Source organism: Nylanderia fulva, unplaced genomic scaffold, assembly GCF_048542155.1.
Source record: "Nylanderia fulva isolate GAGA-0341 unplaced genomic scaffold, ASM4854215v1 Scaffold196, whole genome shotgun sequence".
In the NCBI taxonomy this organism is placed as follows: Eukaryota; Metazoa; Arthropoda; class Insecta; order Hymenoptera; family Formicidae; genus Nylanderia; species Nylanderia fulva.
The window spans coordinates 525-72613 of NW_028190227.1; the positions used below are offsets into that span (position 1 = coordinate 525).

At 37.3% G+C, this 72089-nt stretch overlaps 2 protein-coding genes, 1 long non-coding RNA gene and 2 pseudogenes across 3 annotated transcripts; 2 read left to right on the forward strand and 3 right to left on the reverse strand.

Annotated features, from left to right (window-relative positions):
* Positions 1-5124: 5124 nt before the first annotated feature.
* Positions 5125-8897, reverse strand: LOC114932811 (uncharacterized). The gene is made up of 4 exons (XM_085481895.1): positions 8599-8897; positions 8322-8517; positions 7980-8187; positions 5125-6484 (listed from the first exon to the last, which is right to left on the reverse strand). The coding sequence occupies exons 2-4, from the start codon at positions 8366-8368 to the stop codon at positions 6347-6349; spliced, it is 393 nt and encodes a 130-aa protein (XP_085338021.1). The 5' UTR covers positions 8369-8517; positions 8599-8897; the 3' UTR covers positions 5125-6346.
* A 1249-nt stretch (positions 8898-10146) lies between these two features.
* Positions 10147-11626, forward strand: LOC146723460 (uncharacterized). Its single transcript, XM_085481894.1, has 2 exons — positions 10147-10747; positions 10821-11626. The coding sequence occupies exons 1-2, from the start codon at positions 10147-10149 to the stop codon at positions 11624-11626; spliced, it is 1407 nt and encodes a 468-aa protein (XP_085338020.1).
* Positions 11627-17097: 5471 nt separating this feature from the next.
* On the reverse strand, positions 17098-18201 carry LOC146723461 (uncharacterized; annotated as a pseudogene).
* An 8177-nt stretch (positions 18202-26378) lies between these two features.
* On the forward strand, positions 26379-26827 carry LOC114928646 (uncharacterized). The gene is made up of 2 exons (XR_014924543.1): positions 26379-26470; positions 26665-26827. It is a non-coding gene; the product is annotated as an uncharacterized LOC114928646 (long non-coding RNA).
* Positions 26828-39137: 12310 nt separating this feature from the next.
* On the reverse strand, positions 39138-40091 carry LOC146723462 (uncharacterized; annotated as a pseudogene).
* Between the last annotated feature and the right edge of the window lie 31998 nt (positions 40092-72089).

Consider the following 72089-nt stretch of genomic DNA (forward strand, 5'->3'; position numbering starts at 1 on the left):
AGTCATTAACAAATTGGTACTCTGGAATTACGAGCAATTATTTTTCATTGTACGGGCTAGTATGAATTTCAAATCAAATCTCTATAAACGACTATTATATTTTGTGCACTAAGAATAACATATCGCACTTATTTTCTAGAATCAAATTGTAATCAGTTTTACTTATATGTATGTATATTCAATGTGAACTTGCACCTTGAATAAAATATCACAGTTACTTTTCATGGTAATATATTATTACTAAATTTAGATAATATACACTTTACGTATGTTCACTTTGAACTGGCACCTTGAATAACATATCAGTTACTTTTCGTGATAATTTATTATTAGATCGTTTAAATTTTTGAGTACCTTCTTGTGAACATGGCCTGACCTTTTCATTTTTATGATTTTTTTAGGATATCACTTACTTTTTAAAGTACAGATATATAGAGCAGCTTTCTAGTAATTCAAGTATCACAAATATATGTATTTTCGATTCTTATCACATAACTTTGTATAAGTAACAAACCCTTAAGCAATACCGAGCAATCCGGTCATAGCTGTTTGCCGCATAATGGCATACCGGTGATAAAGGCATCCGTGTAAGTCTCGAATGTACCTTTGAGTTCACTCAAATCTCTCCACGGTTTGAACAGAAGAAGCAGCGAGTAAAAGTATTTTTCGGGCTCAGTTTTTATATTAAATCGATAATGGTTAATTAAATAACCCTTTTTTCGTTTTTTTTAAAAATAAACCCGATGCCAGTTTGTAACACTTGACTTCGTCATTATTTGACATCTGTTTCGTAATTTCCCAGAATCTGGCAAAATCGTACAAATTAAATGATTCTAATTCCTGAGGTCTATTTGGATAGTAATCATCGATGAGTGACGAACAGTAAATATTCGTAGAATTTTCATCAAGAGCTTAAATTTCATTAAATGTTTTAACTTTTCTATTTCTCACCTCATTAACATCGATCCATTTGACCATGGTATCATTATCCGTACAGTACAAGGGATTCCCTAATAGTGTATCCGCAGCTTCTAAAGCACCGCATTCTCTGTTATTTAATGAACGCATTGCAAAATTCCACAGTTTCGAGCCAAGGACTTATTCGAATCTATCACTTCAAAGTCTGTATTGCATTTTTCCGACTTTGTCGTGTATTTTGTTAAATATGAGTTTAAAAACTCTGATTTTTCTCTAATAAATTGTATATCCATATTTCCCTCCCAGGCTAATTTGATAGCCGGATTATAATCATTTTCAAACCTTTCCGACTCCTTGCGAGGAAGATCGTACAATCTGTTCTTACTGCGTAAATTTTTTCTACCGACTATCGAAGTGATAACGTCTCTTAAAACGAAATTCTCAGTAACTGGCCGAGGAAAATCGAACCGACACTTTCTGTATATATTAGTTTCCGTTTTTTTCGTACGCATGCAATACGAGTTATGTTTATGATTTTGATCACTTATTACCGTATCGTACAACGTTGGCGAAACATTTTCATCTGGAATTTCACACGTTACGTATTTTTGAATAAACGTAGCAACTTCTTCATCCGGCGATTTTCTTATTACTGGAGCATCTTTTATCTAAATCATACAATGCATGTGCTGAATACCTCTACTTTGATATTCCAGTCGCCAGAAGTAATGAATAACCTTTCCTATTGGATTATCGGACGAACAAATAAAATCAATCATGGCTTTGAATTTTATGCACATGAATCTAGAAGTACTTACAGGATCGTATGCGACTAGTTCGCTGATGCCTAACTTCTCTTTATCGGGATTCATATCTCGTAAATATTCACCCAAATCGGACCATTTCCATTCACTAGAACTCAAAGTCAAAAACCACGTCGCTGGACCGTAATGCAAAGTCATGCATTTTACATTATTGGACGGTTGTCGCCAAAATTGATCCGTATTTCTCAATTTTGCGAAAATACTCATTAAATTCGATTCTAATTCGTAACCTTTTAATTGGTTCAAGTATCTACCAGCAGTGTATCTCTCTCGTGGGTTAGTAACCATCATCATATAATAGATACCACTTTTCAACTGTCGGTAGTTAGCATCATTGAGAAGGAAAAACAGATACTGCAGATTCAACCTGAATCTACTATGTTTCGACATCAATCGTGTTCTAATAAATAAATATTCCGGCAATGCAAAGTTTCTATCTTTTCGTTGTCCATTGACACCATCAGGATAAAAATCAGGGAAACACATGACATCCAGATATTTATAACGATTATCCATTGGAAAATCTTCAATTTTCATCATTTGATAATGCTTCAATGCAGATTCGTTATCGATTCTTTTCGCGTGTATTGGGTATATTGTATACTGATCGTTAATATCCGAATCTTCAGTGATTTGTGTGAGGAAAGCCCTACGTTTTAAAACGATTTGATCATTATTATTTTTGTTTTCCTGTACATTGTACAAATTCAATGCTGGTAATTTCTCAACCACCTCATTTATTTCGTCATTGTTGCTTTCGTCATCGACAATCCGATATTCTGTTTCCTGCAACTTATCATTTAATAGATCATCAGATGACGCCGGAAGACAAATTTTCGAGTAATGAGGATTATTTTCTTTCAACCATTGTAAAGCCTTATACATTTTATTAATATCTACCAAATTTTCCCAAACCACTTTAGATTTCTTGGGTATACCTCGAGAATGTGCAACTCGTGATACAATGATAATATATATGATAATAATATATGATAATAATACATAAATAAATATACATATATATACATTCTTCATTTTATTTAAATAAAAACCCTATAGATAAAACTTTATAACCCTAACATATTATGAATTGTTAAATAAATCGCAAAACATTATTGATACTATAATTATTTGGTGAATAACATTATTGATAATAATAAGAGAAATAATAGAAAATGGTATTGTGATTGTAATTTAAACAAATATTCTTTCTAAACAGAGTTCGATTATAATATAAGTTTCTTGATTTAAAATGTGCTATATTTAAATCATTTAATTATTTTTTTCGTTCAAGTACATTTAACGGCAAAAACTGCATATACGTAGGTATGTATTTAACTCTACTGCCATTACTTGAAACAAATACATTATTCGATATTAACAAATTGGAACTCTGGAATTACGAGTAATTATTTTTCATTGTACAGACTAGGTTTAAATTTTTGAGGACATTCTATTGAACATGGCTTGACCTTTTCATTTTTATGATTTTTTGGAGATAGGGTGAGAGAGGACGAATGAGGGTAAGAGAAGACGAGATAGGCGAAAGAGGGTGAAAGAGGACGAAATTGGGTGAAAGAGGGCGAAAGAGGACGAAAGAGAACGAAAGAGGCAAAAGAGGGGTGGAAGTGGTGGTGGGGGTGGGGGCGGGATGTGGGAGGGAAAGGGGTGGGTGGAAGTTGAGGGAGGTGTGAGTGAAAGGTGAGAAGAGATTTATATATATATATAATCCTGATGACGTCAGCGGACAGAGAAGAAGAAGGAGAAGAAGAAGAAGACGACGTTACTTCATTTTTCATGAAAAACGTCACTTTTTGACCGCTTGTATCTCCAGAACGGCTTGACCGATTTTATTTTTTCTTGGCTCAAATTACTCGTGGCAATGCCGCCTTTCAGATTATATTACGTGCAATTCAAAATTTTTTATATTTTAGTAGTTCTACACCCCCAAAAAATGGACTTTGATGGTGCAAGATAAGGAGACTTCTGGTGTGTCTTTTAAGGTCTTTTAGGGTTTGAACATGGCATGTATGAATACGAATATTCTCCATTTGTAATGTTATCGTAGTCTTCCATTTTGTGTATTTCATAATATGAAGTATTGCTTTTAAAAAACGTTGTCGATGATCTTGGTAATGTAGGCAAAAGTCTTGGTTGAAGGATTTTGAGCAATTTATCCATATGTACGAATGGAATCCTGCATTCAATAGCCCACGATCGTAGTTTGCATATTTCATCGATTTCTTCATCACTTGTATTATCATTATTATACTCGTCACTCTGATCAGAAATTGATAATGATGATAATGATTGATCGCTATCATTATTATCAATTTCTTCATGTACAGTGTGAGTTTCCGAATTACTTGTATTAGAATCATTCAAATCTTCTACTGCTCCTACGTTTGTATTTTCCATATGATCTATATTCGAAATAATAAAATACTTTCTCACTGCTATATATATATATATATATATACATTTGTTTCGACATTTACATGATTAATACCTTCTGATGCTGCATCATTATAATTTGCTTCATTATATGTATCATATTTTTCTTCCTCTTCTGTAAATTCATCTAAATGTAAATTTTGTTTAAATTTGTTTATTTGGCGATACTTTTGCGCTCGAATTTTTGACCTTATTGTATACCTTTTAAAATATGTACAGATGAAAGTGAACATGATTGGTTTAAATATAAATTAACTTCATGTAGCCCAAAGAACATATATAAAGAGAAGCGCAAGCTCCGTGTTAAACGATGGAAACATGCGAACGACGCGATCCTAGTGGCCTGGCACTGGTACTACAGATTTTCTATTATGGCTCCGTTCCGTAAACTACATATGCGCGCGTAATCTATAATACATGTTAGGGCCTATCCAAACAAACTTGCATAATCGCATAAACGATAGGCCCTTACGTGTATCATACATGAATTATATGATACGTAACATGTATTATAAATGAATGCGCGCATATGTAGTTTACGAAATACAGCTTTACACACGCATTTATTATTTTTTACAATAAATGAATAGGAAAAATATACAAAAAAAACAAATTTATTAATGTTGCAGAAAATATACTTTTATTTAAAACATTTTAATTTCAAAAAACAGAAGTAAATTAGCATAATTATTGATTTTGAACAAGAACGCTGAAAAAGCAGTAATACACCTTTTTTACATTTTTTCATAAAGATATTTTATACATTTGTTCGAAAATCGAACGTCAAAAAGGCTGAAATGGAAAAAACAGTTAAACCATTGCATACAGATTCATGCAGTATTAGTATGCAACATGCACCACACAGATAATGTTAGATTATAATAAAAATAGCGCTCGGCCGCGAGAGTATACGGATACTCCGCGCCGTCGGAAAATAAGCGCTTAAATCCTTTAACATAAAACGTAAACACCGCGGTCGCGCGAGAGGAGACAAAAATTAGGCAGATAATAACAAAACGACTATTTTCCTGAAAATAAATAATTACACTAAACGCTCTTTCGCCCTCAGCCGAACGATAAAATAAAGAGAATTGTTCTCGACTATTCTAGAAATACGGGCCTATATAAACCTCCTCTCTCGTGATCGCGGTGCTCTTTTCCGATTGCTTGTCGCGTCAAGAGTGTGCTTATACTTAAAGAAAAAGATTGCTTGTCTTTTTCGTTTCTCTCGTGTAATTACCGTTGCTTGCGGACATTCAGAAATTTATTTTGACTCGGCTTTTCTATCGGTTATTGCAATCATCTCTATTACGTACAACTCGGCTATCTTTTGGTAAAATCTGTGCAGTTAAATAATTATATCTTTTTTGTTTTTAGTACTGTTCACGAACGCGCTGCGTGAGCAAGGGATCGCGCTGCACAAAGGCTGAGTCAGTTTCTTGTTAAACAAGGACTTTAATAATATCACACACGTATTGACAAAATACTATAACAAACTTATTACAAAACTTTAATTATTTTACAGTGAAATCGGAATCAAAATCAAAGTGCGGAATAGCGGCGGTCGACAACGAATTTTGCGGTGTATCTGATAAGCGGTTGCGATATGTTTTCACGACGGAAAAGCGATAAAGCTCTCAAGCGGGGTGTGAGCTCCTCTTTTATAATTTCCGGAGCGGAACCCACCTTCGTGTGAAGAGCCAATAATTTTGCGTCCTTTTAAAGTTGCGCGAGGTGACCTGAGCGTATTACGCGTAATTGGCCGCTGTCAAAATTGACAGAACGACGGCTGTTAGAAAGCATGCGCGAGCTGGCGATCACGATGATTATTGGCGAAACGAGGCGCCCGTGAGAAGCCGCGCATGCTCAATAAAATATAATTATTCGGCGGAACGGTTGTGACACCGTTAATTGTTTATATTTCGAGCGTGTTTTTGTACGACAGGATAATTTGTGTCGCGATATGTTTTCCAGAAAAAAACATATAAAAACGATATGCCTGTTGACTTGCGATCGGAAGCGAATATTCTAGAATATTCTTCTATAAAAATATAATATTTTATTACACATGTAGTTTTCTATTATGCGTTTCAAACAAGTACTAAATATATTTGTGTTAACGATACGCGTGTGTCGAATGCAGTGCTTCTCTATCGTCTTGCTTCCGACCTTCCTTTCCCGTTATCCGTTGTGCACATATTTTGGTCCTTCGAGCCGGATCCTCCGGAACCTCCTTTGAATCCGGTGCCACGGAAGCGATAGTGCATCAGTGTCTGTGACCAGTGCTTCTGGAAAAAAGAGACAGAGTAAGAGATGGCAGACACTAAGGCAATCATTGCCACCGCCACAGTGTTATACGGCAAGATCTCTCGCGCGTACGAGAACCTTAGGAAGCTCGGCGAGACCAATATCACCCTTGGGGCGGTGGAGGCCCGGCTTCAAAATCTCGAGAAGCTGTGGGAGAAATTCGACGCAATTAACGATACGTTAGCCGATCGCGTTGACGAAATACGCCACGATGTCTACGCAAAACAAGACATCCCTTCGTTGGGCGAAGAGGCTTACTTGCAGAACAAGGGCCTCATACTCGACTTGAAGAGCGCTCTCTAGATTCAACTGCAGGCAGCCAGTTCTACCTCGATCGCGACAACGACTTCCGCTCCTCGGACAGCGCTGCCAAAAATCCAGCCGCCGACCTTCGCCGGAAAATACGAGGACTGGCCTTCGTTCAGAGATCTTTTCCAATCGATCATCGGCCGGAACCAGGCAGCAAAACCTGTGGAGAAGCTGCATTATTTAAAGCTTTGCGTAAAAGGTGACGCTGACCTGTTTATTCGGAACCTCAGCACCACAGACGATAACTACGACATCGCCTGGAAGACGCTGAGTGATTATTACGAAGACAAAAGATTACTGACGCGTAATTATCTCAACAATTTTTTGACGTTGACCAAGATGAAGAGCGAATCCGCCGCTGAATTGAGGAGGCTTTTCCACGGAGTCAAAACTACGGTCAGCTCACTAAAAAGCATCGATCGACCAATAGACCGCACGGAGGACCTCTTCGTCCACCTAGTCGTCGAGCTCCTCGACAATCGCTCCAGGCGAGAATGGGAGAGTGACATAAGTCACACGACGAATCCGCCCTCCTACTCTGAGCTGGAGGCCTTCATAGAACGCCGACTTCATACATTGGAGATGCTGTTTCCGGCCAGGAACGATAGCGGCAGCCACAGCACTTCGAAGTCAACGCGGAGCCACCACGTAAAAAAGCAAGACCCGAAAGAGAAGCCCAGGGGCCGGTGCTCCATCTGCCAGGGGGACCACTTTGTGATGTTCTACAACGTGCGGCGACTACAAGGGCAAGACGGCGATGGCTCGCAAACAGCTCGTCAGTGAACACAAGCTCTGCTCGAACTGCCTTGGACGCCATCAATTTTCGGAGTGCGCGTCGAAGAAGACGTGTACAGCGTGTGGCAGTCAACATCACTCCTCGCTTCACGACGCCTTCCGGGAAGCCGAGCCCTCCACGACTTCACATGTGGCCCAAGGTACACCTTCTTTCTCCGCTACGGTGCTGCTCGCCACGGCCAGGGTCCGCGTCCTCGACTGCCACGGATCTTGGCAGTCCGCTCGCGTCCTAATCGATCAGCGATCCGAATCATCCCTCATCTCGGAACGATTAGCGCAGCGCCTACGACTCTCTCGAATAGCAGCCGCCGTGAGTGTCTATGGAGTCGGAGAAAGAAGGACCGGAGTATCAAAAGGGAAGGTGAGACTTACCCTGCAGTCGCGCAGCGGTGAATCGTCCACCTTCGTCGACGCGTTGGTGCTGCCGAAACTGACATTGTTCTCCGGAGGATGCCGCAGCCGTATGAGCTCTTGAACCCATCTGAAGGACCTGGAGCTCGCCGACCCGGAATTCAGCTCCTCGGACCCCGTCGACATCCTACTGGGAGCCGACGTATATGGAACCATCATTCGCCAAGACCTACAAAAGGGAGGTCCTCAGGAACCTGTAGCGCAACAAACCTCGTTGGGCTGGATCCTTTCGGGTACCGTTAACTCGACGGCGCCCAGCCAACGTGTTTTCACTCATCATTGCCAAATCGAGGAGGACATCACCTGCTTGGTGCGGCGGTTCTGGAAGCAGGAGGAAGTTCGTCGGCCATCTCCGATTCTCACCAAGGCCGAATTGGAGTGCGAAGAACACTACCGCCGACATCATACTCGCTCTCCAGACGGCCGGTACATCGTGCGGCTGCCAACGATCGAGCCTATCCCTGACCTGTCGGGGACTCGACGCGCCGCAAGTCGTGCTCTGCATCATATGAAAAAAAGATTCGAGAAAGAGAGCGACTTCCAAAGCATGTACGTTGAGTTTATGCAAAATTACAAGGACCTTAACCATATGATGCCTGCGCCAGAACCAGCTGAATCGCATCGAGGTGCCTGCTACCTGCCGCATCATGGTGTGTTGCGTCCAGACAGCACCTCCACAAAATTGAGGATAGTCTTCAACGGCTCGAGCTCCTTGCCTAACGGAGACTTCCTCAACAAAAATCTCGCCACAGGACCGAATCTGCTTCCATCACTGGCGACATTCTGCTGCGTTGGCGACACCATCGCTTCGTCTTCGCGACCGATATCGAAAAAATGTATCGGCAGATCCTCGTGCATCCAGACGACCGAAGCCTGCAACGAATCCTATGGAGAGATAATTATAAAACCGACGTCCAAGAGTATTGGTTGTGCACCGTTACTTACGGGCTATCATGTGCTCCGTATCTGACCATCCGCACCTTACGCCAACTCGCCGAGGATGAGGAGCATCGCTTTCCGAAAGGCGCCGATATCCTGCGGGGCGATGTCTATATGGACAACATCCTGTCCGGTGCCGAAAATCTAGAAGATGCAGAAACCATGATAAGACAGCTGACGAGTATATGCACGGCGGGCGGGTTCACGCTCAAAAAATGGTCCACCAACGCCTCCTACCTGCTGAGCCTAGTGGAACCGGACGCGCGCCTGCAACAAGAGGCCAGATGGTGGCTGCCCGGAGAGAGTCACTCCACTCTCGGACTTCGATGGCAACCGTGCGACGATCGCTTCGCCTTCGCTACTCATTAGATCACCCTCTCGGCGGTCACTAAAAGATCGGTCCTCTCCTTGACGGCGAAATTGTTTGATCCACTCGGCTGGCTGTCTCCAACTACCGTGCTGGCCAAGATCAACATTCAAACTACCTGGCTGCTGGGCCTTGACTGGAACGCATCTCTGCCAACCGAGGAAGCGAGGAAATGGCTGCGGTTCCAGGACGAGCTAGCTGCATTGGAAAACCTGGGAATGCCTCGTTGGTTAGGCAGCGTAGCGGACTCTCATCAGAAAATTCACGGGTTTGTCGATGCCTCCGAACGTGCCTACGCCGCCGTCCTCTACCTGCGAACCAAAACAAACGGAAGTAACAGAGTGACGCTGTTGGCTGCGAAGACCAAGGTGGCTCCGTTGAAGCAGGTATCCTTACCTCGTTTAGAGTTATCGGCCGCCAGTCTTCTCGCTCGACTGGTCGCCCACGTCGTCCCTCTTATTGGCGCAGAGAAGGCACCTCTACACCTGTAGTCGGATTCCACTGTGACTCTCGGTTGGATTCGCGGTCACCCCTCGTCCTGGATCACCTACGGCTAACCGAGTGAGCGAGATCCAGGCGCTGACTCCGGACGCCCACTGGCATCACGTCCCCGACCGAGATAATCCCGCGGACTGCGCTTCCAGAGGACTCTACCCCAGCGAGCTGGAGGATAACTCACTCTGGTGGCAAGGTCCGTCGTGGCTGTCAGCCGGGAGCCACCCTTGGACGACCAACAGCGAGGAGCTTCCAGAGGATGACCTCCCAGAGAGGCGAGTCCGCACCCACGTCGCCGCCATCGCCGAACTGAGGACCGAACCTGAGATGCTGTTCCGATACTCCTCGCTACAACGATTGCTCCGGATCACTGCGTGGTGCCGTCGCTGGTTGCGGATCCACCGTCAGCCCCACGAGCACGGCCAGCTCGGCTTGATCAGCGCCGACGAGATCGAGGAAGCCCGGATCTCTTGGTTGAAGACAGTCCAGGCTGCCGCATACAAAGATGAAATTAGGCATCTACAAAGGGAGCAACCCCTGCCGTCGCGAAGCTCCCTGCTAAAGCTCAGTCCATTTCTGGACAGCGAGGGGCTCCTACGCGTCGGCGGGCGCCTGAAACATGCTCAGCTGCCATTCGATGCCACGCATCCACCAATACTACCAAGCAAATCAAACTACACTTGCCTCATCGTCGACGATCACCACAAGCGGACGCTGCACGGCGGTACCCAGCTGTCTTTGTATTCTCTTCGCCAGGAGTATTGGGTTTCTCGAGGTCGCTCGCTGGTGAAGAGCCGCATCAGCCGCTGCGTAAGGTGCACAAGGTGGCGGGCCGCCACTCCTCAGCCGCTGATGGGAAATCTTCCCGCACCAAGGGTCACGCCAGGCCGGCCGTTCCTTCATACCGGCGTAGACTACGCCGGACCCGGTTTGGATGCGAACAACAAGGGGCCGTGGACACAAGACGACCAAAGGGTTTATCGTTGTGTTTGTTTGTTTAGCCTCCAGGGCAGTCCACCTCGACGCAACCTTGGACTACACCGCCGACGCCTTCCTTGCCGCCTTGCGCCGGTTCATCGCCAGGAGAGGAGTATGCCACTCGCTGTATAGCGACTGCGGCACCACCTTCGTGGGTGCCGACAAGCAGCTAAAGCAACTGTTCTCCACCGCCAGTGCCGACGGACGCCGCATAGTATCCTGCGCCGCCCAGAAAAAAATCCGGTGGCGTTTTAACCCGCCGGCGGCACCTAACTTCGGCGGCTTGTGGGAAGCCGTCGTGAAGGCCATGAAGCATCATCTTCGGCGAGTCATAGGTAAAGCAACCCTCACCTATGAAGAGATGGCGACCCTACTCGCCCAGATTGAGGCCTGCCTCAATTCCCGACCGCTGCAGCCATTATCTGACGATCCGGAGGATTTAGCAGCTCTGACACCCGGTCACTTCCTGGTCGGCTCCGCTCTCGCGACGATCCCCGAGCCGTCGCTCGAACGAGAGCCGTCGGCACGTCTCTCACGGTGGCAGCTCCTGCAACAAATGAAGGACCATTTCTGGTCTCGGTGGGTCAACGAATATTTAAAAACGCTGGCCCATCGACCAAAATGGTTCCGAATTAATCAGGAGGCTCGCGTCAGTCGACTCTGCCTAGTACGGAACGAGATCACTCCACCAACACGGTGGCCGCTTGCGCGCATAACGCGACTGCACCCAGGTTCCGACGATAACGTTCGCGTAGTCGACGTCCGCACCGCGGGCACCAATTTAACGCGACCCGTGAATAAACTAGTATTTCTGACCGACGGCTCCTAAGCCTCACCGTAATTAAAAAGCACACGTCGCATAATTTTTGTCTTGAAACTCTTTGTTGATCCATCTTCACATTCACTTGCACATCAATCATCACCTCACTCTACTCATCGCTCCTCTCTTCTTATTCCTACACCCCTCTCATCACTCCACTATTCTCATCACAATCACGGCACATACACTATCACTATACGCCATACTTTCCCGAAGATCAAAATTATCACGGTCTTCGCAACGCTTTAGCCTACACGCTTCTAACCATTACACTCGAGAACAAACAGCTGATCGATTCAGCATTCCTTTGCCTAAATCCGGCGGAGCACGTGCGCTCCACGTGTGCTTTACGCGCGAACGCGTGAATAAGCTCGTGCCCCCACGCTCGAACTTCTAATTCGATTGCAGTATACTGCAAGGCGGGCGGAATGTTCGAAAATTGAACGTCAAAAAGGCTGAAATGGAAAAAACAGTTAAACCATTGCATACAGATTCATGCAGTATTAGTATGCAACATGCACCATACAGATAATGTTAGATTATAATAAAAATAGCGCTCGGCCGCGAGAGTATACGGATACTCCGCGCCGTCGGAAAATAAGCGCTTAAATCCTTTATCATAAAACGTAAACACCGCGGTCGCGCGAGAGGAGACAAAAATTAGGCAGATAATAACAAAACGACTATTTTCCTGAAAATAAATAATTACACTAAACGCTCTTTCGCCCTCAGCCGAACGATAAAATAAAGAGAATTGTTCTCGACTATTCTAGAAATACGGGCCTATATAAACCTCCTCTCTCGTGATCGCGGTGCTCTTTCCCGATTGCTTGTCGCGTCAAGAGTGTGCTTATACTTAAAGAAAAAGATCGCTTGTCTTTTTCGTTTCTCTCGTGTAATTACCGTTGCTTGCGGACATTCAGAAATTTATTTTGACTCGGCTTTTCTATCGGTTATTGCAATCATCTCTATTACGTACAACTCGGCTATCTTTTGGTAAAATCTGTGCGGTTAAATAATTGTATCTTTTTTGTTTTTAGTATTAAATATATTTGTGTTAACGATACGCGTATGTCGAGTGCAGTGCTTCTCTATCGTCTCGCTTCTGACCTTCCTTTCCCGCTATCGGTTGTGCACAACATTGTTTTATAAAAAATAAAACAAACTGAGATAAACGAAAATTTACAAAAATATTTGATATTGTAAATATTAAAAATTATAAATACAATCATCAAAAACCAAAAATAAACTAAAATTAAACAAAACAATTATTCGTTTTATCTCCAAACGTAAAACAATACTGATACATTTTAATACGTAAAATTAAAATTATGATAATAAAATAAAACACTTATTAATTAAGAGATAGAATTACTTGTGATAATAAAATAGTATTATAAATGTGGAATAAATAACGTTGAATATAACGATACGCGAATATAAGACACAGCTCGACAGTTCCGAATGCTTAGAGGTAGCGTTACAGCGATAATATTTATATTTATGTATTTCACGCGTAGTCATGTTTGCTTTGTGTGATTCGGCTCCGAATTTCAACGGTTTTGTCAGGACAAGTCAGTCGTCCTCGAGCGATGAAGCGATACATTTCGACGCGTGCTTTTGCAAAGGAACGAGCGAGAACTTCGTAATTCCGATCCTGTATTCTTTATCATTTAAATAAATTATATTACACTACATAAATAATAACACATATAATAAAACTTTGAAAAAGAAAATTGATATTGAACTAAGTCTTTGTAAACCAAACATATTAAAAAGAAACTAAAAATGCAAGTAAATAAAATACTAAACAAAGAATAAAACATACATCATAACGATTTAAATTGCTTAGTTTTTTTGTAATGGCCCGAAGTTAATTGCACCGATTTCATCTTATTCTTGTCTTTAACATACTTATGTATTAAAAATTGCAAACTATTTTTTACAATTATATTGTCACACCGATGAGTACTACAAAATTCGCTGTTGTAGTTAAAAAATATATGTTTAAAAATCAATTCTAAGTTTGATTTATATCCGTTTTCATCACAAAAGTGAAATAATCTATTGTGTACATTTTGTATTAATGTAATCATTTTATTGCTTGGATACGTTAATGAATCTTTTTCGGAATATTCCTTAAAAACTGTATATACATGATGCTGTTCTTGTTGTGTACAAAACAAATCAGTTTGACATTTTGAACAATTTGCATCGGGAAGTTTTAGTTTTTTTACAAGATAACCCGTCACGTAAGAAAGAGCTTGAGACGCATCCGTGTTCAATTCTTCGAAATCAGTCCTATGAAGAGTATTATAGTCGTTATTCTCTAATAATTCAGTTTCGTTTTTCGTTAAAGTCATTACAATTATCTAAAAACTTTCGAAAATTGTTCAAATTTTCACAGTTATCGTTTTCACAATTGGCAGATTTGGAGACCGGTGCAACAAGATTATTTAATATTACAGTTTTTAAGGCTGCTACAAATTGATGACAGGTGGGATTAGAATTTGCAATTCCATGTTGACGAATTTGGCAAAACAGATTTTCTACCGGATCTTGATTTAGATTCCTCATATTTAAATATTTAAAACCGAGAGTTTTTAATTGATGCCACAAATACATCACCGAGCGGATTGTTATCGTCCAACCTTTTATAAAATGATATTGATTTGTGACATCTTTTTCAGTATTTAAATCAAATAATTTCCAGTTAGTTATTTCTGAGAGTAATTTACTGTATAACTGAAAGTAAGGTGAATCGTCTTGCAAACAACATCTGTACTGCTTGCCGTCATCTGGATTAATTGTAGAACCATTTAAGGAGTCGAAAAGATTATCTATAAGTTCTGCAAATTCTGCCGTTTGTATTGATTCAACTGGAAACAATCCGTTAACATTAGAGACGCTAAAAGAATGAATAGCTGCAGCAACAGTATGACTTAATTGACGTGCTGCAGTTTTTACCCTCATCTTAACAAAAGTCTTGAAAATTAAAATCCTGTTTCTTTAATTTGTAAAGAAGTTTAAAAGGAAAATCTTGTTCAACATCAAAAGCATTTCTAATGTATTTAAATTTAGCTATTTTATTGTCTGCAAATTTAATTTTACAACGGAGTAAGGCGTTTCGAGTGCATTTTAATAAATGAGGCACGTCGTAAATAGTTACTATAGTTTCAGAATTAACGGTAAACGTGTAACAAGTTGGATCTGTTTTATTTTCTGTGCACAATGCAGATAAAGCTTTTCTTTAAGTTGAACCTTGATCGCAAACAGTTGCTTTAACTTTTAGTCCAATCCCTTGTAATTGCATTATAACATTTGTTATGATATATTTTAGGTTGTTGCTCGAGATTGTACCACTTGTAAAATAATACGCTATTACTTGTTTCCACGATTTTTGCAGACCACGAATCATTAAAATAAGAGCATGATTTGCTGCTCTAGAAGTTCGACCTAACTCACCCAAGTCTTCAAAACCAGAAATTTGTTGTTTATGTGCTTCATAATGAAAACCCGAGCTTAATGAAATTTCATCAAAAACTAATGCGCAATAGCGATCCAATTCGTGCATTTCATTTGCTTTTATTTTTAGCTGTTCCAAAAGAAGTTTATTTATACCAGTATCAAAAGAAATTTTTGATAACATATACTTTAAAGTGCGCGAGGATGGCAACTGAAAATATGTCGACAGGTATTTGTAAACACGAGGACTTCTCTTATAAATTGATAAAGCAAAAGCTTTATCTTCTTCTGTCCATCGTCTTCCAGAAACAGGATGATCTACATTACGTAATTGCGACTGAATAAAATGTTTAGTAACTTCATTTAGTTTTGTTTCAATGCAGTGAAAAGTATTATTATCTGACATAGTTTTTAATTGTTTTAAAGAATTTCTTTCATTATGCAATTTCTTTTTAACTTTGCACAGTTGTGCTGTAATTTTTCGATGGATTGAATACATGATACATTTTCGTGGTGACATTGTCTTCAAAGTAACTCCCGCCTGCGTTAAAAATCCAGTTTTTCTTTTTTTTGTAGGAGGTGTTGAAACATGACATAATTGTAACTCATTTGAAGAATTAATGTCTGTTTTCTCTGTGTGTGTACATTCTTCATTGTCACATATACAAATAGACTTGTTTTTGTTATTGACTGCATTAGTTGCATTTAAGTTTAAATTTTCATGTTGATTGTCGTTATTATTATGAACTGCATTAGTTGCATTTAAGTTTAAATTTTCATGTTGATTGTCGTTATTATTATGAACTTGAACATTTTGAAACGTGCTAGTGTCATCAGCACAAGTTTCATCAAAAACAATGTCATCATTCCCAGAAATATCACCTATATTAACTTCATTATTTGAATTATTACAAATAATAGGAAATGTTTTATTTATTATTGACTGGCAATGATTATTAGGTATCGGATCCTTCTCAAAAGCAGCAGAAATTTCATTAGAAACAATGTCACTATTCATGGAAGTATCACACATATTAATATTAACTTTATTATTTGAATCATTACAAACGGCAGAAAATGTTTTATTTATTACTGACTGGCAATTATTACCTATTGGATCATTTTCAACAGCAGCAGAAGTTTCTGTTGTAATTGAATTATCTGAAATTTCGATATGTTTAGGTATGATATTTGGCTTCAACAGGTTTTTCGTAAAGTTAACAAAATCTTCTTTATAAAAATGATTTTCGCAAATGTACATGTTTCGACAATTAATACTGCTTATTGATGCCACAAATCATTTTCCATTTTATAGAACTGTCCGGATTCTTTGGAAATCGATAGAAGCGCTTATTTATGATTGTATTATCTTTCGACCAATAATAGCTATTGCTACATTTCGGAAATTTGCAAGAGTATTTTTTTCGCGCAGGCATTATTATATAAATAAATATTAATTATAAGTTATGTTCTAGAAGACATAACTTATAATTAACATTTTTTAATTAAAAATTAAAATATTTTTTTTATTAACATACTATAATAATGTCGTGGACGATGAGTGTCCGAGTTGATATATCCTCTTCCTGTCTGTAACATACTTATGTCCTAGAAGACGATGAGTGTCCGCGTTGAGTCTCTTCATAACTTTTTTTTATTTATCTAAAACATACACGTTAATCAATTCCAGGTCGTTGAAAAGAATTTTTTGATAAGTAAACAGTTCATAATAAAACTCAATTATAATTAAACTGATAAACATTTTAATGATAACTAACATAATAAGTATTGATAACCTCTCTTACATTGAAAACCTCTATTTTTCTATATTATTTATTATACGTTTAATATGTATAAAAGATACAGTAACTTATTATTTGTACTTACCAATACAAATATTTCTTCGAATTTCCAAAACGATTTGTCTATTCAGTCGAGTCTCTTTTATATAATCGTTGCCGGTTAAAATGTATGTCCGCAGTTTCTCTATAAGGTAATGTCAAGTTGGATTGTGTTCACGATTTAAATGTTTGCGCGCGTATACATTTACCCCCAATCTCGCCTGGCCTGGCCGTCATTGGCTGCGAATCTGTTCCTCTCTTCTGAATAGTACCTTCACTCCCGTGATGTAGCCTTCGAGCCAGTTGCGCCATAATTTTATGAGGTGATCTTATAATAGTTTTTAATTGCCCTAAATAAATTTCAAATGGAAACGCGCTTATCGAACTCAACCCGCACTGCATATTTCTTACATCATCTGAAATATGCATTAAGTTATGAACATTTAAGACTACAAATTGTGGACCATAAAGTTTTTTCTGCTAGAACAATAAACTTGGTAAGTAATTCTTCTATATAATTTGTATATTCAACCGCATTTTCCATCGATAACATTCGACAAGCTACATGAAGTAATAAAAAATGTTTATATTTGTCATTATCTAAAATGTCTTTTAATATAATAGGTCCGCAGAATAACAAGATGAAACGATAATCCGTGGCTTTAAATCTATCATGGTGCTCAATACCTCTAATCTTTCGATGGAATTCGTCGGGCTGTTGAAATCTTATTTTCTCCATTCGGCTTGATAATATCCTCTTCTGACTGCTACTAAGATGCGTATTAAAATCAGATATCATCCAAGCATCAATTAAACGTTTTATGACTCCTAGATAACACAAATGCATCGAGTCGAGAAGAAAATCATTGACCATGTTCACTGACGGCTGTATGTATATTAAAGGTGATGCTGCTGTATGGATGTTCCACATGTGAAAAATTTTGGAAACTTTCATCGGTTTTTTTAGAAGAATTAATGTCTAAATATGTGGCAATTTTATGATGAGTTTGACGTTCTACCAGACATCGTTCGCAACCATATTTTGCGTTGTGACCCTTAATACATTTAAGGTATGCTCTGGCAGGTGTCACAGATAAAACACTTTATATTTATATTATAATATTTGTTATTAATAACTATGCCTCTATTTTGCAGGATATTGACCTCAGCAATGAAATCCTTCAAAAACAAATTGACTGATTTTGGTTTGCTACGTTTAATAAACCTCACAATTTTGAATCGATGAACTATTTGTTCATCATCATCGCTGTCAGACATCTGTAAATATATTATATGTATGTATCTTTATGTATAGATGCTGTAGTTAAGTATCATATACTTCAGGACTATTATTTTATTTAATTTTGAGATTAAATAAATAATTGTAATCCCTATTACATGCCAATAATTAGATAAATAATATGAGCATATAGATTTCATTCATTTTTAATAGTTGAACTTACATATATCAAAAATTATTGAATAATTTGCCTTGAAACTTAATTTAATCTTTATAACATAAATACTATAAAAATGTAAAAAAGTGAAACAGATAAATATATATAATATAAAAAATATACTTATATACCACGATATACACCTCCTTCTTCTCGGCCATTGAGCCAAACGCGATATTATTGCGAAAATTAAGCAAGAAAATTAAGGAATATGAGTAATAATATTAAAGAATACTTATATACAATTAATATTATATATACTGTTGCGCCCCCGTGTTACGCCTCTGGATCTACATCTTTGTATCGAGAGATACTTTTCGCGGGATCAACTCTTTACGCCTCCGGGAAATCGTCGTCAAGGGAGTTGTTGTTAAACAACTAAGGGTCTTCTTCTGTTTTCGGGAGACATGACAGATTTGGTCTAGCGGTCGCATCGTGCGGACGTTTTCCGAGACCGGAGCTTCTTTGCATTACGAATGCACTATTTGTTATATTTCATTGGTTTCGTGTATTGGATCCTCATATTAAAGTTCATTTCCCTATTACGTTAGTGTCTTTATTTCGCGCGCGAGTGAGAGTGACTGTGTGTGAGTGACTGAGCGAGAGGCGTCCCGAGGATGCAACATTTTGGGGGCTCAGCCGGGATAAAACCGAAAGAATCGCATCTTCCTGAGTAAACGCCAAAATGACGACTCAACATTCGCCGAAAGCGACGCGTTCCCGAACAACGATGAAGGAGATAGATGAGACGGTTGCGTTGCAGACCGCACTGCGAGAATTACGAGAAATGCGGGCCGAACGAGAACATCAGAAAGCTCGCTTTGAGGCTCTTCTCCGAGAGAAGAACGAACAGCTGCACCAGCTCGAATTGAGGATCTCCTCGCAGCAAACTAACTAGCTAAGTCCTTCTAATATAAGAGCTGCCGGGGATACGCGACTAAATTTAGCTTGCGCAAGTACCGCGAGTGCCGCGATAGCCGCGAGTGCCGTGATAGACGCGGGCGAGATGACCGGTGACTTTCGTGCGAAAACGGGCTTAAAACTGAAGCCTGATACATTCGATGGAAGGGTTCCGCTGCGGGAGTTCCTCTACCAATTTCTTTTGATAGCCGTTGCGAATAATTGGGATGAGAAAGCAAAAATGATTACTCTCGCTGCAAATTTAAGGGGAAAAGCTCGGTCCGTTTTAGAAAATGTTGAGAATTTTGAAGAATTAACGTTCGCAGAATTAAAATCAAAATTAGAGTTGCTTTTTAAAGACGGAAACTTGACGCAAAACTATTACTATCTTTTTACGACACGGAAACAAAAATATGGTGAGGATTTCGCTTCCTTTGGAGCTGACCTTGAGAGACTGTCGCGTCTGGCTTACCCTGAATGTCCATATGCGGTCCGCGATAAAATAGCATGCGCGCAATTTGTCTCGGCATTAATAGACGGGTTTGTCAAAAGAACCCTTCAACTGGAGGGAATTACATCTTTAAATTTGGCTATAGAAAGAGCTAAGGCCATAAAAATAATTCAGGGGGATAGTTTTGAAAGAAAAAGAGACAATTTTAGTAATAAAGGAAATTACAGGAAAATAAGTCAAAATTATCAAAAGGGAGAGAGGAGCGACGCGCGAACCGATTCCAAAAAAAACAAAAGCGAACGGTTTAACTCGAAAGGGAAAGCGCAAGCGAACAACTTTTCGGCCAAAAGGAAAGAATGTTGGTCTTGCGGGAAGATCGGACATTTGCATTTTCAATGTCCTGAGGCGAAGAAAAACTAGAGGTAGTTGAATTTTTTGGGGAAAATTCAACTCTTACAGAAAACGCCCCGACGTCCAATTTTGTTGATCTCATTGATTGTAGTGTTAGAAGGATTTCTAAGAAAGATTCTTATTCGTATTTCGGTAGATTGAATAAAAAGGAGTGTCTTTTTAAAATAGATACAGGCTCTGATGTTTCCATATTAAATAGCAGGTTAGTGGGAGAAGATCTTGAAAAGATTCGAGTCAATGATATTAATTTAAAATATCCGACGGGAGAGAAATTTTTAATTGAATTTTTAGTGAAAACAAAAATTGAAATCGGAAATTATTCGGTTGAAATTCCGTTATTAGTTGCTGAAATTAATGATCAATGTATTTTGGGAATGGATTTCCTTAAAATGATTAATTTGGAAAACGTTTTCGATAAAGTTTTTAATAAATCCACTTTTGACAATAAAGATTTTCAATGTTCAAGAATAGAGAACTTTCCAAAAGGAATCCCGTCTATTTTAAAAGAACTTTTCGAAAAGAGCTCGATTCATTTGCAGAAAAAACAGAAAGAAACCTTTATAAATTTTCTAAATGAATTTCAAGATCTATTCTCCTGTAATATTGTTGCTGGGAATTGCAATATTATTGAACATGTCATAAATGTAAAAGACTCTCTCCCCATAAAACAGGTACCCCGTAGGATTCCTTTTCAGATGAGAGATAAGGTTGATAAAATAATGGAAGAGATGAAAATAGAAGGAATCATAGAAGAATCTCAAAGTCCTTGGGTTTCGCCGGCTGTTATGGTCAAAAAGAAAGACGGAACACTGAGATTCTGTGTTGATTACCGGAAACTTAACACCATCACGGTAAAAGATTCCTATCCCTTTCCTCGAATTGACGACATTTTGGATCAGTTATCAGGTAACACTTGGTTTTCTACGCTTGATTTAAAAAGTGGTTACTGGCAGATAAAGATTCGTCCTTCAGACAAAGAAAAGACAGCTTTTTCTATCGGTAAGGAACTTTGGCAATTTACAATCATGCCCTTCGGTTTGTGTAACGCTCCCGCGACGTTTCAGAGACTTATGGAAAAGGTTTTAAACGGATTGATTTCGAAAAAGTGTCTAGTTTATTTAGACGATATCATTTTTGGAAAAGATTCTGTTGAAATGTTTCAAAACCTTAAAGAAGTATTCTTGCGACTACGGAGAGCAAATCTTAAAATTAATCCAAAGAAATGTTTGCTTCTCCAAAGAAACGTAAAATATCTTGGACATGTAATTTGCGAACAGGGCATTACCACCGACCCAGAAAAAATAACTGCTATTAAAGATTGGCCAGTACCACATTCTAAAAAACAATTGCGTAGTTTCTTGGGATTTTGCTCGTATTATAGGAAGTTTGTTAGAGGGTTTTCTTCAATAGCTAAACCTCTTTTCGCCTTAACAGGAAATCAAATTAAATTTTTTTGGAACGACGAATGTGATAGTGCTTTTCAAAACTTGAAATTAATGTTATCTTCCCCCCCAGTGTTATCTTTTCCTAAAGAAGAAAGTCAATTTATTTTGGATACTGACGCTTCAAACTTCGGAATTGGTGCAGTGTTGTCACAGATACAGGATGAGAAGGAAATGGTTATCGCGTATTTTAGTCGAGTTCTTAGCAAAACTGAGCGGAATTATTGTGTAACTCGTCGAGAATTATTAGCAATTATCAGTGCTATTAAATTTTTTCGACATTATCTTTTGGGTCAAAGATTTTTTATTTGTACTGATCATGTTTCCTTAAAATGGCTTATGTCTTTTAAAGATTTGGAAGGGCAACTAGCTCGTTGGTTGGAAAAACTCCAAGAATACGACTTCGAAGTACAACACCGAAAAGGAGAATCTCACAAGAATGCCGATGGATTGTCCAGACGACTATGTGAGACTTATAGGTGTGGATATTGTGCCAAGGTCGAGATAAAGAGTACGTCTGAAAACGAGAAAATGGTTGCACGACTTATATTCCAAACAGAAGATCTGGGAGAATGGCGTAAAGATCAAAAAGAAGATCCTGACATTGCCATTTTTATTCAAGGAAAAATGAAAGAAACACGACCATCTCGTTCTGAATTCGTGACTCGTGACATTTCTGCTCAAATTTATTAGACTTATTGGGATGCATTAATTCTTCAGAATGGAGTCCTTTACAAGAAGTGGGAAGCTCCGAATTTGAAGTCTAGTTTTCTTCAATTGATTGTTCCTCGAAAGCGAGTTAAACAAGTCCTTGAGGAAGTACATGATTCTCCGTTCGGAGGTCATTTTGGTGTAAACAAAACCTTAGAAAAGGTACGAAAACGCTTTTATTAGGCGACTTACAAGCAAGACATTGAAAATTGGTGCAGATCTTGCAAGGTCTGTATTTCTAAGAAAGGCCCCACAGGAAAAGGAAAATCTCCTATGCAGATCTATAATGTCGGAAGTACTTTTGAAAGAATTCAAATGGATATCCTAGGTCCACTTCCAATAACTTTTTCTGGAAACAAATATTTAATTGTCATCGTAGATTGCTTCACCAAATGGGTAGAAGCTTTTCCCCTAAAGAATATTAGAGCAAAGACAGTGGCAGAAATCTTCATTTATGAGTTTATTTCAAGACATGGAGTACCTTTAGAAGTACATACCGATCAAGGGAAGAATTTTGAATCGAAACTGTTCGCTGAAATAATAAAGCTTCTCGGAATTAGGAAAACGCGGACTACTGCGTTGCATCCTCAGTCTGATGGTCAGGTCGAACGACAACATCAGACAATAATCAATTATCTAGCAAAGTATATTTCACAAAATCAAAAAGATTGGGATCGGTGGATTCCCATGTTTCTTCTAGCTTACAGATCTTCAAAGCACGAAACCACTGGAATGACTCCTGCGGAATTATATTTCGCTCGAGATCTAAGACTTCCAGTGGATCTATTGCAAGGAAATGTTCCTAGATTAGAAGAAAAAGAGCCGTCTTCGATAGAAAATTTCGCTAATACTCTCAAAAGAAAGTTAAATGAAATCCATTCCGAAATTAGAGACAAGATGATTAGATCTTCTAGGGTGAAGAGTTGGTACGATAAGGGAGTTAGACAGATTCTTTTTTAAGAGGGAGAGAGAGTCTGGTTTTATAACCCTCGAAGAATTAAAGGTAGAGCTCCCAAGTTACAGAGTAATTGGGAAGGACCTTCCTCTATTGTAAAGAAATTCAACGATGTGGTGTACTGCATTCAGAAGACACCCAGACATCGGAAGAAAGTAGTGCATGCAGATAGATTAGCTCCATTTTTAGATAGAAATATTGATTGTTAATTAGAAATAGTACAAAACTCAAATAAAGGTTGCTAGGAATTGAAGAGTTGTGTTTGTGTGTATATTTGTAAGTGCATTTTTTTAATTGCTGAATTTATTCTGCGTAAGGAATGTTTTCTTTTCTAGTTGGAAATTTTTAAGAAGAGGCTTGCCTGAGTTTTCGTTACGAGAGAATTCTCTGAGGAAGTTCCTGCGACCATTACTCATCGAGGGCAACTGGCTCCTTTCAATTGAGAAGACCGTCTCATCTTCAGAAGATTGGTCATTTGGTTCGTCACGTTGAAGACTGTCCCTCTCGTGGTTTTTAATCCGTGGGTTTCCCACGAGACTGAGGGCAAATGCCGGGACAGAGACTTAGGGTGTTCACGAGGAACGTTGGGTCCACGGAAGATATTCCCCCCCTTTGTCTGAAGATTCATGGACCATTTCGTTGTCCTTCCGGGAGACGGCGAGTATAGTGAAACCGCGAAGACAGCAGGGATATCTTCTATCAACTCGACTGTTATAGGAAAAATCTGGCCAATTTTTCTTCAAAAAAACAGTTCGAGTACGGAGAGGAGGAAGGCGAAGCTCGGTAACCTGTAGCAGCAGCTAAGGGAGAGCAGGATTCGTCCGGACAATGTAGACGCAAAAAGAGAAAGACCAGGCGTTTCGTTTGGTAACCTGTAGCAGCAGCTAAGGGAGAGCGGAGTATCGTCGGTGCCCTGATAGCAGCGTCAGAGTCCTAGGTCTTCAATCTCCATGAGAATTGTCGGGACGACAATTTTGAAGAAGGGGGGCAGTGTTGCGCCCCCGTGTTACGCCCCTGGATCTACATCTTTGTATCGAGAGATACTTTTCGCGGAATCAACTCTTTACGCCTCCGGGAGATCGTCGTCAAGGGAGTTGTTGTTAAACAACTAAGGGTCTTCTTCTGTTTTCGGGAGACATGACAGATTTGGTCTAGCGGTCGCATCGTGCGGACGTTTTCCGAGACCGGAGCTTCTTTGCATTACGAATGCTCTATTTGTTATATTTCATTGGTTTCGTGTATTGGATCCTCATATTAAAGTTCATTTCCCTATTACGCGAGTGTCTTTATTTCGCGCGCGAGTGAGAGTGACTGAGCGAGAGGCGTCCCGAGGACGCAACAATACATTTGAATATACATACTGTTCGTAAACACAATCGTGAATTAAAACTTATAAATCAAATTATAAAATTTATTAGAATAAACATATATATAGCAAAATTGGCATGACGATAAAAATTAAATACAGAAAAAGAGAAATGTAATCGAATACTGATACTAGATTATTTGCGAAGATGTACGAAGACTACTTTGTTGATTCCTTTGCTCTTTACTTCAGTTATTGACAGGTTTTTTGCTTTTGTTAATTAAAAATATTGATTTACATATTTATTAAAAAATATTTTATATAGAATAATTTTATACCGTAGAATGGCACTTGCTACAAAAGAAAAAACAAAGTACGCGGTAGTGAAATTCCTTTCGGATTTTATTTATTCCGAAATTCCAACGATATGACGGCTGAAGGCAGCAGAGAAAGAAGGAAAAAAACCCAATGTTGGTGGCCACCTCGTAATTCAAATACTCCTTTATTAATGACGAATTATTCAACTCCGAATTGTGGTGCCTCTACAACGTCGAAATAATAAAATATTGTGGTAACTATTTATATATTTTTATTTTATCTATATCTATATATAATCCATAACATAAAAAAAATATAAAATGTATTTTTTTTCAAAATGTAACAAATATTTGTTTTACACAAAATACACTTTTTAGAGTTATATATAATTGTTTTTGTTTACGTTTGATTTTACATTATTATTTATATTTGTGTATATTTTATTAAAAATATTGTGTGTGTATGTGTAAGAAAATATTTTTGACAATAACGTTTTAAAAAATTATGTTTTAGGAAAAATATTTTATGATGATGATTTGTACAATTAATATAAATATTAACCTTTTTCCATAATAGCAAGCTTAGACACTGCAAGAAAAAATGCAGCAGACAGTACATACAGTACAACGGATGATGAAAACTTGAAGCGAGAAAAAAGACAGCATGTACCATCTGTACGATTCAACGATGACGATTCAGAAGAAGAGTCTCAGGAACAGGATACAATTTCTAATAAGAGACGTATGTAGAAATAAAGTGTATATAATATTTTATATTATATTATATTACATTTATTAATTATATACAAGAGTGTCGCAGACACTTTTATGATTCGATTTTTAAATAGATCCTTGTCGATTTTTAACTTTGTTGATTTTTAATCTTATCGGTTTTTTTATAGAAAAACAATCACATTCTGTTCCACGTAACAATTTTCACTCAAAATCATATACTATTCCTGCTCCACCTGAAGATTTTGGCTTAAACAATAAAGATTCTGATGTCGAAAACAAAAAATATAAATAATGATGAAAATGAAATACATTTAGAGCAAGGTATAGGAAAGAATGGGGGAATGACGGTCATCAGGCAATGCAGGTCACCCGTTTACAGAAACATACAACAGTTATATCAAACTTTTTTTGTCTCTATCCGTTTACATACATGATTATCGAGTAATTCATTATGCCGTCCCTATTAAACCAATATAAATTAATAAAAATCTGATGATTCTTGTTTTAACTCAGAAATAAATATTTTTATCGGCTCTCAATATAAAGAATATACATATGATGTTTTTCTCAGAAAAACATTTCATATAAGAATCGATGTACTTTTAATAAGGGTTTTGCAAAATTTTTAGTAGTTAAAATTACATTTAATCGTTTTTTATGACTTTTTTGGTTCTTTAGCTTCCATTTCGCCCATATTAAAACGATGACATCGTATAAATATATTATTATTTAATATAACAAATACACTCGGTTTTTGGGGTAACGGTAGTCGCTTGCACAGGAAAATTGCAGTCGAACGTAACCTATTAACCATCGGGCACATGCCTGCAAACGTCGAGTGACAGCGTGAACATTACGATATGTATATACCTATATTTATACAACAAATTTGATGGAATTTATCCAAACTCAGTGAGAAATGAATAATATGCATGATTTACATAAAATATATGTTCAATTTGATGGACATTTCAGTCTTGAAATAACGCCAGAATTTTAGGTTAAAATTTCAATTTTTCTGTTAATCATTAATTGTAATTATATTTTCAATTTAAGATGTTTCGTTATAAGACGAGAAAAACAGAAAGAAAAAAATGGTCTTCAGACGAGCTCAAAGCAGCTATCGGGGCAGTAAAAGCTGGAATTCCCATTCGTCAGGCTGTGACTGCATCAAACGGGGACATGTCTGCAAACGTCGAGTGACAGCGTAAACATTACGGTATGTATATACCTATATTTATACCACAAATTTGATGGAATTTATCCAAACTCAGTGAGAAATGAATAATATACATGATTTACATATAAAATATGTTCAATTTGATAGACAATTCAGTCTAAAAATAACGTCGGAAATTTAGATTAAAATTTCAATTTTTCTGTTAATCATTAATTGTAATTATATTTTCAATTTAAAATGTTTCGTTGTAGAGAGTAAAAATTATTTTTTACTTTCAAAAAAAAGATGTCTTTAAAACCAAAATGAAATAGTTGACGGATACTTCATCAATCATTCTTCGAAACTGGAAGCATAAAAGTCAAGAAAAGTAATATATAATTGAGCCTGCATTGATTAAAAAAATCTCTGACTTGACCACAATTGACCAACGTGTTGGGTAAATACGGTCGCCTCTTGAAATAATGCCAGCTGGTCGCTAGCAGGCAAAATTCGGTGGTATATTTTGATTACGAGCTTAAAATCCATAGAACCAATCTAGGCCAGCACACTTTTTTTCTTTGTTAAAATTATTGGGGATGTTGTAACGTTCAGCAAAATCGAATGCTTCGCAGCGCACTTGAAAAAGTGTCTTGTGACGTGGTCTTTCTGAGCCCGTCACAAGGGCGGACGCGCCCGGCCGGGAGGCGTCTGAGAGCGCTTTAGTTTTGTGTTTCGTGCGGGTGAGCAGCGACCTTTTCGCTAGCTCACCCGTACTCTGTATCGGGATCGAGGTGGTGGGCCGGGAGAACGGCCATTGTTTTAGGAAGAAGAGGACCCAGGCGAACAACGGAAGGACGACCTCGGAGGGGGAGGAGCGGAGACTGAGCGACCGGCCCGGTGAGTATAAAACACACAGTATCGAGGGAATAAGAGAGAGAGATACTGCCAAGGAAATCATTACAGCCTCGAGTGGACGATCGGGAGCGGCCCGGAGCAGGCAGGGGAAGGCGCCGGCATCTCTACACGAGGATGGACACCCCTAAGGGGTCCCGCCACCACACGTCGAGGAGAAAGCGGAGATCCCTCGGGCCTGATCACCCCGGAAAGGTCTCCCCCAGCGAAGCAAGGCTAACGAGAATACCCACCCAGCCGTACGAGGTGTGAGCGGGGCCGCCAGGATCGGGTCTGCGGAAAGCGCTACCGAGGACTACAATTCAAATTTGGCGGCGGAAGCCCGCGACTAGCCGCGACACGCAGGAATCGATACGAGGATCGATTCCGGGTCCGGCGCGAAGCGCAACGCTGCCGCAAAACCTGGCAACCGGGCCGGGGTAGCGCGCATTGTCTTCCCCCTCCCCACCAGCGTACCTTCCGAGGTCCCGCCGGCCCGAAAGGAAATCACTGTTCGGCAAGCCGGTGTCCTGCGAACACGTGGAAGGACAACGACCCACAACCGCCACCTGCGACGGCGAAATATTGTAAGGCCACCTCCTCGATCGTTTGGTAAGCGCGGATTCGGCGGGGACCCGTGAGTTATTAGAAAATTATAACGATACCGAGCCATTAAGCTATAAATCAGTTAATACCGAGAATTTATTGAGAGACTCACGGGACTCGCGTCGATTTCCGCGTAATTAAGTTTTGCGTATTTCTTGCCTTCTTTGCCTCTCCGAGGGGCACCGAAACGAGTCGACAGTCACATTGTATCGTAATTATATTATATAGAATCATTTATTAACCAGTCTTGAGAATAAGTTACGCTGGATTAGTGTATGGTCTTTTCGATTCCGAGCATAAAGCCAAGGGAGGAGATTAACGTTAACGAGGAGTCACAATAAAGCCCAGCGATTCCCCCTACGGCTCGATGATAATATTTTATTCACACTTCGTTAATATTTATAAATACCATTAACTGAAAATATATTCTTCTTATTTTATCTTATTTCTGAGTACAATTAATATAGATATTTCCTCTCTCTCTCTCCGAGACTGCGATTCCGATTCTCCTAACAGAAAGAACCACGACACTCTACCCCCTGTTGATACCGAGCTACCGAGGCCGAGCCGTCGTGTCCGCTGATTATTTGCCGAGATATTGTTGAAGGGTGCGGCCTGACCGCACCTGGCGCCCAAAAGATACGATACCGAGCAATCAGTGATACCGAGCAATTATTGAGAGAACGGAGAGCGGCACGACGAGGTTGCGCAGCAGTCTCTCTCGCACTCTCTCTCTCGTTTGACGAGAGAGGACGGAGAGACGGTCGCAGTCTATATAAATATATATATATATATATATATATATATATATATAGGGGCGAATGGGGGAATTGCATTTAGTATAAATTATTTTTTATTTTCAGTAAAAAAAAATATCTATAGAACCAAAATGGAATAGTTGACGGATGCTTCATCAATCATTCTTCGAAAATGAAAGCATAAAAGTTAAGAAAGCTAATATATAATATATATATATATATATATATATATACACATACATATATATTACATACAGGGTGTCTGGTAACTAACGGACCAATGATTAAGAGCGGATTCTCTGGCCAATTTGGAGACGATTTTTTCTTAGTAAAAATGTTGAGAAGTCAATTATTTTCGAGTTATAAGCGATTGAAAAAAATAGGTTTTTTTAAAACTAAACGTTTTGGAGTTAAAAATCTAACAATTACATTCTTCAGTTAATTTCAGGTAAAGTTTACTATAATAAAATTTTAATTTGAGGCTTAGTTATAAAGATACATAATGACAAATATTGGAAAGTTGTAAAACATGATGACCTTTTTCGACATTTTCGCTGAGGAAAAATCGTTCCCAAATTGACCAAAGAATCCATTTGTAATCGTTGGTCCGTTAGTTACCGGACACCCTGTATATATTCAGTGGCGGAAAAAATTTGTCTCTCACACTTTCATCCGTACTTGAAAAAGGTCCAGATTTATCAGAAGCACATAAGTACAAGTAATGCATTTATTATATACATACATTTATGAAGTGGTAAAACTTCTCGCATTGATATATATATATATATATATATATATATATATATAAGTAATGCATTGATTACATACATACATTTATGAAGTGGTAAAATTTCTCGCATTGATTTCTGAATGCAACACATCGAATTTCACCACTTTCATCGATTAGATTCATGGAAAATAGTTTGCCCTCTCCTCGAAAATTACACCATGTCCTGATTGAAAATTTACTTGCCACACGAGCCTTGATCATCCACCTAGATTAGCATTTATTTTCCTCTAATATCATTTGTATTTAAAAATATATTTTATACAGCGTTGATTTTGCTCACCTACTGTGATAAGGCCTTAATGCTGCAATTGGTATAGCTGATATACCAAAATAGATAAGATCATAACTTAAAAATTCCCTTCTGACTGCATGATTTGGATCGTTTATTCACTGTACTACAAATAAAATAGATTTTTTATTCATTTATGATAAATTCACATTAAATATGCATCCAAAATTGATTCTAAATAATTGATAGTGGTGGTATTAAGTACAATCTTATAAGTTATTAAGTATAATCTTATAAGTTCAAATTTGTTCACATGGTTTCAAACTCCTTATTAACTAATTTAAAAAAAAGTACATTATTTCTTATAAGTATTATTCAAATCTTAGAAAGTGTAACTCAAGTACATATTGAACTTGATCTCATATCTAATAATTGACGAAAAAAGTAACAATATTACTAATCTATTACTATTACTAATCTCATAAGATGTAGCTGTAGATGTATTAGGTGTAGTTACATATTCAAGCTGTAATTTGTTGTCATTGTTAATTGGGTTACCTATTCTATAACCAACTTTGTCACCAGGAGCTACCACTTCAACATCTAATATCAGCGTCACACATCTAGATTAAATAAAATAAAATATGCTCCACTCTTGAATTGTTTACTTGAATTTAATTGAATTAAGTTTCTTTATATATGTGTGTAATTTAATGTGTATATTTAATAAATAAATATATTGTATATTGTATTAGGAGTACAAATAAGTTTCCGCCGTTTTTTATAAAAAATTGAATATTTATTGTAACAGAACGGTAGTTTAAGTTTATTCAAAGTATTGTCCATCACTAGCAACCACTTTTTCCCATCTCTCAGGCAACATTCGGATTCCACATCTGAAGAACTCCTTATCTTTTGAGGCTATCCATGTATCAACCCAATTTTTGGTATCTTCATATGTTGTGAACCGCTGCTCCGACATAGCATGTGCCATTGACTGGAACAGATGATAGTCGGATGGCGCTATGTCTGGTGAATACAGCGGGTGGGGTAACACTTCCCAATCAAGTGTTTTCAAATAGTTTTTCACCGGAACCGCTACATACGGACGAGCATTATCATGGAATAGAATTCGTATGGAAACCAATTTCCTTGTTTATGAATCATTCCTAATGATTTTAAACAATGTGAAACTGCTTGCTGAGTGACTTCTAATGTGAGAGCAAGTTCCTTTTGTGTTTGAGACGAATCTTCCTCCAATAATTCTTCCAATTCTGCATCTTCGTAAATTTTAGGCCTTCCACTGCGGTCTTTGTCTTCTACATCAAAATCACCGTTTTTAAACTTTTGAAACCACTCACGACACGTTCTCTCACTCAAAGCAGCTTCATTATATGCTTCTACGAGCAATCGATGCGCCTCAGCTGCAGATTTTTTTAAATTAAAGAAATAAATTAAAAGTTCCCGCAAATGACGTTTATTTGGCTCAAATTTAAACATTTTCAGCTCAAGAAAATTATATTTTACTAACACGGAGTCACTAATATAGTAGGATTATGTTATTTTAGAACGAACAGACTAATTTTTAAGCCGGTTATCATCTGCAAATTCTAACGAAAACCGCGCGCCGCGACACCTTCCTTAAAACGGCGGAAACTTATTTGTACTCCTAATATAATATATATGTGTAATTTAAAATACCTTTCCTTTCCATTACTGTTAACTGATGTTAAGGTATAATTTAATATTTTGCAGACTGTATATAAAGTCAAAGTATTACTTGTTATCAAGTTATTTAACTGAGTAATCAGTATTGTTAACGAGTTCAATCTCTGCCCATCAGATAGAAGTATTCTATATCATTTATCCATATTGGTGGAACTTGATATTTTTCTGTAATCCTAAAAAAATTGCATATATATTTTAGAATTTTATTCCACACAAATCGAGCTATAGAATTAGAAATATTTTTTGGCATCTATGTCCATACAAAATATTTTTAAGGTAGTGCAGTTTTTCTGCAGTAAAATTTTCTGAACATTTTCAATCCATGTTACTTTTACAAGAATAAAAATAAAAAATAAAAAACCTAAAAACTGTCTTTATATATATATATATATAAAATTATTATATATACGTACCAATATTTGAAGTACCGGTTTCTTAATATCTACACCATTCATAAGTAATACATAAAATAAAATAAAACTTAAAAAAAAACACAATTAATTAGACTCGAATTGTGTTGCAACGCAATAATTCAAGGAAACATGCCAACTAAACGAACGAATATAATAAAAAAAAATTAATACAATACACCCAGCTAGCCAAGAGTGATAAAATCACGTTTCGTTAAAGCTTTGCGGCAAAGTTTGCTTTAAGTTTAACAACAATTTTCTGGCAAACATTTGCCTTGCTTTGTCTTGTCTAAATATTTCGAACAAATTAACGGCAAAACTTTTCGTTATATGATGCTTGCCAGCAAAAACTCAGCTTAATGCGGACACACCTTGTCGCAATTTTGCTACAAAGGCCTGCTCGAGTTTACCGCAATCTTTGTGCAAAGTTTGTATCATTTTGCTAGCTGGGACAATAACGATATAAGCTTTTGTTAAAAAATTACATCTAATGCTCCTTTCGTTAAATTATACATGTCTGCAGATTATTACGAATTATTGTTAATACAAACAAAAATCTTGACAGATTCCTTGTTAAATAAAAAAAAAGTACTCGATTTTTACAACGATTAAATATGTTTTATTGTCCGACATCTTTGTTTTTGCTGGATTTTGTCTGCAACGAACTGTCAACCTCATCATAATAGGCCTGTTCTTTTTGGCTAAACTCGTTGCACTAGTTCATGTACTAGTTCAGAAGTAGTGCAAACTGGGACAGCATAAGAGGCCTGTTCTTTTTGGCTGAACTCGTTGCACTAGTTCATGTACTAGTTCAGGAGTTAGTGCAGACTGGGACAGCATAAGTTTTCCTCGGTGCAAGAATATTGTACTAACGAAAAGAATGCGATAGTACAGTATTCAATATGGCGCACTTCAGACACGGTAGAATGTTAGCTGACTTAGAACTTCTGGAGTCTTCAGATGAAGATGATTTTTATTTATTACCACCATTATCACCATTACCACCAATTCTGGATAAAAGTGATGATGGTAATATATAATTTATAATTTATTACAATGTGAAAATCTTAAAAAAAATAATGTCACGTAATCTAACCTCTCAATTCTATTTTATACTTACATCAGTTAAAAAATGGTTAGCCGATTAGAAACAATATCTATTTTAATTAATGATATAAGCGTAACCCAATTTAAATTTATTGACTCATCAAACCAAAGGTTCATTAAAAAATAGACTTCAATGCGTAATATGTCATAATTTTACTTAAAAGAATTTTTTATTGTTTTTTTATATTTACTGAAGAAGGCTGAGGTAACAGCCGAAACGTTTATTTTTTATTATCATTGTATTTACTAAAAAATAAATTAATTATGTGTTGACATTACATCTCTCACTAATTTAATATGCTCGTTACAGTTGGCCCTGTCTTTCTAAATCTTAATTTTATAATATTACACGAGCCTTGTCTTTAAATATCTAATTGTATTCTTTATTAAAACTAATAAAATTATTTTTCATGGAGTACTCTTTGAGTTACAAAGACTAACAACTTTTTGACATATAATGTAAAATATCTTTGTAAAATATTCCATTTTTGGTAATCATATCTTTTTTTGCACGCGGAATAATGAGACCAACGAATTGGTGTAAAAAAACACAGTTGCTTATAGAAAAGTATGCTTGCTGAAAATTGAATATTACATATTTTTTTTAACAATTATCTGTTTTTTTTATTGATCTTATTATACTGTGCAAGAAAGTAGGTATGATAACCGAAAATGGAATATTTTACAAAGATATTTAACATTTTATGTTAAAAAATTGTTAGCTTCTAATCTTTATAACTCAAAGAGCACTCAATAAAAAATAATTTTATTATAGTGTTTTGGAAAACTCTCGAGATAAGCTACAAGAATATGTAATAAAAAATATAGGATTCCATCTAAGAAATTCGAGATAATCTTATTCTGATCTTGGTAACGCCGTCTAAGGTCAAATTGATAAGATTAGTAAATAGATTTTTTTTCCTACAATTTTTGTCTGAAACTTTTTTCTGTAAAACGTATACTTTTCGAGATTGTTCAGTGTTTCGATCTTTTTAGGGCACCCTGTATGTATATATATATATATATATTAGAATATCGCAAAAAATTTATAAATGGAGAAAATATTGAAAATCATTGAAAATTTCAAAATCATTTTTATTGTTAGAATGATCTCAAGAATACAAAGTTTCACTGTCGACATCAGTTGCAGGATAGTATCTGTAGAGGGTGGACTTAAAAAGATGCATACCTATGGGACATCCATTAGGGTATCACAAGAACAAGCAGTACGGGATATAGCAGCTAATTTCAAGAGGGAATACTTTGTTGCTCACTATGAAAAACACAAAATACTTCCTAAAGTATTAAGAAACTGGAGACTTGATGATAGAATCTGTAAATTAATAGACAAAGGGAGACCAGGGTCAAGAAGAGAATAATACAAAATACCAAATGATGTTTGGTACAATTTAGAATTTGATAAAAATCATGATTTCAATTATTTTCCTCAAATTAGTGACTTGTTGGACGACAAAGCCATTATCCCTTATTTAGCCAACATATATCAATTATTTGCATGGAATGCATTGGATATGATGAACCTAAAAAAACCATATACTCAAGAGAACACAAGACTGATTTCAGAGATCCTAGCTAGGCCTGTTATAGATATTAGAGAGTTCTAAAAAATAGTTGAGGAACAAGAATTTATCCCAACAAATTGGGCTGTTATTCAACTAATGGCTAAGGAGAAAAAGCTAAAAATTGAAGCAAGAGTATTTTCCATTTTAACATTTGAGTGTAGGATGATGGCCTCAGCCTGTGAGAGAAATCTTGGCGAACAAATTCTTCCCTTATTTAAACAACAGTCAATGACTCTATCAGGATCAGAACTGAAGCACAAAATGGATATACTGTCTACTCTTCCAGAATCTGATACACATGTATGGATAGTTTTCCATCATGATTTACAGTAATGGAATTACACATTTCGATCATATCAACAAGCTCACTTGATCAATATCCTATGTGACTTATTTGGTGTTAACCATTTTAGATACTAATAAATATCTTCACAGATAGCCAATTAATTTCAGCCAATAAATTCACCCCACCTGGGTTCCCCGGATCTTTCACCACATGGGATACCCATGCAGGGGGAAATCAGGGAATTCTCGAAAAGCTATGGACAATAATAACCATAATTGTAATAAGAAATGTAATGCACTTGATGGACCTTGATCATAGACTAACTGCTTCTGGGGATAATCAGGTGTTGTTGCTTAAGGACAAGGGCCTGTCAACCATGATATCTCAGATCAAGTTGAGATTACAACTTGCATTTCAAGATATAGGGTTAGCTCTCAAGACTGAGGAAACCTGGGTGTCAAAAGATTTGGTGTGTTACTAACGGAAATATTACTATAAAGGAACTCCTATTCCTAATGGCATCAAAATTTTACGAAATTTTACGAAATTACAAAGAAGGTGGAGGAAAAAGGAATAGTGCCGGAAAATTAGATGGGGTTTAGGAAAAGAATGGGTACGATAGACAACATCTACGTTATGAATTACTTAATTATAGGCAATTGGAAAGAAAAGATGGAAGGTTGACGGCGATGTTCGTAGACTTGAGGGCAGCATTTGATTCAGTGGACAAGGATAAGTTAATAGAGGCAATGGGAGAGAGAGGAATAAGGAAAGGAATAAGAAGAAGAGTAAAGGAGTTACTCACAAACGTATACATATACATACGCACACACACACATACATGCATACACATACGCATACGTATATATACGATCCGCAGCTGAAAATAATAATAATTTGATAGATTAGGTTTTCCTGTAATTAATAATATTTATTAATGTGGAGTGAAATAAAGGGAATTCTTATGGTCGTCGTTTTTGGTGGTAGGGTCACTAGTGTAAGGGTGGGGTAAGTAGAAGGAATTCTCGTGGTTGTCGTTTTTGGTGGTAGGGTCACCAGTGTAAGGGTGGGGTAAGGCCCGCCCTACTGCACATCGCATGATGCAGTCGTAGTCATTATAGTTTGGACTAGTGCAGAGTTAGCAGTATTATCCCGTAAGAAGAGAGAAAAGGAACAATGTGGAGTTACCAGAAGAAAGCCGAAATTTTAGATATCTTTTACTATCCGCCGGTCGAGGATAGTAATGAAAAGAAGAGGAGAGTCACTGTAAAGGTGCATCTACCATATAAGGTAAGAGCGAGAAATAATTTTTTTTTTTTTTTTGTATAATCGATCACTTGGTATTTGTAGGAAGGCTCGGTAACAAGAATCGGCAGTTTCATGAGTCTTCCATACAAGTTACGGACGGTGGAAGACCGCAAAAGACGGAGGGAAGAGAGCGCGAAAAGGTGGGAGAATTGGGAGGAAGGCTCGTTCCACCTAATCCTTAGTTCTTTGAGCCCGGGCTCCAGGATGATACCATCTAGGAGGTAGAAGAACCCTGGGGATTCGTGACGAGTACCCAAGGAAACACATGGAAATTGGGTCTCATTTTCTCCCATACTACCCTCGAGATGCAGATGCCGATCGATGTAAGTAATAATATTCTGTAACAGAGGAGTGAATATATATATGTATGAGTTATAAATTTTGTTTATTCCAGGCGAGGACAATCTCAGATGTGGACATCGTGGGGTTCATCAATATGAGGAGAAGACGCGAGGTCCGTCGGACTAAAACCTTGTCAAGGAGGGAGTTGGAGACTTTATGGGAGACTGAGGACGAGGACATCTTTAGTTTGGGTGGCTGTTCGAACAAGACCCCATTCGGAAGAAATACCAGGGTCTTTCGATTGCGCTGGCTGACTCCTCCTACAGATTTTGTTAGATGAGAAAGACATTTTAAAGTATAAGTATTTAAAAAAAGCGGAAAAATATATAATTTTTTTTATCTTTTTATATAATAAATAAACAATAAGGATTTTTCTTAAGAGTCTAAAATGTATGCGGTTTGTGCTACTATAAAAAAATGTTTATATAAAAAAAAAGGGTCGGGAGAAAACGCGTAGCATTTATTGTTTCGGGATCCTCAAATAGGAATCGAGAAGCGATCGTAAAAACATGAAAGAAAGTATGGCAGGAGTAGGGGGAGTGAAATTTCACAGGTTATAGGGGTTAGAGAAATTTCGCATTTACAATTTTGTCGGTGCATAGTGCGGACTATAGTTTGTGAGTGAGAAGATACGAAGTAAAGTCAATCATGAAGATAATTATTATGGGAGGCAATTCTGAGAGGACCGTCTATAAATCCAGGGATTTGCAGCTGGAGATCATCTATTGTAGTGCGGAAGGTGAGTATCGTTAGAAGATTATTTATATTAGTTATAGTGTATAACACATATCTTTGAGATGCTATGAGAGTCGTATAACTTCCAGCCTGCTTCTCAAGGAGGTTGGTGGAGATTTTTGAAGTATATGGAGAGGTATCTAAACTGTATCGGCGAACTGCAGAAAAAGCGGAATGATAGGAGGGTCGAAGAGGAACTTGTGTGAGAGGGTGATCTTAATTTAAATGAATTTTTCAAGGAGCCTGAAGGTAATTTAGAAGTAATTTCTTTTTATTTTCCGATAAGAAGCGTTAGACTCCTTTATTTTATCAACGTCGACGTATTTGTGTTTCAGAGTGGAATGTGGATAAAACAAGACGTCATTGGAAACTGTTTGAATGCTTGAAAAAACGCGAGATGGAGAAGGCAAGATTCATCGAAGAATCTTTCCAACGACTTTTGAAATATATGAGAGGTATCTAAATTATGCCGACGACGTGCAGAAGGCGCGGAATGATAGGAGAGTCGACGCGGAACTTGTGTGGGAGGGCGATCTTAATTTAGATGAATTTTTTAAGGAGCCTGAAGGTAATTTGGAAGTAATTTCCTTTTTATTTCCTGGGAAGTGTTGGACTCCTTTATTTTATCAACGTTGACGTATTTTGTGTTTCAGGGTGGAATGTGGAAAAGCCGAGACGTCTTTGTAGAATACTAGAATACATGAAAAAACACGAGATGGAGGAGGCAAGATTCCGCGAAGAATCTTTCCAACGACACGCGCATCAGGATGCTGCAATGAGTGGTAACTCTCAAATTTTCTATAGGTTTAATTAGATTGACATTATTTTGACGTGTATGTATTTGTTTTACAGAGGAAGAAAAAGCAAGTTTGAAGCTAAGGAGGGATGCTATTCTAAGGTTTATTGGCAAGTCGAAACAAACGTTGTAGAGAAGAGAAAAAAAATAAAAAAATTTATAAGGCAATCAACCACTGTTTATTACTCCTCCCCATTCCTATCCCAGTAGGAATAGAAATATTTTATCGTTATTCTTTATTGTTTATTTATTATATAAAAAGATAAAAAAAATTATATATTTTTCCGCTTTTTTATACTTATACTTTAAAATGTGTTAAATATAGAATATTACGCTTAATTATAGCAATTTAAGGGTGCTTGTAAATTAAGAATAACGTTCGCTCAGTTGTTATTAATACCGCTAATGACTTAAATATAATTAACTTCATTGAATTTCTCATTTCTTTAGTTATTTCCCATTATTACATACTAATTAATTTTAATATATATTAGTATATATTATTATATAAAAATTAGGGTTTCGACCAATGGCAGGACGTCACACTGGAGTCCCTAGATGGTGCCTGATTGGTTGCGTGGTTAGGACTAGATAGAGATGCTTGGTTCCTAAGCGGAGGACCCCAGATCTGGCGATTTTAGCTATTAATACTAAAATAGTCAGATTAGAGCAATTAATGAGATATAATGATTGTTAATAGTCTTATTCCTATGAGAAAATGAATAGCGCGCAATAATTATGCTGAGAGAGAAATTTTAAAATAGGCGGGACGTCACACCGTCCCCCTTATTTGAAAACAAATTATGATGTTTCCGTAGTAATTTGTTCTAGATCGTTAAAGCGATCTCTTATGCGTTGATAATAATTTGGGGTATTTTTCAGCGTTTCTGCTTCGATATTGGATGAGGCATTTGAAAACTCGTTGGTTGCCGGTCTTTCTGGCGAGGCTGAAGAATCTGCAGGAGCGGATGCTGATGATGCATTATCTTCTGTTCCGTTACTCTTGTCATTCTTATCAACAGGTCCTCGTGCAAGGTGGAGCAGTAGGTTGGTGAGAGAGCTCCACATAGCTCCGAGCAAATACATGCTCCATCCATAAGCGGAGTGAAGAGCGTATCCGTGGAGGATGGCAATATCGATAAAGATCTTTACGATTTGAATGACTACTAGTATGACAAATATTCCGGCAGTAGCGGATCCGAAGGAGATAAATCCGTTCCATACTTGAGAAGCTGCGCTTTCTGCTATTTTGTTGAGAGAGGCTTCGTCTAATAAGTTATACATAGAAACTACGTCGTTGTCAATAGGGTGGCCTGAAATTCCCCTGGCTACTGTATTAAGAAGAGCCGGCTTTTCTGCGGGAAACATAATATGGTCTCTTAATTTCTCTATATCTTTTTCGGAATATATTCCGCTAATAGCAAGAGGTCCAGGTGTCAGGTAATCTCAAGATAGTACCGTCATAAGCTTGAGTTGTTGCGGGGGAGTTTGCCTTACTTGCGGTTCAGGTGCGAATTGAACCCAGATGTCTTCGATACGGTACATGGTTGGTAATTCATAGCTGCACTCCCTTTGATTGACGAACTTGATAATTATTCGCGATTTGGGAGTGAGGAATAAGGAAAAGTTGCAAACAGTAATGGGTAATTCCGTGTAACATTTCGTTGTTTTCCTCACCGTGACGTCTACGGGTATACATTTGATTACGTGAGTGACTTCTCCGGTGGTGACTGCCATATACCTTGGTCCTTTCATCAGGCGGTATGCGAATTCGTCAGGCTGCAAGGTTGCGAAAGACAAGGCGTTAGTCATAACTTGGCTTTTTTAATTCACATTTTTGTTGTATTACAATGTGGTATAATGACGTCATTTGTTGGCGGATGTGTTTTTCTACGTATATGAATTTAGAGTTCATATATGCAAAAATATCTAAGTTATCTACAGGAATAATTCCTCTTACTGCGAAGGTATCTCCCTTTCTGGTCTCGAGGATAAAAAGTTTGGGATGTTCTGTTTGCAGTAGGGTATATCCGCAGAGAAGCTGTTCCTTCGTTTTGGTTAGTGCAAAGGTGATTTTCTAAGTTATTAGGCTGTAGATGGTTGGAGACGGGTGGTTTATTGTGTCGTCTGTAATTTTGATTACATGACCCTCGTAGAGGACATCATATTTGTGAAAATTACAGGCGGATGTTGGTGCAGATTTCCAATAAGTGTATCCATCGTCTACGTCGAGACAGAATCTTTCTTTTAGGGTGTAGACGGCTTCCGATTTGAGTATTATTTTTCCGCAATTTAGTTGTACAGGTACATGTGACGATTTCAAGGAGACCTTGACGACGGCTTGGACCACGACATTGTTCCAAGGGTCGGAATATTGAATGCCCTTACAAGTTCCGTCGTTGCTGATTTGTCTAGCCAGGGTGAGACTATGGAAGGTAGTCTGATTAATCCTTAGACCTTGGATAACGTTGCCAGATCCTAGAGAAAATGTGCCACCGTGAAACAGCCTTAAACATACTGTATAGCCGGTTTCATGGATATAATCTGCTCTTTCGTTGTGAACTGCAGATATGTGAGAATGCATTCCACAATGAAAAATAGTCCTCGAGATTTCCACCTTGCATTGGATAACTTCAGCATGATTATAGGCCGAGAGTTGCAGTAATTGAATATACACGTTGCTTGAATTGGGTTTTCGTATGTTGAGATTGCAATTTCCAACATCGAGCAGTGACACCGACGTAATATTTAGGTGTTGCCCGCCACAATCGAACCCGATAAGAGTGAAAGCTGGGCTTGCAAGTAATGCGAGTATCGCGGTGTGAATTAACATATCTGTAAATTTAAATACATTTTCATTTTGTACAAAGTTTTGTCATTTTCCCTCAAATATATATACATGTATACATATATTATTAATTGTCGGAGTCATTGACATATAGAGAAATATGCGCATACACATACACGAACGTATGCATACTCACAAATGTATACATATACATACGCACACACACACACACATGCATACACATACGCATATACATATGATCCGCAGCTGAAAATAATAATAATTTGATAGATTAGATTTTCCTGTAAATAATAATATTTATTAATGTAGAGTAAAGTAGAAGGAATTCTCATAGTCGTCGTTTTCGGTGGTAGGGTTACTAGTGTAAGAGTGGGGTGAAGAAGAAGGAATTCTCATGGTCGTTGTTTTCGGTGGTAGGGTCACTAGTGTAAGGGTGGGGTAAGGCCCGCCCTACTGCACATCGCATGATGCAGTCGTAGTCATTATAGTTTGGACTAGCGTAGAGTCAGTGGTGTCATCCTTTAAAAGAAAAGAACATGTGGAGCTATCAGAGGAAAGCCGAAGTTTTGAATATCTTTTACTATCCGCCAATCAAGGATAGCAATAAAAAAAAAAGAAGTACCGTGAAGGTGCATCTGCCGTACGAGGTAAGAGCGAAAATTTTGTTTAGTGTTAATTCGAAACAGTTTACGCGGTTTTTAAGATTTGAGAGCTGTTTATTACAATCGATCACTTGGTATTTGTAGGAAGGTTCAGTGACGAGAATAGACAGCTTTATGAGTCTTCCACATAAATTACGGACGGTGAAAGATCGAAAAAAACGGAGGGGGAAGATCGCGAAAACGTGGGAAGATTGGGAGGAAGGCTCGTTCCATTTAAGGGAATTCTTCGAGCCAGGGCTCCAGGATGATACCATCCAGGAGGTGGAAGAGCCCTGGGGATTCGTGACGAGTAAGCAAGGGGATATATGGAAATTGGGTCTCATTTTCTCCTGGACCACCCTGGAGATAGTAATGCCGACCGATGTAAGTAATAATATTCTGTAACAGAGGAGTGAAAATATATGAGTTATAAATTTTGTTTATTCCAGGCAAAGACAATCTCAAAAGTGGACGTCGTAGGGTTTATTAATATATAGGGTTAATATAAGGAGAGGACGCGAGATCTGTCGGGCTAAGATCATATCAAGGAGAGAGTTGGAAGCTTTGTGGGAGAGTCGGGACGAGGATATTTTTAGTTTGGGGTGGTTGTTCGAGCAAGACGCCATTACGCAAGAAGTACCAAGCTCTTCCGATTGCGCTGGGTGACTCCTCTTACAGGTTTTGTCAAGGTGAGAAAGAGATTTTTTCCTTCAGTATATATCTATTTTATCTTATTAATAATCATTTCATTCATCTGACGTAGACCTTTGCGCCGCCGCGCCACGCCGCCGCCAGCCGATAAATTATTATTCGCCGATTTCGCCGCCGCCAATTTTGAAATTTTTGCCGGACGCCGCCGCCGCCGAAAATTAATATGACACGCCGAGAAAAAGTAAAATGCTATATATAGCCCCCTTATCCGGATAAATTTGTAAAATCGCATAAATATGTGCATAAGAAAATTGATTAGCCCATAAACAAATGCATAAAAAAATGGACCAATCAATTTCCTTATGTATATGTTTATGCGACTATGCAAGTTTGTCTGGATAGGCTCTTAAGGCCATAACATGTCCAAAAATTTTAGTCGTGATCGTAAGGGTGCCGTCACATGAAGCGTAACTTGCGTAAGCGTATCTTGTATTAGCCAATCAAATCGTTCAGATACTATACGCAAAATTTTGCATATGATAGCTGAATGATTTGATTGGCTGACATAAATTACGCTTACGCAAGTTACGCCTCATGTGAAAGCAGTCTAAGAGTGAAAAAGGAATAAACGAGGAATTAGCGGGATAACCGTTTAACGATCGAATCAACGATAAAAATTGATGGGCGATTAGCCTCTTTAATCCAGTACAATCAGTTTTCGCCGAAAAAGTGGACGAAAAAGAGAAAAATTTTACGTAAGTAATAAATATACTTATATACTTTACTGTATCAACTAATCATAGTCAAGCAATAAAATAGTATAAAACAATCATTGCCTTACTATTGTATGTTTGTGCTACTTAATTTAGGTTATTCTGTTATAAAATTATCAGACTTATTGGTATTTTATTGTTCTCAGATTCTTTATATGCAAAATGTCATTTTTCAATGAAATTGAAGAATCAGTTGAAATACAGGATACCGATGAATTCAAAGAAAATAGAAATCTGGTTGTGAACATCGAGAATTCCTCTCGTACTCGAAGTATTGCTAGAGAATATTTTGGAATGCTAAAAGATAATGAGAAAGGTGCTTTCGTTGACAAATGTCATGTATATTGTAACATATGCTTTATGCATCCTGATGGACGAAAAGTTTATAGATATACAAAAGCAGTTAACACAGGAAATTTACTTAAGAAGAAGAGCATAATATAAAAGCAACACATTTATCAAATGAAAGAATCAATATTAAAAGATTCTTTGAACCTAAACAATCTCAACAATCAAGCAAATCTTCAAAAATTACTAACAAACAAAAAGAATTATTTGATAGCATGACCATCTGGTTTTGTAGAGATTTCATTCCATTCTACGAAGCTGAAAAAAGTGGACTAACAAGTAACGCTACCCAAGTGTCATACGCCGATTTTCCTGAGACTGTGCATACGTGTAGTACATTGAAAAATATCTGACACGTATTTTTTTATATCTGCCCAAAAGCCGTTTTAAGGGTAGAAAACGCCCTTATGAATATATAGGGGTGAATTCCAGTATTTCACGAAGTACTCGTACGTTTGTTACAGAATGGGGTATACGGTGAATTTCAAAGTTGCTGAATCTAAATCTGCTCCCAATTTTTGAGAATTCAATATGGTGTAACCAATATGGCGGATCTGATTTTTTTAAAAAGAAGACAGCAAGACATTCTCGCTCTCTGCTAAACCCGGGAATAACTAACGTGGAGGTGGCGAGAAACTATTTCCTTTTTTTTATTTAAAAAAATTTTTTTTTATTTGTTTTTTATGTTTTTTTATTTTTTTGTTGTTTTTTATTTTTGAAAACTTTTTTTATTTTTGAGACTTTTAAAGTAAAGCATATAAAAGAGCTGAATATAAAATTATTATTATTATTAAATGCTTACACTTTATATTCAGTGCAATAATGTGGAGAGTTTTCGTTTGTGATTGCGAAGAAGTGCTGTATACACATGGACTTATTGCACCAAGCACATTGCATTATTGCAATATCATTGCAAAAGTTACAGACAGCTTCACAATTCTTCAAACAAAAATCTGAAGGGGTTTCACATTTGTCTGGTTTTTCTGTGATGTATCCACTCTTCCACCAAGCGTATCGGAATAAATTCTTAAATCTAGGCGAGGAGAATTGATTATGTATTAAAGACTGTATTTTGAGGATGTTATTTCTTAAATATAAATTTACATCATAATTATACAGTATGATTAGGTCCGAAAATTGTTTTAAAAAATTCTTCCATGGTCTGAAAGTATAAACGTCGAGCGGTTGAATCAAGCTAGTTGTTCCAGCAGGAATCGTACGAATTTTGACGTTTTTATTGCCTTTATTTACATCGTCAAATATTTTTTCTGTTTGTCCAGACCATGCATCTAAACAAAGAACAGATTCTTCGCCGGTATTTGGCAAAAAGACATCTGTGAACCATTTAATGGCAAGATCTGATGTCAATTTGCCCGATTTTGATGCAAATGTAACGATATTGTCTGCCTTGTATAAAGTTTTTTCGACAATTGGTCCAAATTTACCACCAGTCTCTTGCAGGACTATCAGCAAAGGGGACTTTAAATCTCCATCGGCAGAAACGATTGGCTGGATAGTGTAGCTATGAGTCAAGGAATTTAAGGATTGTGCTAGACATTCGACTTTTGACGAGCCTTTTAATGTTAGCGTGCGACCTGCATGTGTTTCGAAATTAAATCCCGATTGATCTGAATTGAAAATATTGCTTTCTCCTACCAATAATAACTCTGATTGCACTGTAGAGACGAATTCACGAGACTCTTGCACTAATTTTTCTTTTGTCGATATTTGTCTTTGAGTCACAAATTTATTTATCTTTCGTGATACAATTCCATGCTTCACTTTAAAATTATGGACCCATTTTCTTGAAGCGGTGAATAATTCACGTGACAAATCAACTTCCTCTCTAACCCGTAGAGCCCATCTCTTCAGATCAATGTCATATATAGAAAGCGATTTATCAGACGCACTTTTGAATTGTTCTAAAACATATTTCGAAATTTGTAATAATTTTTCAATCCTAGTTCCACCTTGTGTAATTTGTGCCTCCCATCTATACAATAATTTAAGACTAGAAACTTTTCTAAATCTGTGCTGAACTGACTTTAAAGGCATATTTTTTGTCTTTCCAGAACGCCAAAATTCTACCGCTTTCCTTTTATATTCAATGTCTACGTCAATTATAAGCTTTTTTACATCCCTGTTCTAATACTTCACAATCATTTTCAAACTCCTCTTCAATTACAATTGCGTCAGGATACACACTTTCGTCATTATAGCATAAAGTATCAAAGGTTTCGATAAATATTCGAGTGTCAATGGATTCTTTAATTAAATCCGCTAAATAAACTGCAAAAGATCTTTCTTCATCTGTAATAACTGAATGTATATCATATTCGGGCCGATCAAAACTTTGTTGCAGTAAATGTATGATGTTTTTTGGATTCATCGCCATTTTTCTGACTATTAATTTAAACCATCAATCACAAACGAAAAACGACAGTAGCTATTTGAAAACAAAAGAGTCTGCAGTCGGCAGAAATTCGGACACAGAGTAACGATGGCTACCAGCAGCAGTCAGAAAACTAGAAAATAACTGTCGTATATTGAAAACAAACAAACAACGTCCGCAGTTGGAAAATAAAAAAACAACGGCAGTAGATGATTTTCGAGGTAGCCGCTTTTCTTCTTCCGTCTGGTCGGTGGTAGTTTGCAGTAAATCCATGGTATCCCATTGATCGCCCCTCTCTCGCACGCCACAATAAATGTAAACACCGTTGGCCTTGGCGCGATGCGGCGCAGACGGAAGAAGAAAAGCGGCTACCTCGAAAATCATCTACTGCCGTTGTTTTTTTATTTTCTAACTGCGTACGTTGTTTGTTTGTTTTCAATATACGACAGTTATTTTCTAGTTTTCTGACTGCTGCTGGTAGCCATCGTTACTCTGTGTCACCCCTATATATTCATAAAGGCGTTTTCTACCCTTAAAACGGCTTTTGGGCAGATATAAAAAAATACGTGTCAGATATTTTTCAATGTACTACACGTATGCACAGTCTCAGGAAAATCGGCGTATGACACTTGAGTAGCGTTACTTGTAAGAAATTTTTTAAAAATACATAGTGTTATACAAAATGAATCAGATCTACCACATCCAAGTACACTATCTCGAAGTTCACTCTCAAGAGTGTACAATGACTGCGTATTTGCTGTTAAAGCAAAAATAAATGAAGACAATCCAAGTGCAATTTCTATAACTATGGACGCATGAACGCTGACAATTATCGTCATATTCCATTTATGACTTTTACATTACATTGAATATCACTTACAGCAGTGCTCGGAATTAGTTGCTCTTTTCGAGCCGATTTCGCAAGCGACGGGGCGGATCCCCCCACTACCGTCGAGGCTCGACGGCGGAGTCGTCGTCACTCCGGGCAACGCTATATCTCAGGAGCGTCGCTAAACATGTTAAGTTGTACCTTCCGCCAAATCGTCATTATTATTACATAATTTATATTTTTGTTAAATAATAACTGAATATTAAGTTAATATTAAATTACTAATTAAGTTACTAACGAACTTGAAAGTTCGGACGATGAAAAACGAGTGAGCAAAAATTTTCAAGAAAATTTATAAGGAAAATAAAATAGAAAAGTGGTAGGGAGAAAATTCATGCGCAAAATAATAAAAATTGTGTGGAAGGGTAATTTTTTAAGCAATATAAATAATATAAATTTTAATGTAGAAGAGGAATTTTTTAAACAATAAAGTGAAAGGGAGAAAATGCATACGTAAAATAATAAAAATTATGTGGAAGGGGAATTTTTTTAAACAATATAAATGATATAATTTTTAATGCAAAAGGGGAATTTTTTTAAACAATATAAATAATATAATTTTTAAATCTGACTACAAAAAAAATATAAAATTCCTATTGCTTTCGAGAAAAGATACTTGTAAATTTCTCATCTTGATTTCCATAAACTTTTTGTAGCTAAGTAAATATCGACCTAGATTAAATCTTTTCTGTATCTAAGTAAATATTACTCTATATAAAACGCAGGTAAGAATACTTTTGTAGAAGGAGAGTAAATATAATATTTCTTATCAATTGTTCTACGATGGTGTCGGCGGTTATGAAAAAAAAGATTAAAAAAAAAAAAATAATATGTTACAACCAACCCCTCTCCCACCTCTATTTTTTCGCCGATCCCGGCGTGTTGCTTGCGCGTCATAGTATAAGTCCGGCCCCGGCGTGTTGCTTGCGCGCCATAGTATAAGTCCGATCCCGGCGTGTTGCCTAGGGAAATAGGTGCACACCATAAACTAGACGCAATCCAAGATGGCCGACACTAGCGGACGACGCCACCAGGCGGCGCGACGGCGAGCACAAGAGAGAAACCGCGTCCACCATCTAGGTACAACTCCATGACCAAAGGCTAGAGACACGAACGATCATGAACCGTCTAAAAATGGTGTATGAGCTTTTATAGCTCTAGCCAAACAAGAAGAAGAAGAAGAAAGGTGCATTCGTTTATGCAGAGACTGCCGCAGAATGCCGCAGATGTCGTTCGTTTACTCCACCTGCGCAACCGACTGCAGCGCAGTTTGTTGTTCGTTTAAGCAGAGCTGCTGCCTATCTGCGCAGCCATCTCGGAGGTCCTGCTCAGGATGCTCTGTTCGCAGTACTGCGGACTACTGCGTAAACGAATGTAGTCTTCTCCATTGTTAAGCCAATTGAACTTGGAAACGTTGCCTAAAAATTATTTCAATTATGAGTTATGTTATAAAAGTTCAGAACAAAGAAGGTGGAGAACAACTCCTCCAAATAGATCCTACAAAACTAAAAGTAATGCAAGGTAAATAATACAATAAAATTATGAAATCTGTTAATTTATATTTACGATCCAATTAACTTAAAAATGCATTTTTATCAAGAATATAAATTTAAAGTAATCTGTTTCAAAAAAATGTGCTTTTGTATAAAGATGCAATTCTGTTACAGTCATTCCTAGCTATCAAGCTACTTCGTCCCCAGTTAGTTTGGAAAAATCTGAGAAGTCTACATTCAGCAACATTTCAATCCTACTGTCATCACTGTCTGAAAATGTTATGTGCACACGTCATATGTTAGAACCTTCAACCTATTTAAAAATTTTATTATATTTATTCAAATAATAATTCATATTTAATATAAATATGATGGTTTCTAAATCGGCCTAAGAGCCATAGCACGAAAAATTACAAAAATTAATTATTCGGAACTGTATCTCTTGGTACGAGATTACTATAAAGTTCCATATATTAATTAACCTCGAACTTACATATGGAGAAATAGGCACGAAAAATATAGGTCCGAAAAGTCTGAATAGCTTAGTGGTAAGAGCAGTCGCCCGGAAAGTGAAAGACGCGGGTTTGATTCCCGCTTCAGCGACTTTTCGGACCTACATTTTTCGCGCCTATTTCTCCATATGTAAGTTCGAGGTTAATTAATATATGGAACTTTAGTAATCTCGTACCAAGAAATACAGTTCCGAATAATTAATTTTTGTAATTTTTTGTGCTATGGCTCTTAGGTCGATTTAGAAACCATCATACTTATATTGTTTATATTGAGAGCCAATAAAAAATATTTATTTCTGAGTTAATTCATATTTATTTAAAATTTCTTTACTTACGCACTCCAATTACAATCTGAGCAGTCAATTCACGCAGGTGATCGTTCGGTAAATGATGTCACGTGACTCGCAGATAATAGACGCAGTAGATGCGCAGTGGATGCGCTAATCGCTGCATAAACGAATGCACCCGAAGAGACACGAGCGGAAGGCGAAGCCAGTCACTTCTAGTTCCGGCGTCAACGAGTGAACACCGATTCCCGCATAGCTCCGTCCCGATCTAGGTGACGCCGTTTCGACGCTAAATCCGATTAAATATCTAACATCCCAACTAAACAATCAACGAATTGTAACCGAGCGACCTAGATAGTTTAAAATCTTATTCTTCGATTCATATCTCGCTACATTCTAAAAATATAAGTTCATTAGTTATAATCGCCGCCTCACGGCTTTCATTGTCTTCGTATTAAGGGTAAAATAAATTGTTGCAAGTATAGTCGAATCGCGAAGTGGTTGTGTTTATTCAACGATCCGTCCTCACACGAGAGGTTCCTTTCTCTCGCGGACGACTCGCCCCGCCGATGTGGAAGTTAGCATGAGGAGCCTCGAGCACGTGACCACAGAACAGCACATCCGCCCATGCGACGACAAGGTTAGCAGAGCCGTCAGAAAAGAATATTAACAGAGAAGACGCGCCATCACGGTAAGCGATTTGTTATATCAATACGTGTCTCCAAACACGTGGTCGTCAACCCACGCCGTCGTCATATTTGCGCGTCTCCTCAAGCACATGACTGGCGCATAACGCCGTCGCCATATCCACGCGTTTCTCCAAACACGTGGTCGTCAACCCACGCCGTCGCCATATTTGCATGTCCCCTCGAGCACATGGCTGGCGCATAACGCCGTCGCCATATCCACGCGTCTCCCCGAACACGTGGTCGTCAACCCACGCCGCCGCCATATTTGCGTGTCTCCTCGAGCACATGGGTGGCGCATAACGCCGTCGCCATATCCATGCGTCTCTCCGAACACGTGGTCGTCAACCCACGCCGTCGCCATATTTGCGTGTCCCCTCGAGCACATGGCTGGCGCATAACGCCGTCGCCATATCCACGCGTCTCTCCGAACACGTGGTCGTCAACCCACGCCGCCGCCATATCTGCGCGTCTCCTCGAGCACATGGCTGGCGCATAACGCCGTCGCCATACCCACGCGTCTCTTCGAACACGTGGTCGTCAGCCCACGCCGCCGCCATATTTACGTGTCTCTCCGAACACATGGTCGACAACCACGCCGCCACCGTATTTATACGATTACCCTGACCACGCACCCGGTATCGGAATCTCACCTTGTAACCATCGTACATAACGCAGTTAACATGCCCGCGCGTCCTTGCGTGTACATGACTACCGTAACCTCGTATCATAGCCGCCTCGTGTTTCACTAGCACGCGTTCATAAACTCCCACCATCGCTACCTCAAATATAGCTCGCGGGCGTCCGTAAACCATTCTATTCCTACCCCCCGAGTAAAAACGGTATATGGGTGTTCGCTAACCTTCGCTATTACGACAAAGAGGGTTGTATAGATAGAGGGGAAAAGCCAGCCACGAATGCGTGAGCTAATAAAAAGAGACAGAGAACGAGACGCCCATCAGCATCCTTGTTCAATCGCGCATGCGCTATAGATTTTCGCAGTCAAGTGGGGAGATCAGGATTTGAAGAGAGCAATATATCGGAGTGCGTTTCGTTTCCCGCATGCGTGCAATGCATCATTTAGCCTTGTTGCTCATCGAATGTTAAATAAAGATATATAATCCATTATGCATGAAACAGAGGAAAGGAGAGAAGGAGGAAAATGTTTATATTAGTAATAACAATACATTCCACATAAAGTTTTTTATTTATATAAACGCTTTTAAATAACAAAATTTGTAATGTTATAATAATAAAATATTCAAATAAAACATTTTATGTATTTCTGATATATATTCAATCTTTAAACTCTTATTTGTTATAAATTTAACATAAAATATGTAGAAAGTATACAACTTTTATCTATATTTTTGTCAGTTAATATATTATTATTGGCCACTGAAAATCGTTAGCTTATTATAATGCATTCTGATTCTTTTAGAATCATCTTTGGAGCGTTTACTTTCGTGTGTCAAACGAATATCAATATATTTTTGTATAATAAGAATAATCAATTGGTGTCGATGATCATACAAAGGCTCTTGATCTAAAGTATGACTATTGTTATCTAAAATTGTATTAGGAAGTAGTTGTAGTGTTTCTGTTATAAGCTTGTTATTTATATCTTTTAATAATAAATGAACATGTTGACGTATTATTTTCTCAGCACTCATACAAATAAAAATGACATCTTTGGAGGGAAAATGCAAGCCACCACGATTTTTTTAAATTGTTAATTTTGATTTATCACTGTCATCTTCTAACATGTCTCTACTTCACAAATTATTTTTTTCTTTAGTGAATGTACTATTGAACCAGCTATATGCTTCACGATTTCTTCAAGATAATCAGAAACATACCAGCCCGCATTTCCGCAATAATTGTGATCAAATAATATACTATGATTACTTTTCAAATAATTATAAACTGGAAAATTACTAATTTGTTTTTGTTGTGGGACTTTTTTTCTTTCTTTCGTATTATGAATTTCCGTATTAGTTTTTGAAATTGATGTATTTTTATTATTCGCTATTGTTTGTTTCATTTCGGTAATGTTAGTTACGTCTGAAATTAATAATGTATTGTCTTGCGGAATACAATTCGCTGAAGTAGACACTAAAACATTCATATTATTAACTAATAATTTGGTGTAAGCAGATTGATATTGCACTGTTGTTGGATTATTATTATAACCATTCATTCTTCTTATTAAAGCGAAAAACATTTCAACATGATCCTGAGATAGTTTATAACTTAAAACAAATTGAACAGTATTATTTTGTATCAAATCTGTACAAAGACTAAATAAGTTTTTTAAACAAATAATAAAGCCAAGAAATCCCGTTTTAACAGATTCGCTTTCAAGAACTGATTTACGATTTTTTTTTATTACTTGGTTACTATTAATTATAGAATTTTCTTTTTCTGTTGTCTTTATGTTATTGTTTTTTCTCGCTACAGGCACATCAATTTCTAATTTTTCAATATAATCAATAAATCCATTAATTTTTATTTTGAATTGAGATAAGAAATCTTTGGTAATAGCTTGTCGTCCTGGCGTCTTACAAAATTTGTTTTTCACATTTAAAAAATCAAAAACATCATTAATTGTTTGACAAAATTTCGCTGTAGATGAAGCTTTTTCAAAATTTTTATCTTTAATTTCGAATTCAAGGAAATGTAATGCATTTGATACGCTTGAACTTAATACTTGCGCCGCCAGTGAAACTTTCATTTTTTCGTTTTAAAAATAAACATGTCTGTCTCGTATTTTGCATGCACTGTGCAAGCCCTCACTAATTTGCTTATTGTGTAATTTTTTAATATATTCCCAACTAATACTTTCTTTTTTATCATATATTATAGGTCCTTTTAACGCAAAATAATTTCTCACTAACTTGAGCGTATATTTAAATTTCTCTCACAATTATACACTTTATAATACAATTATAGTATAAAGTACATTTCACATAAAAATAATTAATCATTAAAATACAATTGATTGAAATAGAAGTATGTACAATTTAAGTATTACAGTAAAAAGTTACATGAATTTTTCTATTACATAATAAGCGATTTTTGGCGATCATCTGATATATGTACCAAGGTTATTATTGGTAAGGGTGGAGCTTATTCTGGTACCTTGAGAATGTTCTGGTATACTTTGGTATACCTTGGTACATATACCAGACAATCACCAAAAATCGCCTAAAATATGATTGAAATGTATGTTGAAACTGCACTGCAACGTATAATTACAAATTTACCTATAAACATTCAGCAGCCTCAGAAAACTGTTTCTTCTTCATGGTTTTGATTAGTTCTTTTATATTGTTACGTCCCTGATCTTTCATCCCCTGAATATCATCCCTTGTGTCGTGGAGCTTCATCGTTAAGGGGGGTTGTTTATTGACAACCGCCCGGTGGTTGTTTTCAGGCTCCATGACAGTTTTGGTCTAGCTGTCATCTCGTACGGACGTGACTTGACCAGAGAGCAATCTTCTTTCTTTCGCGTGTACATTAGTCATTGTATTTCATCATTGTATAAAGGATCATTTCTTCATAAGAGAGTGTATTTATTTCGCGAGCCGCGAGTGAGTGAGAGTGTGTGCGAGAGACGTCTTTTGCGAGAAAGAACGTCCGGAGGACGTAACATTTTGGGGGCTCGTCCGGGATCGGATCGAAGGAATATGAAAGGGTTCCCCTTCTTGAAATGCGAGAGATGCGACAGGAACAGACTCGTCGAGAGGACGAAATTGCGGCGATGCTGCGTCGTCACGACGAGGAACTTCTAGCTTTGAAGGAGATTCATTCCCGGCCACAAAATCTACAGCTAAGTCCTTCTAATAATAGAACGTGTGGAAATTCGGGTACGCATTTTTTTAAATGAGAGGGAGAACGATTTTCGCGCGATATTAGGGTACAAATTAAAACCTGATACTTATGACGGGACAGTATCACTTCGTGAATTTTTCTCGCAGTTTAACTTAATTGCTCAAGCGAATAGTTGGGATGATACAACAAAGACTGTTGCACTCGCTTCGAATTTGAGGGGAAAAGCGCGTTCAGTATTAGAGACGGTAGAAGACGTGTCCAATTTAGAATTCAACGAATTAAAATCAAAACTTGAATTGCGTTTTGGAGAGTTTAAAAATTCGGGGGGATGTTTTAATTTTTAAAAAAATAGAATAAGTTACTGCGCATTTTATTTTTCGTTACAGAGTCTTCAATTTGGAAAGAAATTTGTCTTTGACCTGAGAAGAGTTTCCTGAATGGCGGAAAAATTGATCTCCCAGCTTAGTCTTCGAGGGAGAAAATCTTCATCCGTCTTTATTCTACTCTAAGAAGACTGTCTTGCCCGCGGTTTTTGATCCGTGGTTTTCCCGCGGGACTTTGGGCAAATGCCGAGACAGGGACTTGGGGAGTCCATGAGGGACGATGGGTCCACGGAAGATACCCCCCCTTGTCTGAACCGGAGGACGAAGGGAGACTGGGACTTATCTTCAAGGAATTTTGAAAGTCGATTGGGACCAAATTGACGGAGTCGCTCGGTAACCTGCGGCAGCAGCCCAGGGTAGGGCAGGAAGACTCGTCGGTGCCCTGGAATCGACAATTGATACAGTTGTACTGTGGACTTGGATTGGCGAATATAGTCCAACGGATGTGCGACGGGATCCAGAATGGCGGATTGTTTGGTAACCTGTGGCAGAAGCCCAGGGTAGAACAAGAAAATTCGTCGGAGTCCTGAGGTCGGCATCGGAATGCAGAGTTATTGTACAGCGTTGGATAGCCCTCTGTTTTTGATTGTCGGGACGACAATCTTGAAGAAGGGGGGCAGTGTTACGTCCCTGATCTTTCATCCCCTGAATATCATCCCTTGTGTCGTGGAGCTTCATCGTTAAGGGGGGTTGTTTATTGACAACCGCCCGGTGGTCGTTTTCAGGCTCCATGACAGTTTTGGTCTAGCTGTCATCTCGTACGGACGTGACTTGACCAGAGAGCAATCTTCTTTCTTTCGCGTGTACATTAGTCATTGTATTTCATCATTGTATAAAGGATCATTTCTTCATAAGAGAGTGTATTTATTTCGCGAGCCGCGAGTGAGTGAGAGTGTGTGCGAGAGACGTCTTTTGCGAGAAAGAACGTCCGGAGGACGTAACAATATTATTATTTATTTTTTCTTTCCTAAATAACTTCATATGGGAAGCAGATTTCTTCAATTTTTCAGAAGCCATAACTCTTACAAATCGCTCCCAAGCTTCATCTGAAGCGAAGTGCTCTCTTGAAAAAGACTCTAGCTGACTTCCGACCACAAAACAAATTTTTTTTGGGTGAATGTCGACAACAGATGATTTTCTAAACATCAATAATACAATTAATAATACAATTATTTTATAAAATATTAAGCTTAAAATATTTAGCAGTAAAAAATTTTACAAAAATTCTAATGTACCTTTTATTATTGTTTCTGGGACTTAATTAAATTATCATGTGTTTCAAAGTTGTCTCCGTTATTAGTATCCGTACTTGTTGAAAATGTATTTTCGTCACTTATTGTCATATCTTGATGATTCGTTATGTCACCAAGTGCTTGAGTAGATACGTTGTTAATTGGTAAAGATAATTGATTAGTGTTTCGATTAAAAGGGACAGCAGTTGATATTAAACGTCTCAAAGTTGTATATCCATCAGTCTGATAAAATGATTCTTCATAGAAGTGGTCGCTACATATACTGGCTGACTTACAAACTGTTGTCACACCAATAGCTTCCATCCACTTCTTTTTTAATTCAACATTAACGGGAAAACTGTAATTCAAAATTAAATATAGTTAAAATCGGAGGTGGAGCAGCTAATCTGAATAAATACCAAATATAGAATAATATTTGGCATTTTCATATGAATTTTAGGTTAAGGTATTTTGATAATACACACTTCAAATAATAAATTTATCAATATTTAATAAACTTACTTGTAAAAACTTCGAGATATATTAAACGGAATAGGTTGCTTTTTACACACAATACACGTTCTTGTCATTTTTCTTTATGATTGTGTCACAGCGCGTCAATTTAATTTCTCCTCTTCTTTATTTATCTGACTGAATCCGAATAAATGCATAAAATTATATGCAAGATTAATAAATTCTTAGCTACAACACCATATTGTAGGTTAAAGAAAAACCCCCTCAGTAGTCTCAACGATACCTCCCCACTCGACTCCATTCAGCTTGATGCGCGCGCAACGTTAGACAAGGATAAAGATGGGCGTCTCATATTCTTTCTCTTTCTATTGCCTCACGTTTTCTACTTACAGGAGTCCCATGCCTATTACACACCTTGTATTACGACTTCTGTCCGGACACGTAAGCGACCATAACCTCGCAGAACAAAGTGCGTTCGTAAACTATTTTATCACCACCTCCAGTAGTAAAAGTCTACAGATACTCGGAACTCACCTTGCCGCCACCTGGGATGCCACGAACACGTGGTCCTCCTCGACTCCCACTACCTTTGCTCCACGATCCGCGCATGATGCCCCGCGAGTTCATTGCCAGTAGTTACGCGAATCACTGTGCGATGTTCAGATAATGTGTCCCCGAACTCCTAGCTCTAATAACTCGGGTCCCGACCTCCTATCCCTGTCCTATACCGAATGGGTAGTATCCGCTCGTTGTACTATAGCCATATTTCGTAGACATCTCACCTCGCGCGCAGTCGTTTGCGATCATTGTTTTATTAACCTGGGACCCCCGCAACAGAACCTACACGAGCGCGTAGTACGTCATTACATCACTCTGAGAGACGATTCGCGTTTCGAGAAGTGTGCCTTCTGCCTCCGAGTCCTGGTAGGAACTGTCGCTGTGCGCGACGCTATCTGCGGAATTTGCCCTAAGGCCCTGAGCGGTTTCCTTTCGTACCTCGCCCGTCGCAAGGAAGCCTCTCATAACGATCCGGAACCGACTTTCAATATAATTCGGGAATTTCGGGTTTAGACCCTTGTCAAAAAATTTCTCGCCACTCATGGTCTTCGGGATCACGTGGGTAGACTCGCCGCCCATCTCCCCTAAAACGTAATAAATAAAATAAAATCGAGAAAAGACCTGTAAAATCCTTATCTTGATTTCCATAAACTTTTTGTAACTAAGTAAATAACGCCCTAGATTAAATTTTTTCTGTATCTAAGTAAATATTACTCTATAAATAAAATAAAATAAAATAAAATTGTAAATTCCTGCTAGAATGCTCGTAAACTAATCGCAGCTATTTTATATTACGTTAAAAAAAATCAGGCCATGTTCTGGGAAAAGAGGCGTTCTCATCCTTTTTTTGTTTTAATAAACTTAAACATTATAAAACTGAGAAATTTCCCACTCCGTAAGGAGGTGTTCTTCAAACGTATAAATACGGCTCTTGAGGTTAAGTTAGTTAGTTACATTTTTGAATTTCGTCTCTCGCGTACTCACGTATTTAACGCAAGTGTACCATTAAATTTCAATAATGAGTTTGAAAAAAGTAGTTGAAATTTGTCTATCACTAGCGCAGAGTTTATGCGGGAAAAATTTTTCCAGGCATATATATAAATTAGCATGCGCGAGTGAAAAGAAATGCTTCAATATTTTTAGGAAATTTGCGGGGGAATGTCCCAGCGCTGTACTAGCGGTATTATTCCGACTAGGATATTTTAGTGTTTTTCGCGAATTACTGATTATCGCGGGAGAGGTGATCGAGTCGCGATACTATTTCGGTAATGAGAAGGAAAACGATACAGCAGACCACATAGAATATCTCCTCCTACATTTTCATCGAGTTCTGCGGGGAGAAGATAATAATAGTGATATAAGAGTTTTAACAAGGCTCCGTAATATAAATATAAATTTAACGTATAAGACGGGCAACAAGAGCCAAATCGCGGATGACAATGCGTTATCCTAACGAAACTAAATAATTTTCCGTTAGAATTAAATACCGGTGCACAAGGCACCAAATTTTACTTGGACACGGCCAAGATTTTAAAATATGAAATAATCTCATATTTGAGATTTAATTTCAATACCCCCTTTAACCCCCCCCCCCCCCCCCACGGAAAATAAATAAATGAATGCAAGAGAAAAATATAGATCCGTGGGGGGGGGGGGGGTTAAAGGGGGTATTGAAATTAAATCTCAAATATGAGATTATTTCATATTTTAAAATCTTGGCCGTGTCCAAGTAAAATTTGGTGCCTTGTGCACCGGTATTTAATTCTAACGGAAAATTATTTAGTTTCGTTAGGATAACGCATTGTCATCCGCGATTTGGCTCTTGTTGCCCGTCTTATACGTTAAATTTATATTTATATTACGGAGCCTTGTTAAAACTCTTATATTGATACACGCTGGCTTAAAAATGCGTTTGTTTACCAACATTAATATATATAACAGAGAAAAGTATAGAATCGAAAGGATCTGAATAGCTCAGCTGGAAGAGCAGTCGCCCGGCAAGCGAAAGGTCTCGGGCTCGATTCCCGATTCAGCGATTTTCGGATCTATATTTTTCTCTTGCATTCATTTATTTATTTTCCGTGGGGGGGGGGGGGGGGGTTAAAGGGGGTATTGAAATTAAATCTCAAATGTGAGATTATTTCATATTTTAAAATCTTGGCCGTGTCCAAGTAAAATTTGGTGCCTTGTGCACCGGTATTTAATTCTAACGGAAAATTATTTAGTTTCGTTAGGATAACGCATTGTCATCCGCGATTTGGCTCTTGTTGCCCGTCTTATACGTTAAATTTATATTTATATTACGGAGCCTTGTTAAAACTCTTATATTGATACACGCTGGCTTAAAAATGCGTTTGTTTACCAACATTAATATATATAACAGAGAAAAGTATAGAATCGAAAGGATCTGAATAGCTCAGCTGGAAGAGCAGTCGCCCGGCAAGCGAAAGGTCTCGGGTTCGATTCCCGATTCAGCGATTTTCGGATCTATATTTTTCTCTTGCATTCATTTATTTATTTTCCGTGGGGGGGGGGGGGGGGGGGGTTAAAGGGGGTATTGAAATTAAATCTCAAATATGAGATTATTTCATATTTTAAAATCTTGGCCGTGTCCAAGTAAAATTTGGTGCCTTGTGCACCGGTATTTAATTCTAACGGAAAATTATTTAGTTTCGTTAGGATAACGCATTGTCATCCGCGATTTGGCTCTTGTTGCCCGTCTTATACGTTAAATTTATATTTATATTACGGAGCCTTGTTAAAACTCTTATATTGATACACGCTGGCTTAAAAATGCGTTTGTTTACCAACATTAATATATATAACAGAGAAAAGTATAGAATCGAAAGGATCTGAATAGCTCAGCTGGAAGAGCAGTCGCCCGGCAAGCGAAAGGTCTCGGGTTCGATTCCCGATTCAGCGATTTTCGGATCTATATTTTTCTCTTGCATTCATTTATTTATTTTCCCCCAATTTTTGGGCCCGGGAAACCCGGGCCCTTTGCCCTAAATTTTTTTTAAACATAAATTATACGTGGGTTTTTAGAAAAAAATTTAAAATTAAAAAAAGAAATTTTTTAATAAAAATGTTATAAGGTTAAAGGGCCCTGCCCCGAAAGGGGGTTAACGCCGGAGCTTTGGGAAAAATCCGGGGGTTTTGGGTTTAGGCCGGGAAAATGGCAATTTACCCTGAAAAGGAAGTTGCGGGTTTTTTGCGAAGTTAAATCCCTTCCGATTGAGGCCCGGGCCCCCCTATTTTACCCCCCCGGGTTTGGGAAATTTAAATAAAAAAAAAAAACCTACAGTGGGAAATCAAAACAAAAGAATTTTTTTAAATTTTGGGAAAAACTAATTTAATTGGGTTTTAAAAAAAAAATCTCCCCCCCAAAAAAACAACAAAAAGTGGACGGGCGGAAGAAAACTGGGGTTTGGGGGAAAACCGACCCCCGCGGGGGGGCAACCTTTTTTCCCAAAAATTTCCTTTTTTTCGAAAATCCCAAAAGGAGGTCTGGGGCGGGGGTGGGCCCCGGGGGCGGGGAAGGTTTTAGAGGGGGGGAGAAGAGGGGAAAAGGAAAGGGAAGGTTTCCCAAGGGGGAAGGGAAATAGGCAAATACCAAAAGGAAGGAAAAAGGGAAGAGCCCCCAAAGAAAAGAAAAAAAAAACCGGGGTTTTAAAAAAAAGGGAAAGAAGTGAGAGATGAAAAAATTAATTTCTACGGGGTTTCTAAAGAAGAAAAAAATTACGGGGTTTTTTAGGGTGGGGGGATGGTTTGAGGGAAGGTAATTTTAAAATTTCAATTTTTATTTAATTCCCCTTTTCCCCACGTTTAAATTTTTTGTTTATTTTAAAATTTAAAAAAAAATTTTTTAGGGGAATTTTTTTTCTTTTCCCAAATTGGGTTTCCCGGGAAATTTCATAAATTTACCGGAGTTTTTTAATCCTCGCCGGGTGATTACAAAAAGGGCCCCGGGCAAAACGAATATTAAAAAACGTAAGTGGAAACCCTTTAAAATAAATTTTAAAAACAAAAATTTCACATTTTTTAATAAAAAAATTTAAACCCTAAGAGAGTAATAATTTTTATTAAATAAATTTTTTTTCGTTAAAATAATTTTTATTTTCACAGTTTCAGAGTGGCGGGGGAGGGAAAACGTCGGAAAAAAACACCAAGAAGGAAAGGGTTCCAAAACCCCCTCCGGGGAAGAAAACTTCCGACGATGGGGAAATGAGCGAAATTTAGCGGGCTGGGGCAAGAGGGAAAAAAGAAAAAGAAACGGGGAAGAAAAAAGAGTAGCGAATCAAGAGGTTTGATTTGGGAATTTTAGAATATAATTTTTTTAGCGGGAAAAACCCTGCGTCGGTTTTGAACTTTGGTTTTAGAAGGGGGGGGAAATTTGTTTTTTGTATTTCGGCCCATAACCCCAAGGAGCAAAAACGCGGGGGGGTTTGGGTTTGGGAAAAAGCGTTTCCCGGGAAATTAAAGGGAAAATTTGGTTTTTAAATTTGGGGAAAACCCGGGGATTTGTTTGGGTTTTCTTTTATTCTGGGAATTAAAAACCCCCGGCCCCCCCAAAGGGAAAATTGTTCCCACCCCCTTTCCCCGAGATTGACTTTTCAAAAATATTTGGGAACTGTAAACTCGTTGCCCCAAAACTTTCGGGGATACGATTTCGCCGCAAGGGAAATTTTAAAATTCGCATTTTTAAAGGGCACCCCTTTTCCCATGGCGGGGGACGTAAAAAGGGGCCCTTCGCTTAATGTTATTGCTTCCCCCTCGGGTTTTTTTAACCCAATTTTTCCAAAAACGATTTAAAATTTTTGTTTTTCCTCGTGCGCTTTTTATTTAAACCTAATTTTTAACAAAACGTGGAAAAAATTTTTCGGTGGGGGAGTTTAAACCCCCGGGAAAATTTGGGGGGAATTGGGTTTGGGGACAAAAAATCGGTTTTTTACAGCCAGGTTAGGGGTTTTCAAAATACGAGAAAAAGGGCCCTTGGGAGGTCCGGGGGAGGAAAGGGGGAAAATTTTTGAAAAACGAGCGTTTTCAGCCAAAATCGCAAGCAAAAAGTCGCGAAATAAAATATAAAAGACGATACTTTTTGGGAGCGGGTAATCCGCTATTCGTGAAAAAGATTTATAAACCAAATCCCGCGCGGGAAAAAAAAACTTGTCAAAAACTATTATTTCCCTTTTAAAAATAAAAAATTTCAAATGTAATTTTAAATTTTAAAGCAGCAGGCAGGGGGCGAGGATTTTTGCATCCCGTTTTAATTTAAGTTCCCCCTTTTCCCATGTGGGGAGGGAAATCGATTTTCTCTAATAAAGGGCCGCGATTTTTTTGGGAAAGGAGAGCCGCCCTGTGAGCAATTTATTCGCGGATCGGTATTGGTGCGATAATGTAGGGCGTGAAATTTTTTCAAACATGCCCGCTTGGAAAAGGAAACGCACGGGGAAAAATAAACGATTTGGTTAAAATTTCGTCGGAGTTTTGTGAAATTATGGGGCCCTTTTTTTCGAAAAAATTGGGGGACCGTTTTATTTAAAGAAATTTAAAAAACAGAAGGGGGACAAGGTTATTGCGGAAAGTGTCGTTTTTTCTTCCCGCCTTTGAAATTTAACCTTTTTTACATTTCTTTCCCTTTTGTTGGGCATGGGGAAAAAATCGTCCCCATCCGCGCACTTTGAACTCGCGGATGGAAATTTAAAGAGAAAAAACCCGCTAATTTAGCGGGAGAAACGAAGGGGCCCATGAGGGCGAAGGTTCGGGGTTTAAACGGCTCGTGAAAGGGGGGGTTTTCATTTGTTTTTATGAAATTTTAGACGAGGGAAAACAAAAAAGCCCAAGGGGGAGCACCCAAATTTTAAAAATTCCCCCTACCTACGCTTTTGCGTCGTCAAAAAAAATTTGGCGAGGAGGGTGCAGGGAAAAGATGAAAGGGCGGTTTTCGATTTTCCCTTGGGGCGGTTTCGCGAAATTTTTTTTCGTTTGAAAAAACCCGGGGGGTTTGTGATTTCGTTTTAAAGTGGGTGAAGAAATATTTTTAAAAAAAATAATTTGCCCTTTGGGGCATAAAGCAAATATTCGAAAGGGGGCAATTTTTTTTAAAAAAATATCGTGGGGGAAAAAAACCCCTGTCTTTTGAAAAACCTCGAGTCATTTTTTAAAAGGGAGAAAATAGTTGTATTTACGCTAGGGGCCTACCCAAATTTATCGATAGTTTTTTTAATTTCATGCCGATTTTGGTTTTTTTCCCGAAATACCCCCAAAAAACTTTCGGGGGTGGCAGATGGTACGAATAAAAGGGATTTTTTCCCCTTTATTCAATCATTTGATAACCCCGTCTTATGTAGGAAACGTTACCCGGTGTTCAAATTTATTTCCCCCGACTTATGCAGATGAAAAAGGAAAGCGAAAAAAAACTCGCGTGGGCCCCTCCCGGGGGAAAGACGCGCAAAGAACTAGGGGTTTGATTTTTCAAACGCGAAAATTATTTTTTTCTTTTTTTTTGGGTAAAATTGGGAAGATTAGATTTTCCTTTGTGAGCGTGTAAGGCTTTTAGAAAAAAAATTTTTTTGAGGTGGGGGGGAAAAGTGTGGTTTCCCTTCGAGGAATGCACAACCCCGCCTAGCGTGTAGGAGATTTGAAAAAAAAATTTTTACCCCCCGAAAAAAAGGGGAATTCCCGGGTTTTTCATTTCCCAAAAAAAGGGGCGGATTTTTAAAATTAAAAATTTTCCTCCCCGATTTTTTCATTCCCCTTACCCCAAACGGGGGGGCGGGGGAAAAAAATTTTTTTTTGCGTTTTTTCGTAAAATTTCTTTTAAACATTTTTTTCCCCCTTGGGTTTTGGGGGCACCCCCGCTCACGAAAAAAGGAAAATTTTTAAAGGGACAGGATTTTTGGGGAATTAGAAAAAAAAATCGAGGGGAAAGGGAATTTTTTGCAGGGGTTAGTGGGTTTGACCCCAAAAAAAACGGGGGGTTTCGAAAAACCCGGGGCCCCGGGAAAAAAAGGGGGCTTTTTTCAGAAACATAAAAAAATTTTACAATTTTTAAAAAAAAAAGCAATTTGGGGGGGCGAGGGGGGTCCCCCCCAAATTGGGGGAAAAAGCGTTTCAAACCCGAGTTTTGAAGGGGGGAAAAGGGGAAGGGGAAAGTTCTTTAAAAAAATAAAAAAACACTTCCCCAATTTTCCGGGTTTTTTCCCCCGGTTTTCTAAATTAGCTTTTAAAAATTTTTTTTGGGGGGAAAAGGGGCCCCAAAATGCAAACTTTTCCGGGAAAAACCCCGGGGGGTCCAAAAAAAAAGAAAAAAATTAAAAAGGGGTTTTTTTTCCCCAGGGGGTTTTTAAATTTAAAAAAAACCAATTTTTTTCCCGGGAAAAAACGAGGTGAATTTTTTTCTTTTTTGGGGGACGAGAAAAAAAGGGGGGTCGTCCTTTGCCTCTTACTAATTTTTAATCGGCTTACAAGGGGGGGGTCCCCAAACGGGGTTTTTAAAAAAAAAAATGATTATTTAAAAAAATTAGATTTTTCGTGTTTTTTTTATTCGACCCCGGGTTCCTTTTTTTTTTTTTAAAAACCCGGGGAAAAAGTTTTTAATTTTGAAAAACCCCCTACGGGGGTTTTTTAAGGGGGGCATGGGGGGGGTTTAACTCCCAGCTCGGACAAGGGGGGTTAAAATTGATCGTTGGGGGCTGGGGGTTTCCGAAAATTTTTAAAAAAAAGTTTGGGCCGGAACCCCAAGGGGTCACACAAAGTTTTTGGGGGAAAAAAAGGGTTTTAAAACCCTTTAATTTTGAAAAATCGCGTTTTTTAAAAAAATTTTTTAATTAAAAAAATTTTAAAAATTTTTTTCTGCGTAAAGAAAAAAAGAAAAAAGGGGAAAAAAAAGAAAAAGGAAAAAAGGGAAAAAGCCCAAAAAACCCCAAGGGGTTAAGAGGCGATTTTTCCGGGGGGGTCGATTTTAAAAAATTTGTTTTTAAAGCCATTCGGGAACCCCCAAATTTTACGAATAATAACAAGTGACCAAAAAAAAATATGCAAAAACCTTTTTTTTATTAAAAAAAAAGGGGTTTTTAAAAAAAAAATATTCTTTTCCCTTTTTGGGTTTTTTACTGGAAAAAAATCCCCTTTTTCTTCACACTTTTTTCTTTTTCGGGGAAAAACAAAATTTTCCCGTGCGTTTTCCGCCCCCCTTTCAATTTTAAAAAAAAGGGGGTTTTAAAAAAAAAATTATAGGAAAAAAAAGTATTTTTTTAAAAAATTTTTTCTTTTTAAATTTTATTTTTAAAAACTAGTTTTAATTTTAAAAAAAACCCCTAAAATTTTAAATTTTTTTTTTAATGGGGAAAAAAAAGGAGTAGTTTTTTAAAAAAAAATTAGAAAATGTAGAATTAAAAAAAAAAAAAAAAAAAACTCTGTAAATATTTTAAAAAAAAAAAATTTTTTTTTTTAATTTTAAAAAAAATTTTTTAGGGAATAAAAAATTTTTTATTTTTTAAAAAAAAAATTTTTTCCTCACTTATTTTTTAAAAAAAAAAATTAACCTTTTTAAAAGGAAAAGGGGGGGTTTTACTTTTTTTCCAAAAACCAAAACCCCTTAAAAATTTTTTTCCCCAAAAAAAAAAAAGGGGGTTTTTTGGGGTTTTAAAAAAATAACAAAAGGTTTTTCCCCGATTAAAAAATTTAAAAAAAATAATTTTAAAAAAAGGGGTGGGCTGGGGAAATTTGGGATAAAGGGGGAAAAAAATTTTTTAAAAAAAGGGTTTTTTTTGGGGGTTTTTGTCCCCGGGGGTAAAAAAATTTTTTGTTTTAAAAAAAATTTAAAAATTTTTAAGTACAAAAAAGGGGCCCCCTTCCCCAAAAAAATTTTTTAAAAAAGGGGGGGGAAAATATTAGTGAAAAAAGGGAAAAAAAAAAATTTTGAAGGGGTTTAAAAAAAAAGATTTTTATTTTTGGGGGAAAATTTTTATTTCCCCCGGGATTGGGGGAAAAAGGGGAAAAATTTAAAAATTTAAAAAAAAGCAGAAAAAATTTGTTGGGGGCGATTTTTTGGTAGAGGGAAACTGCAATCGTTTTTGGGGTTTGCAAGCACAAAAAGGGGGCCCTTTTAATTTTTTTTTTCTCTTCCCCCAAATTTTTAAAAAACGCAAAAAATTTTGCCTTTTTTGGGGGAAAAAAAGTTTTTCCTTTTTTGAAAAGCTGGGGGCAAAAAGGGGTTTAAAAATTTCTTTTATTATTTTTTTGGATGATGATGGATGTATTTTATTTGGGTTTTAAAGGTTTTTAAAATTTTTTATAAAAAAATATATATATTTGAAAAATATATATATAATTTTTTTAATTTAAAAAATTTATTAAAAAATCCCACATTTAAAAACCCTTTTTGGGGGTTTTTTGGTTCTCATATTTTTCCTATGTCTTTAGCATTTTTTTTCCTTTTTTTAAATTGTTTTTTGCAAAAAAAGATTTTAATTTGGAATTTAAAAAAATTTTAAAAAAAAAATTAAAAATTTTAAAAAAAATTTTTAAAAAAATAAAAAAAAAAAGGAAAAAAAAAAAAAGGGGGGTATTTTAAATTTTTTATGTAATATTAATTTTTTTCTTTTTTAAAATTTCCCAAAAAACCCAACCCCCTTTTAAAAATGATCCCCTTTTTCTTTGGGGGTTTGCATTTTTTAAAAAAATTAAATTTTTTTTTTTAATTTTTTTTTTCTTTTTTTTTGCAAAAATTTTTTTAAATTTTTAAAAAATTTTTTTTAATGGATATTTAAAGTAAAGAAAAACAAATTTTTCCCCAAAAAAAAAAAATAAAACAAAAAATTTTCCCAAACCAGCCCCCGGGGGGCAGGTTGGGGGGGGGGGGTTTTTTAAGGGGTTTTTTTTTAAAAGCGGGGGGGTTTTAAAAAGGGGGGGGACTAATCAAAACCCCCACGGATTAGGGGGACGGGGTTGGGGTTTTTCCCCCCTTTAAAAAAAAAAAAAAAAAAAAAATTTCCCCCCCCCTTTTTTTTTCCCCCGTTTTAAAAAAAATTTTTTATGGGGGGGAAAACCCCCTTTTTTTTAGTTGGGGGGGCCCCCGGGTTTGGGGATTTTTGGAAAAAAAGCAAAACCAAAATCTAAAAAAAAAATAAAAATTTTTTAAAAACCCCTTTTTTTTTAAGGGGATTTTTAAATTTAAACCCTTGGGCAAAATGAAATATTTTTAATTAAAAAGGGCCCAAATTTAAAAAAAAGCGACGTAAAAAAAAAGTTTTAAAAGTTTTATGGCGGCCGTTTTTGGGGCCTTGGGCGTTTTAAAAATTTTTTAAAAAAAAACGCCTTTTTAAAAAAAAAAGATTTTAAAAAAAAAGGGTGCCTTTTTTTGGGGGGGCCCCCCCGCAACCACAACCCCAAAACGGAAACGTCGTTTGTGGGGGAAAACCCCTTTTAGATCGCCTTTTGTGGGGCCCCCTTTAACTGTTGCCCCCCCGGGGGCCCCCCCCAAATGGGATCACCTTTTTAAAAAAACACTCGAGTGCTTGGGGAAGGGAACACCCTTTTGTGGGCGCCCCCCCAAAAAGTTTGAAAGGGAAAAAAGGGGGATTTTTAAAAAGGGGGAAGGGGAAGGGGGAAAACCCCAAAAAAATTTTTAAAAAAAAAAAAAGGGGAAAAAAAGGGGGAAACCCCCAAAAAAAAAAACCCCCAAAAATTTTGGGGGGGGAAATGTTTAAAACGGGGGCCTTTTAAAAAAACGTTCCCCGCGTGCTTTTTTTTAAACCGGGCCCTGGGGGGTTCGAATTTTTCCCCCCGGAGGGGGGCAATAGCGGGTTTTTTTAAAAAAATACAGGTAAGGGGGGGAAAAGGGGGAAAAATATTTATTATTTAATATTTATTTAAACAAAAATAGAAATGGACGTGTTCTATTGCTTTTAAAAATTTTTTTTTTTTTGGGCCCGGGGTTTTTAAAAAAACCCCACAAAAATTTTTTTGTTAAAAAAATTTCCCTTTTTTTTTCCCTGGGTTTTAAAAAAAAATTCGTAGAAAAAGGGGACAATAATGTGGAAATTTTAACCCCCTTTTTTTTATGAAAAAAAAAATCAAAAAAATAAAAAGGTAGGCCATGTTCAAAAAAGGCCAAAAAAAAACCCAAAAAAAATTGAAAAAAAAAAAGAAAAAAAACGAAGAAAGGTGCCGGGGCAAAGGAAAACGAATGTTATTATTAAATTTGTAAAAAAATTAACCTAAAAGAAACTGTGAATTTTTCAAGGGAATTTTGAAATAATAAAAAGTAAAATGATTACAATTTGTTTTAGAAAATAATTTTATGTTTTTTGGCCAAAAAAAATTTTTTATAGAGATTTTTTTTAAAATTTATAGCCCTCAATGAAAAAAAAATTTTCTCGTAATTCCGAGTACCAATTTGTTAATGACTCAGAAAAATAACATGGCGGCCTGCTCTCAAAAAACTTTCGATGGGATAGAATAAATAATTGAAATAAAAGGTTGTGAAAATTGTATAAATTAAAAATTCTCCAATCTTTCTTTAGTAAAATTTCTCGTTAATGACCATCATTAACCTAGGTAAGGTGGCATATGTGGATTGGGATTTAACATTATCAGTAATTTATTGAATAGACAGAGAAAAGTTTTGTTGTATGCATCGGTTTCAGTGTTTGAAATAATCATGTACTATCCATATACTGTAAAGCACAATTCTTCATTTCTATCATAAATAATATCTATTTATTAAAATTTTAGGCAGACGTCTTTTAAATAGAAAATAGTGTCTTGCGATCATGAAGAAATAGGTTTTGAATAGCAAGGTTTCATTTGACTTACAATTTTCTTCAGAAACACAGAAGAAAAAGGTATTTGTATATAGTTTTGTATATTTACTTCGTTGTGTGTAGAGCTTTAAAATACGTTGAATCCTTATTCTAATCTAATCTTCTTCTAATGTAATACTTTTCGTACTTCAAATGTTGTAGTAATTATTCTGTAAGAGCTTCGACATTATTTCTAAATGGACATCGAAAAACATCATAGTTTTTGAGAGCAGGCCGCCATGTTTATTTTTCTGAGTCATTAACAAATTGGTACTCTGGAATTACGAGCAATTATTTTTCATTGTACGGGCTAGTATGAATTTCAAATCAAATCTCTATAAACGACTATTATATTTTGTGCACTAAGAATAACATATCGCACTTATTTTCTAGAATCAAATTGTAATCAGTTTTACTTATATGTATGTATGTTCAATGTGAACTTGCACCTTGAATAAAATATCACAGTTACTTTTCATGGTAATATTATTACTAAATTTAGATAATATACACTTTACGTATGTTCACTTTGAACTGGCACCTTGAATAATATATCAGTTACTTTTCGTGATAATTTATTATTAGATCATTAAATTTGAAAAAGTTTAAATTTTTGAGTACTTTCTTTTGAACATGGCCTGACCTTTTCATTTTTATGAGTTTTTTAGGATATCACTTACTTTTTAAAGTACAGATATATAGAGCAGCTTTCTAGTAATTCAAGTATCACAAATATAATGTATTTCGATTCTTATCACATAACTTTGTATAAGTAACAATTTATGCAATACAGTTCAAAATAATTGAAATATATGGTATATATGTACATATATAAAATATATAATTATATTATAGTATACATATATATTTTATTTAATCATATATGTAAATGTTTGTATAATTGTAATAACTTTTAACGATACATTGCACATTTATTTCAATTGCAACAGATTGAATTTATATTCTTGTATGAATATTGAAAATAAAGAATGGGCCCCTCCATCGCCCATTCTCGTGAGAACGCAACCATATATTTTTCTTCGTCTCTCCGATTTTAACACGACATACATATTTCTGTCTGATAATTTTTTTCTGGATGATACTTTTTGAAATGTCATGAAGCCTAGGTCAAATTAGAAATTTATTGCACTCGTTTTAACGCAGCGCTTACAGCAGCTTTTATAAAGCGCCAGAGCAGCCGATATTTTATTTTGGCGCTTACGGGCAACTTTATACAGCGCTAGAACAGTTGATGTTTTAATGTAAGCGTTTAAACCGACGGCAGCCTTTAATACAGCGCCAGAGCAGCCGATGTTTTATTTCGGCGCTTACGGCAGCCTTTATACAGCGCCAGAACAGCCGATGTTTTATTTCGGCGCTTACGGCAGCCTTTATACAGCGCCATTATTTAATCTGTTCTAAGAACAATATGTATGCCCCTTGTGCTCCTTTGGGCCATTTTTTCTTGAACACTTCCATATCATTAGAGTAATACCATTCCGATTTTGTGTCAGCTCTCAACATACACGTGTAGTGACCACGATTCATTTCTTCACCTTCGTGAAATATAGCGCTTATTACCTTGTACTTTTTTTATTAATCGTGATATTACTTGTCGGCACGGCGTTAATCCGATTGTTGATAATTTTTTTAGAAGCAAAACCGTTTACAAAAGTAGATAAATTGAGGCTGTATTACTACGACGGATAAAATTGATTCGATTACGACGGTTTTCTTTCCAACACGGTAACCCTTACATTCGTTACAATTGCCGTTTAATCGTTTCCCATTTAGAAAATTCTACATTAATCAAACTTTGTAGAGTGACAACCTTTTTCCCTTTTTAATGTCGAATGTATAGGTAATATTAACAAACTACTGCTTTCCAGCTTAATTACATTGTAATTACATTTGACATTCGAGCAACGTGTACGTGCTTTAATCGAGTTTTAATACATCATTGATGTCGGAATACGTCGACATTAGAGCCGTAAAAAATTCCGAAGACATCTTGTTGTGTTCGGTCTTCGAAAAGCGTTTTCCGACAGATCTTCTAAACCGCTTGAATGTTACAATATTTACGTTCACCATACGCGCAGATGGCAATCATCAATGCATTGGATGCTTATTTTTCAGTATTTGTTGCCTAATACGTACGCAATGAAACGCACATTGTAATATTACATTAGCGTAACAGGAAACAGCATCGTTATTGCAAAGGGCCATATATTTTCCACGTAACTATACTTTCTGGTTCCTCACAATCATAATTCTGCACATCATCAATGATATTAGAATAGCCCATCGACGATCGTACATTTCACAACCTTTTTCTCGGACGGATTGATTTGTGGCAGTTTCAGATTTGAATATAGATCTCAGTCGATTAATATTCTACAATGGCTCTCGAGTTGTTTTAATTGATGCTGGGATTGAAATGTATCAAATGTAGGCCTTCCAATTTACTTACTCGTGACAAACCTACATATGCCTTGACCATCACTGATACAATCGTCCTAAATCCATCATTGCATGGTTACCAATGTAATTTCTTGACTTTGTGTATAGTTTATTCCATAACTGAGAGACAATGGAAATTGTTTCCGATGTACCACTAATTTGTGGAATACTTCAATTTAATATCTCACTTTCGTTATTGCGATTTCTTTGTTATCCGAAAATAACTATTTGATGGAATCAATACAATGGCCGCTAGCAGAGCGATTACTGCAACTACATTGCCTATCGTTCCATTGACAAGTCCCAAAGTTACGTCAATGTTTCGTCGAATCATCACTTTAGCGCCAATTTTAAATCGCTATTACTCTTTCAATGCCAGCTGTTTTCAGACACTTTATCATCTTTGTCTTCCAAAATTTTAATGCACCTTTTTTTTTCATTGCTGGAGCACAGTCGACATCATCTCTGCTATCAGTAGAATTCATCATCGCTTCGAGTTTATCAAGCATTGCGTGTTCAAAAAACCTTGCACAAATAACACGTGGGCAATAAACAAATTGTATCAATCGGTAATTGATTCATATAATTGCAAAGTTCATTCAATCTTTCGTCGCAACTACTTTCTTTAAAATTGATTTTTTCTAGACTGAAGAACATTGATGTCAGAATCCGTTACTAAACCTATTCGTATTCTAGAAAGTATATCACGATATGTATTGTCGCTCTTTGTCGCATATTAATCAAAAGTTCGTCGGTACTCGAACAATCTCCACAAAGCACATCCACCCATGGTACCTAAATACTTCTGAATCTCTGATCGAGACATTTTAACAAACGAAAATTGTCCTTTTACAGAGGAAGCTGCAACAGAGTCCCCAAACAGGAGAATGTGTTTTCTTCTGCCAAAAAAACCATCATCTGTATCTGTCGTATCAAAGATTTCACATAATCGTAGATTGATTAAACATAGTGTCACATTAAAATCAATGGATACTTCATCGATTATAAATAATTCGACATTCTTCATTTGTCTCTCAAAGGTTTTCAAGACCATGTCTGACAATTGCGTACTTTTTGGTGTAGATTCATTACTCACGCGTATTGAAACATTCTATGGATGTCAAGCGCATCGATATTGAATGCTGCGATAAATAAAAAGGGTATCAGACAAAGACTTACGACAGGAGAGCACGCGGGCCCGTCCCCACTGGGGCCGCGTTTCATACCGCCGCCCGTAGCCTGCTCTCGCTCACCGCCCATCCGCAAGAGCGACGGTAGGGGGCTAGGGGTGGGCGGGGGCGGACTTCGGAAGTCGCGGGGAGTGAATGTCCACATGCCGATTGGTCGAAGGATAGAGGGTGGGGCGGAAGGCTGAGCGTGAGTTTGTGCGAAGGTTCTATGCGCCTGGTGCTGCCGTAACCTGTAAATGTTAGCAATGATGAGAGGGTGTCTTTGGCGCCTGACTCAATAGGTGAACCGGGAGGGAACTGCTCATGTACGTAAGGCATGGCTGGCGGCACGCTC

Bases quoted from the DNA above. Each gene is read 5' to 3' on its own strand.
- LOC114932811 (XM_085481895.1), bottom strand. From the start codon at position 8,368: ATGGCCGACGAACTTCCTCCTGCTTCCAGAACCGCCGCACCAAGCAG. The intron at 8,188-8,321 runs GTGATGTCCTCC...TCCCTTTTGTAG, and splicing joins AGAACCGCCGCACCAAGCAG to GTCTTGGCGAATGATGGTTC. The intron at 6,485-7,979 runs GTAAGTCTCACC...TCTTTTTTCCAG, and splicing joins CACCGCTGCGCGACTGCAGG to AAGCACTGGTCACAGACACT.
- LOC146723460 (XM_085481894.1), top strand. From the start codon at position 10,147: ATGCTGTTCCGATACTCCTCGCTACAACGATTGCTCCGGATCACTGCG. The intron at 10,748-10,820 runs GTTTGGATGCGA...TTGTTTGTTTAG, and splicing joins CGTAGACTACGCCGGACCCG to CCTCCAGGGCAGTCCACCTC.